Source organism: Leptodactylus fuscus, chromosome 8 (genome assembly GCF_031893055.1).
Source record: "Leptodactylus fuscus isolate aLepFus1 chromosome 8, aLepFus1.hap2, whole genome shotgun sequence".
Classification (NCBI taxonomy): Eukaryota; Metazoa; Chordata; class Amphibia; order Anura; family Leptodactylidae; genus Leptodactylus; species Leptodactylus fuscus.
In genome coordinates, this window is record NC_134272.1 from 18,774,233 (window position 1) to 18,846,321 (window position 72,089).

Consider the following 72,089-nt stretch of genomic DNA (forward strand, 5'->3'; position numbering starts at 1 on the left):
TTTATTTATTTCATATTTTTATTATATATTTTTAAAGCTTTTTTTTTTTTTTTACTATTTTATTCCTCCCCCGGGGCTTGAACCTGCGGTCACTTGATTGCAAGTCCCATAGACGGCAATACAACTGTATTGCCGTCTATGGGACATTCTGTCTATTAATATTACGGCTGGTCATAGACCCAGCCGCAATACTAATATATAGAAGTGACAGGTCTGGGAGCCTCATTAGGCTCCCGGCTGTCACCCGAACAGGTCGGTTCCTGCGATATCGCCGCGCAGGAGCCGGCCTGCAACTTTACAGGTACGGGGCCGGTGGGGACCGGCCCCGGGGGAGAAGAGGCCGCTGATACAGACTGCAGACCCGGCATCCGCTGTACTAGAGAGGCAGATGCCGGGGAGGGATAGACGCCGGGGTCTGCGACATCGCTGCGATCCTCTGCCCTGCATGAAGCCAGCGGCAGGGGGACGGAGGAGCGGAATAGCATCACTCCTCCCGCTGCTGGCTTCATGCAGGGCAGAGGATCGCAGCAATGTCGCAGGCCCCGGCACCTGTAATGGCGTCTATCACTTGCCGGCTTCCGCCTCTCTATTACAGCGGATGCCAGGCGCCACATTCGGCCTATAAGACGCACCCTTCTTTTCCCCCCAAATTTGTCTTATAGTCCGAAAAATACGGTATATCTTCTCCCTACCAGACCTAAGTCTAAAATCTACAGAGAGGTACAAATGTAATCCCCCTTATTTCAGCCAAGATTTTTTAAGGATTCCAATTTCTCAGGAAACCAATTCAATACAATATCACGACATGATAGCAAAACTCTTGAAATGCTGCAGTTTACAACACAACCATTGAGCGGCTGCACATAGATATATATATAGCAGAGTATTGTACAATCACTTAGTCCGGTCACCTTTGTAACATATACAGCAGACCACGTCCAGCCAAGCAAGGACACATCTACAAATTGTCCCACATTTACTAATGCTGTCTAGAAGTTTGGCAGTGTAGATATAGACTTCACAATCACAGAATGCGACCTGTTGTGCTCGAAATAAAAAAATGCAAATAAATATATATGTAACAGGGCTTCATACAGCTTATAACTACATACAGAAAAGAAAAATGGCGTAAAGGACGACTTAATCTGCTTTGTCGTGTGTAGAAAATAAATATTTCCTGACTAGTCACCGATTTCTTCTGCTTTTCTTGTTCATGTCACGTGAACCTATAGAACAGAAGAAATCAATCTCACCGATATCTGAGGAACCGAAACACAAATTACATGATAAAAATGATAAAATGAATGCAATGATAAAACTAAGTATCTGTTATATTAGCATGCAAGGCCACATAGGGGAAAAGCGTCACATATACTGAGCCCTCTACAACCTCTCCTCTCTTTAAGGGAAGTCTGTCAGCACCAAAGATGCTAATAAAACACCCCCATACTTTATAGTGCTCAGAGCCGAAAGTACACGGTGATATAAGTACGGTAGATTTTTTATATGGGAATTTATCTAAAAGTCATGAGCAGAAAACATTTATTATGGACAAATACTGATATGAGCGGGTAACCAGCGATTGGGGATTGGCCACAATTAGAAAAACAATGAGTTTCTTTGTTTCAAAAACACCGCCACACCTGTCTACAGTTTCAGTATGGCGTTTGACTTCAATGGAGCTGAGCTGCAATATCACACATCATCTGAGGACAAGTGTGCGGCTGTTCTGGAAGAAAGCGCTCATGTTTTTCTAATCCCTTTAAGTGCTTCAAAATGTCATGGATGCATCTACTTGTTTCATGGATACAGGACAATAAGTCTCCAGTTTGTACAGAACTTCCAGAAATTTACTGAATGTCCGGGAACAACTGGCAGCTCCGGCGGTAAAGGATTGTATGGAGTTTGTTGAGCAGTCACAGGACAGGTGTAGCAAATTTATAACACTGAGTAAAAAAAAAAATTATTAAAAAGCCCAAAACTGTTTGTTAGTATGAGGAGCATTCATCAGGAGTGTGACATGATGGTGAATACTAATAATGTAATATACCAATATACTGAAACACCAGGTAATACTGAGAGGAGACACGGAGGACGCCCCAGGACAGGGGCAGCCTGAGCTTCAGGTTACATATATTACAATCAGTATACAGCCATTGTGAGCTGTTCTATAACTAATCTGACAGATATTTGGTATTCCTCATATGTGATTTAATATCACATATTGATGTAACCATTACCCAATACATAGAAATAAGAGCTGTAACCAAAGCACTAATAATTAGGGGTATACTATAGAGAAATACATGTACTGACCTGTACCTACTGTCTTCATGATCATTTGGGATCTTTTCTATGTACTCATGGAGGAAGAAAGGAATGGTTACTTTAATGACAGAAGATACTGAACTTGCTGCATACATTACAGTTGTCTTTATACTAGGCTATCAGAAAGACGTTGTGCCCTCCTGTGTGTCTCCTGTATACAGGAGATGTCTGTCTATGGTACCACAACAGAGTGTAAACGATATACTCACCACTAGTCCACCAGGGACAGCACACATTCTCTTCCCATTATCTCTCTCACATTGTCACTATTAATACAGACTAGTAACAATAAGTACTTGAACTTGACCTGGTTACATCTCATGCCCAAAGCGGATTCCCCATCTTCATCTTCTCACACAATCCTGCTGTACCCATGTACCAAAGAACCACCATCATTCCTGTACATGGCTCCTATAAGGGGTCACCTGCTAGATTCCTCCATAAAGACTATAGTAAAATGAATTCAATTAATCACCTTGGCATTGACACATCATCTGGTACTATAACCGGTACCTGTGGGGAGTGATTTTATATATCACACATAGACATTTATGGTTTTCAGTACATAACTCCTGATATGTTAATAAAATAATGCCATCATCTTCCATTGTCTTCTTCAGATTCTGCTCCTCTGCTCTCAGGAGCCTCCTCAGATTCTTGTTCTGTAGTGTCAGTGACCTCTTGTGTCTCCTTCTCCTTGGAATTAATGGCTAAAAAACCTTTAATCCTAGAGAAAACAACACAGATTATTTCTCTTTTCAACTTTTACTTCTAAAGCAAAAAAGATGGGATGTTTCCAAAACTGCACAAACCTGGGAACCCAGAGAGACCAATCATTTCATGTGTTGGCACTCTCACCGAACAGATCTCTGGATGGATGGAGGGTACTCTTAAACCCTTAGTGAAGGATACAGCCAGCTACCTTCAGGATACTACAGACCTACTAAATAAACTATCCACTATAGGTCCCCTTCCAGATGGAACCATCCTGGCCACCGTGGATGTAGAATCCTTGTACTTCAACATCCCACACCAGGATGGGGTAAACGCCTGCCAGTTTTTTATGGAAAAGCAAGGTATGAACGCTGAAGCTGTGGTGAAACTCACAAAATTCATCCTCACCCACAATTACTTCTCCTTTGGTGATTGCATCTATTTACAGCAGACCGGCACCGCAATAGGGAGTAAAATGTAAAGCACCATGGAATTAATGGTGCTATATAAATAAATAATAATAATAAAATGGCGCCACAGTACGCTAATCTCTTCATAGCCAAGCTTGAGAGTGACTTTCTATCCACCTGCACCACCAGGCCTTTGGCCTACTATCGCTTCATTGACGATATCCTAATCATATGGACTGGGTCTGAACAACAGCTGAAAACCTTCCATGAACAGTTCAACCAGTTCCATCCCACCATCAACCTGATGCTCAATCACTCCTTCTCTGAAATAAACTTCCTGGACGCAGTCATAAAGATACAGGACAACAAAATTGAGACATCGGTGTATCGGAAGCCAATTGACCGCCCAACCTACCTAAGATGGGATAGCTTTCATTCCAAACACATAAAGAATTCCATTGTCTACAGCCAAGCCATCAGATATCATCGCATATTTTCAGACCCTGTGGACAGAGACAAACACCTTGGAGGCCTCAAAAACACATTCTTGAGGCAGGGTTCCCATCCAAGAACAGTTGAAAACCAAATTAACAGGCCCACCAGAATACCAAGATCGGATTTATTAAAATACAATACCAAACAGGAAAACAGTCGGGTGCCCCTGGTCGTCACATATAACCCCCACCTGGAGACGCTGAGAGGAATCACACGCAAATTACATCCACTACTGCAAAAAGATAACCATCTAAAATCCATATTTCCAGACCCCCCTCTCCTGTGCTATAGACAGCCACCAAACCTCAGGAATATGGTTGTGAGCAGCTCACTGTCACCTCCAACTAACACCGGAACATTTACATGCGGACAGAAAAGGTGCAAAACCTGTCTCCACATACTGACCATGGATAAAATTAAGATCCTGAACTCTGACCAAGATTACAAGATCCCAGGTAACTTCACCTGCAGCACACCTAATGTGGTGTATTTGATATTGTGTACCAAGTGTCCTGGGGGCCTGTATGTAGGTGAGACAGGACAGGCACTTAGGATGAGGATGAATTCACACAGACATACGATTAGAGAACAGAGAATGGACCTCCCTGTGCCAAAACACTTCCGCAATCAAAATCATAATATCACCAATGATATGAAGATCCTGGTGCTAAGAGGGAATTTCAAAAACAAAAAAGATCGCCGGGTATGGGAATATAAACTCATGATGACCTTTGACACTCTCCAGATGGGGCTTAACCAGTCACAGGGTTTTACAACAACTAGACACCACGTGACTGATTAAAGGAACCATAAACTCAGAGAACTTTCCTGTGACCTGATATATATGTTTTTTTTAACTGTTTATTTGCATATTCTGCTTTCCATCTATTTTGCATCTAACACTCTATTCCTGTATAAATATGCCTGCCTTCAGACATTGTGTTATACCAGCCTGATGAAGGGATATAAATACAAACTTAGGAACTGGGGAAAAGGGAAAAACACGGCCCACTTACTCAGACCTTCTATTGCACAGTCCACATTATGTATGCCAAATGTCTCCGGACAGAGGTAGCACGGAATTCAATCCCATCGGCTGTGGGGCGTATCCAGAAGATTCAAAGTGAGATAAAAAGATTCCAGCTCCACTCCGAAGTCCTTAAAACGTAACTTTTATTGCAGCTGTTAAAAGTTCACTGCATGTAAACAAGCACTAACGCCTTGATGATGTTTCCATTTCTTAAACAAACTTGACTCCCTGACGGAGTGTCCTCTTAGTCGTAGCCTAAGAGCAGCGCCGCACCTCTCATGAGGCGACCTGAAGCGACCGCTTCAGGAGGCGCTATGCCGGGGCCCCGGCATTTTTACTGACCTAAGCCAGTCCAGGACAAGCTGTCCTGGACTGGCTTAGGGTCACCGTCTCGCCAGCCCGGCAGGGGAAGCGAGCGGGAGGCCCTGTGAACGCAGCGCTGCTTTAACTCACCTATTAGCAGCGCTGCTCCAGCGGCTGCTCCTCACGCTTAGCAGAGAGCAGGTCCTCTCCCTGCCTGCTGACTCCTCCCCACATGCTGGGTGACGTGGCCACGTAATCAGGCGACGTGTGCCTGCATCCTACGCGCGGGGGGGGGGGGGGCTTTCTGTCATCCGCCTCAGGCGGCAAAGAGGCTAGGTTCACCCCTGCCTAAGAGGACACTCCGTCCCCTAAACGCGTCAGGGAGTCAAGTTTGTTTAAGAAATGGAAACATCATCAAGGCGTTAGTGCTTGTTTACATGCAGTGAACTTTTAACAGCCGCAATAAAAGTTACTTTTTAACGACTTCGGAGTGGAGAAGGGATAGTCCTAGTATCCCGAAAGCTTGCAATATGTCATCATTTATTAAGTTAGCCGTTAATAAAGGTATCAACTACTGAAGACTTCTCTCCAAAAAAAAATTTTCATATCCGCTGGCTAACACGGTACAAAGATATTTGTCCTTGAGAGGATGTGAGTGTATATACTGAGGGAGTGATACAGTCACCTGGGACATGCTGGATACATACATGGTGCAGTGATACAGAAAATGATACATTTCATGTAAATGGCATGTCTAACAGTCAGGACATCTCACAACAAAGTGACAGAGAAGGATCTGAACCTAGGAGCTTACAATCTAAAGGAGGAGGATGTAGTCAGCTCAGAGCCTCACTAATACCCCAGTGGAAGGAACCACAGCAGCACATTATAGACCCCCCAGAAATGTCCCAATCCTCACACTGTACCATCACTGATATCAGTATAGAGATGTACCAGCGTCCAGTGACTGTACTCACACCAGTCTGTGACCCTGATCACATGATCTGCCATTTACTGTGGATTAATAGTATAACTCACCGTTCAATAATCTTCCTTTTCACACCTGAAATAGAATAAAAATGGATTTAACAGGAATTTCACTTCAGATTGACCAAAATTTTTATATCTCTTTTTTCTGCATTTTGTTAATTGACTATTAAACTATTAACCCTTCTATGTCTGAAAGCGTTCTTACTTTTCAGCATTTTTTCTACAAATGGCTAAAGCCATTTAGAGATGAGTGAACACTATTCGAAACAGCCATTTCGAATTGCACGCTCCCATAGACATGAAGGGAATCAGCCTTTGCCGGCGGCCGGGCCGCTTAACCCCCCACGTGCTGGCTACGTCCATTCATTTCTATGGGAGCGTGCTATTCGGAAGGGCTGTTTCGAATAGTGTTCGCTCATTTCTAAAGCCATTATCTTTTACTAATGCCTAGGAGTGTAACATGCTGAGTGTTGTTTTATCATTGAGTCTGATGTCAAGTTTTAGAAAATACATGATTATGGGTAGGGCTGGGCTATTTTGCCAAAAAATAAAATCTAAATTTTTTTTTAACCCTATGGACGATTTTCTATTTGAATCTCTATTTTCTTATTTTTGTAAAACACAGCAGCGCCATTTTAAAATCTTAATTCATTTTAACGATTGTGTTAAAAAATAGAATTGTCAGTCATCTTAAAGGCGAATAAATCAAACTAATTCAATGAATCGACAAGCTCTAGCTATGGGGTATTTAACATGGGGATATATTGTAAAATGTTTTAATACCAGACTTCATTTGTTACAAGTGTGAACATTTTCCTGGCAGGAAAAGGGTTGAAATCCTGAATCTCACCTATATGTAGGGGTCCGGTCCTTCTCTCTATAGGAGCCGCCAGGCTGGGATGTTCCACTTTACAGAGGATTTCTGATCCTTGGTCTGATCTTATTAATGGGGTAAAAGTTATTGAAGCTTCACAGCAGTAAGTGATATCTGTCAGTGTCTTCTTCTTCTCTGAGATCTTGTACCTTCTGTCCATCTTCACTGATTCTTTATGTAGAGCTGTCAGGTTTCCATCCGTCAGTATGAACCAGGTAACAGACAGAAGATCAGGAAAATATCCGGATATATTGCAGGTCAGAGTGGCTTCTGTATCCTCTTCCAGCTTGGGGATGTTGATGGATCCAACATGTGGACGCCAGGGCAGATCTGTAACGTGGAATAAGAGGAGGAATTTACATTGTGCTCTATATGAAAGTGCAAAGCTTTTTGTGGCTAAAGAATTTTGTGTTGCCATGTGCAGTTTATATACACATATACGCTAAGACCGTACATTTACAGTCCAAGTTAGTAGTTACCACTAGCTGCAGATATCTGGTAGAACTAACCCATTTTATCAGTGCACTGCATCCACTTATGGAGGATGCCAGGGACCGCAGGAGGATGGAAGTGTAGGAGTTAATCCCCCCTCCCCCTCTGGTTCTTCCTGCCTCCTGGCCATTTCATTCCGCCTTATGGAAACAGGAGCTGGCAGGGTAAGATAGTTTAGCCAGGATGAAGTCACGGGCTCCCCCCTCTGTTTTGGGGCCGAGCGGTACTTTGGTATGGCCTGGCCCCCTTTTAATTCTTGCCCGGCAGCCATTCGGTCTCTCTCCGGCTGCCTGATACTAGCATTTCCCGCTCTACCTCCTCCTTTTTAGGGGTTTTAGTTAGGGAAAGGTATTAAAAAAAAAAGTGGTGGTGAGGTTATTGGTTGATTTGTTTTTGGAATGAAGGTTGGTTTGACTGTCTTGGTGTCCTGAGTGTTTTTTTTTTTTCATGGCATATTTTTCTTTTCCAGTCAATTCCCGGTTTGTGATGTCAAGTCACAGCTGGCATGCGGAGGTCCAAAGGAGATAAGGGATGGCCAGGGAGCTTGATGGGTCCCCCGGAAATGGATCTGGGCCCACCTCTCCACTTCAGCATATTAAGCTGTATTCCATGTTTAATTTAAGTCATGTTTTGTTACAGAAAGATTAAAGTTGTGGGCATTAGCCGTCCAGATAAAAGAGAATGTTGTGTCTTAGTTTTTATTTGGAGTATTTATGTTGGGCGAGGGAATGGTAATGGGAAAAGTGTCATCCATGCAGTCCGGGGGTTTTGCAATGCCATACAAAGATCAGACAAGGTATTTCTTGTTAATCCATCCTCTTTACTGTTTCTCCTTGCAGAGATTGTCACGCATTGAACAACAGGATTCTATCCACACAACTCACTGGAGAACAGCCACCTTGTTCCCTGTTCTCCCTCTGTAGGACACAGCACAGGAAGCTACTGTTTTATTCCTCTTTGGAACCTACCCAAAAGGTAGCTGAGACTGGATGCTGGTGCACTGCACCGCCATCCAGTCGCACAGTTCGCTCCAGATTAGGCCCAAATGAATGGGGCTAGCCAGGAGGAGGGAGTGTCTTCAGGCTTCACGAGGCAACGCCACCTGAAGAATGAGCATGTCCGTTCTTTTTTCCCGTAGCTGGAATAAACCGCTCCCGGAAAAAAGACCTGACCGGCTCCCATTGCTTTCAATGGAAGCCGTCTTTTTGGTCAGGGTTTTGAGGTGGATACGGCCTCAAAATCCGGTCCAAAATATCCCATGTGAACTCAGCCTTACTAGGGAACTATATCCAGGTCAAACACAGCTGATCAGAACCTTCCCCTATTCAATGGCAGACCCTGATGTTAGGTGGTAATGTGTCACAATTGCTTTTAAATTTTTTGTCAAGCATATTTCTAAAGAATTGTTGGTGAGTTTTTAAAACATTTTCCATATTATTACTTAAATTCATAAAAAAAAAGTCCCAAAAGTCCTGGAATTCTGACTTTGCCTACTAAGCCAAATAATATCCTAAGACTTCCTGTTTTCATTTGCATCAGTGACTTCATTTACAGCTACCATCTATATGTAGAGAATCCACCAGTCTAAATAGATTATTTCACATCTTATCTACCTCCCCTCCTCCACAATGACCTCTGCAGAGGTAATAGGTAGTGCCTAAAAACCTCTACCACACAAGTCAATAGTGTCTACTGTAGACCATTGTGTCTATGGTTCATGGTCCATCTTCAGCAGTCAGGAAGTCACAAACTATTGTAGGCTTATTGGCAGGAGTTGGAATTGTAATTTTCTTTAAGATTTCTTTAAAATAATAACATGGAAAAGTAAAAACATGATCATCAAAAATTCTTAAAACATATATTTTATATAAAAAAAAAACATGATTTAAACAATGATGAGGGAAAAACGGCCCTCCCAAAACTAGCAAGCACCAGGCAATCAAAACAACACAGTAACCCCACACACAGACATGAGATCAGTGTTACCTCTGATACTCAGTGCTCTTGTCTCTGGTATCTCCATAGTCTCGTGTTTCCACACTACAGTGACTTTCATCTCTGGATCATTGAATGAATGGACATCAATCTGCACAGCACTGGTGACATCATATGTGACTTTATTGTCCTGTGTTGTGGTTGTTTTCTCATCTGATAATCCATATTTACCAGACTTGTTTTCCCAGTGCCAGGAGATGTTTATATCTTTAGGGTAAAACTTCTGTAGATTCAGAGAGAACTGAACATGAGATGAATCTGCCATAGTGATCTCTATGGGGGCCAACATCTGGGGTTTAGCTGGAAGAGAAGACAAAGAAGTTTGGTCCTGTGTGCAGACTACAGTGCGGGGCCACTGGGGGGATATTATTACTTGTCAGGGGGCCATTGGGAGCATTGTTTGATATTGGGGAGCATTACTATATGTCTGAGGACCACTAGGGAGTATGTACTGTGTGTTGGGCCACTGGGGATTTTGGTGATGGTAAAAGGTAAATTTTCGTATGTGTTGGGTGGAAAGTATAGGATGTTGTTGCTTTGAGGATGCATTCACATGGTGCAGTTGTGAAAATGTTGGGAAACACTGTTGTAAATCATAGATGGATGTTTAACCTCTCAGGTTCACGTCTGCAGCATCAGACAAGAAAAATCCTACACATGCAACTTTTTCACCGGGTGCTTCCAATTAAAAATTATGGTCATCCAATGGAGCCCATAATAGTCAATGGGAACCACCATGCTCTGCATATGGGCAAATATAAAAATATATTGGGACACCAAACTGTTCAACATTATCTTACACTTTCATTATTAAAATGTGCTGTATACCCTGCTGCAGTCCTTTCCATATTCAGCAGCCCTTACATACTTACCTGCTCCACAACATGCGCACCCTGTATAGCAGCCTCAGCTCTCAGTATATCCCAAACACTGTCAGCAACAATCTCAACTCCACTGTTCCTCACTACCTTATTCAGTAGCATCCATCTGTACATTCATCTGCTCAGAGCATCTCTGCATCTCCAACAGGTTTTCTTAACTCTTCGTGACTCACAGCTCACCTGTATACGCCATGTTTGCGCTAATTTCATATGGGCTTAATTTTTACAGTGTTCACTGTGTGGAAAAAATGACGTTACCTGTATTCTGCAAGTCAGTACGAACACGGTGATACCAAATTTATATTGTATTTGTAATGTTTTGATACCTTTAAAAAAAAAATCAAAACTTTGCAAAATACAAAAAGAATGTAGTGTCGCCATATTGTGACACCTGTAACTTTTTCATATTTACATGTATGGAGCTGGGTGCAGCGTCTTTTAATGCAGGACAAGATGACATTTTTACCGATACCATTTGGGGAAAGATCTGATGGTTGGATCACTTTTTATTCATTTTTTTTATTGGAGGAAAAGTGATGAAAGAAACGCTATTTGGCTTTTTTTTTAATTTTTTTCACCGCTACACCGTTCACTGTATGAGATTAATATTTTTATAGTTTGGACATTTTGCAGCGTGGTGATACCTAATGTTTGTGTTTACTTTTGTTTTACATGTGATCCAGGGAAAGAGGGGGGGATTTGAGCTTTTATGTTTTTTTATACTTTTAAAAACTTTTTTTTTTCCTTTTATGATTAGTCCCCCTAGGGATCTTGGAACCTAGGGGGTCTGATCGCTCATACTATTCACTGCAATACAGTAGTATTGCAGTGAATAGCAAAACGACTGCCTCTCTGCCTCTGGCAGCATGTAATAGATCTAACTCGATGACAAGCCTGGAAGCCTTCAATAGACTCCCGACTGTCATGGCAACTGATCACCACCCTCCGATGACGTTCAGGAGGGCGGCAATTTGTGAAAAACGGTGGCACCTGAGCAGTTTAGACTCTGCAGTCCCGTTTTACCGCAAAGTCTAAAGGGTTAACAGCCAGGATCGGTGCATGCACCGACCACTGCTATTAGCGGCAGGTCTTGGCTGTATTATACAGCCAGCATCTACTCTGCATGGAGAGAGCTCAGCTCCTGAGCTCTCTCCATACATCCCCATGTGACGCAGGATATACTATTAGGTCCAAGGTCGCTAAGGGGTTAAAGAGAAATAGCACCCTCAAAACAACTCAACACAACATTACTTACAGTTGTCAGGGTACACGTTATACTTTTGCATTTCAGCTTATCTTTTATGGTTTGTTTGGTTTGGTTGTTTCCCCCATTGTATTATATGTAATTACTTTTGCTTCTTACAGTTATTGTATCTTCCCTTCTTGTTTTGTATGGTCTCCTCTAGCACCTGCCCTTTTATAGTGAGAGGATTGTAACAAATACCGGAGTAACCATGATAATATTCTACAATATGTTCTATAAACTCAATATCTCACCATAAATAGTCTTACAGTAGAACATCTTCTCATCTTTGTATTTATTGAAGACTCCTCTACAGATGAAGGTGACATCTCTATGTCTTTCCATATGTGGTATGAAGCTCAGTGATGTTAAGTACTGACATCCCTCTCGTTGTGATTTGATCACATAGGATGTATCCAGTAAACCCTCTTCTTCTTCATGTCCTCTCATCTGAGACGTCTGGATCTCCCGGTCTTCTCCATCTCTTCTTATCAGCCAAGTCACACACAAGTCCTTGGGGCAGTAGTCCATTGTACAGTACAATATGGCTTCCTCTCCATCTATCAGCTTAGGAGGACCCTCAATGTCTCTTACTAGGAATGCCCCATGAACTGTCAGAACAGGCGAAGATGATAAAACACTTCCATCTGTTTTATATGGCCTCATGGACACATCAGAAGATAATCCTAATCTCACTTCATTACCTTTCCTCCTCAGTTTCCACCACAGAATCACTGCTATGATAACTATCAGGCTAAGTCCAAGGACAGAACAGACAGCGATGATCCCGGCCGAGCTTCTGTCTGTAGGGTTGTCAGAAGATACTGAAGAATAGAAAGCAGAGACATAATCACTATGAAAAGAGTATTGCAATTATACAGTATTATTACATCATGGAGAAGCCATGCCATAATAGTAGATGATAATGATTGCGTGGACACAGGAGCCTTACCATTTGATCTCAACAGGAACCGATCTATGACAGCCAGCTGGACTTCCATTGAAACAGCAGGGACCAGAAATAACTCAGAGCCCGGCCATTTAACCCCTTAGATGCAAAACGCAACCGTATAGCATGATATCTTAGTTGCCAGACTGACGCTGGGTTCACACCAGCGACCGTGTCCGGCTGTGAGCGCCGGTTAGCATTTTGAGCTTGCTGCGGCGAAACCGTTTTTTTTAAAAAAAAGGGACACAAAGTCCTGCATGTCCGACTTTGTGTCCGGTTAAAAGAACCGTTATTGTGTCCGTTACTGTACTTTCACAATTCTTACTTCTCCATAATTATTTGCCAACACTTGTTGTGTTCCATTCAGGTTTTAATACATTTTTGTGCTGTGATTATTCTAAAATCAGTGCAAAAATATGTTTTATCAAAACTGTTGCTTTTTTAATGATTTCTCTTCTAACAATTCAGCAAATGCAACAAAATCTAAATATCTTAATACACTTTTAGAGGGGACAAACAGCCGCAATAGTGCACCTATAGTATGTGACCTGGGCACCAGGGGTGAACCTGCCCTTTTCGCCGCCCAAGGCGGCCGACAGAAAGCCGCCCCCCCCCCCTGGGAGGGGGTGTGGCGGAGCGGAGGGGGCGGGTCGAAGCGAAGAGGGTGGGGCGAAGCGGCGTTCGCAGACAGAGAGAGGACCTGCTCTCTGCCTGAGCATGAGGGGAGGCTGCTGGAGCAGCACTGCTCCAGCGGCCTCCCCAATCCACCGCTCGGTGCTAAGCCAGTCCAGGACAGCTTGTCCTGGACTGGCTTAGGTAAGCAAAAATACCGCCCTCCCTGGGGCCCTGACATAGCGCTGCCTGAAGCGGTCGCTTCAGGTCGCCTCATGGGAGGTGCAGCGCTGCTGGGCACCTGTTGGTAACCAGCGGAGGAAGCAGCATAAATAGATATTACAAGGCTTACCTTTGTACACCAGATGAAAATTCTTCTGAAAAGGCTTCTGTAGAAATTCATGTTGGACTCTACATGAGAAGATCCGTTTTTTGTCCTCCTCAGTGGGTATTATGGTCACGCTGCTGTTCACATTATAGGTTCTGTCTGGGTTTCTCCATTGATTCTCCAATGGAATTTCTTTCAGTCTTTCTTCATCCCTGAACCATTTCACATCAATGTCCACAGGGTAGAATCCAGTGATGGAGCAGCGAAGGAGACTCGTCGTATTCATTACAACTGTCTTATCTGTGATGGTCACCTGTGGAGGAGCTATAAGCTTATATATAAAACACCATTCATAAAGATGATAATAATGTAATAAAAAAATGTAATAAAAAGATTCTACTTTGTTAAGCTGTGCAATTTTATCTGTACACGTGTATACTAATAGTGAATATATGGGAGAAGAGTACTAGAGTCTTTGTGATTTTTTTCTTCACATTAGGGCAAGTTAACACAAGGAATAAATGCTGCTGATTTTCCACTGTGGAATCTCGGTTGGGAAATCTGCAGCAAAGTGGATGGGATTTAGTAGCCCAGATTTACTAAATATAGAAAAGCAGACTGATACTACAGTCATGGCCAAAAGTTTTGAGAATGATACAAATATTAATTTTTACAAAGTCTACTGCTTCAATTTTTCTAATGGCAATTTGCATATACCGTATTTTCCGGACTATAAGCCGCACATAAAAACCTACGATTTCCTCAGAAATCGTAAGTGCGGCTTATAGTCCGGTGCGGCTTATATATGGATGGAAGCGGCGGCAAAGACTGCGTGCCTCTTCCATACATACATAAAAGGCACCGTAAGGGTGCATTCACACTACCGAACGCCGGCGTGTATCACAGCCGTACACGCCGGCGTTACAGCAGGGCTGCCGGACACTTCCTATTCATTTCTATGGGAGCCGGCATGCGAGCGCTCCCTATAGAAATGAATGGAAAAAAGCAGTCCATTCATTTCTATGGGGAGCGCTCGCATGCCTGCTCCCATAGAAATGAATAGGAAGTGTCCGGCAGCCCTGCTGTGACACCGCCGTCCTGAAAGAGAACGTGAAACTTACCCAACGGTGCAGGGCGGGCATTCAGGCCTCCTCTGCCTCCGATGTTCCGTCCTTCTCCTCCGGCGCTCGCTGATAATGGCCGGGGCGCATGCGCATAATGCTTCTACTGCGCATGTGCCCTGGCCATTATCAGCTTGCGAGCGCCGGAGGAGGACGGAACATCGGAGGAAGAGGAGGCCTGAATGCCCGCCCACCCTGCACCGCTCGGTAAGTTTCACGTTCTCTTTCAGGACGGCGGTGTCACAGCAGGGCTGCCGGACACTTCCTATTCATTTCTATGGGAGCAGGCATGCGAGCGCTCCCCATAGAAATGAATGGACTGCTTTTTTCCATTCATTTCTATAGGGAGCGCTCGCATGCCGGCTCCCATAGAAATGAATAGGAAGTGTCCGGCAGCCCTGCTGTAACGGGGGGGGGGGGTGTAGTAGTTTAACCTAACGTTTACGGTTGGGCTCTATCAGCATGATTTTGCTGATAGAGCCCCTCCTCGCCTGCCGAGCGCTTCCAATAGAAGCGGCTGGCACGCGGGGGGTTAAGCGGCCGCTGGCAAAGTCTGCCTGCCGCTGCTTTCAATAAGATATAATGCGCACCGGACTGCGGCTTATAGTCCGGTGCGCCTTATATATGAACCGAGACGGACTATAAGGCGCTCATGGGCAATGCGGCTTATAGTCCAGTGCGCCTTATAGTCCGTAAAATACGGTACTCCAGAATGTTATAAAGAGTGATCAGCTTAACAGCAATTACTTGCAAAGTCAATATTTGCCTAAGAAATGAACTTTATCCCCCCAAAACACATTTCAACATCATTGCAGCCCTGCCTTAAAAGGACCAGCTAACATTGTTTCAGTGATTGCTCCATTAACACAGGTGTGGGTGTTGATGAGGACAGGGCTGGAGATCAATCTGTCATGATTAAGTAAGAATGATCACTGGACACTTTAAAAGGAGGCTGGTGCTTGGCATCATTGTTTCTCTTCTGTTAACCATGGTTATCTCTAAAGAAACACGTGCAGTCATCATTGCACTGCACAAAAATGGCCTAACAGGGAAGAGTATCGCAGCTAGAAAGATTGCACCTCAGTCAACAATCTATCGCATCATCAAGAACTTCAAGGAGAGAGGTTCCATTGTTGGCAAAAAGGCTTCAGGGCACCCAAGAAAGACCAGCAAGTGCCAGGACCTTCTCTTAAAAGTGTTTCAGCTGCAGGATCGTGTTACCAGCAGTGCAGAGCTTGCTCAGGAATGGCAGCAGGCAGGTGTGAATGCATCTGCACGCACTATGAGGCGGAGACTCTTGGAGCAAGGCCTGGTCTCAAGGAGGGCAGCAAAGAAGCCACTTCTCTCCAGAAAAAACATCAGGGACAGACTGATATTCTGCAAAAGGTACAGGGAGTGGACTGCTGAGGACTGGAGTAAAGTCATTTTCTCTGATGAATCCCCTTTTCGATTGTTTGGGACATCTGGAAAACAGCTTATTCGGAGAAGACAAGGTAAGCGCTACCACCAGTCTTGTCTCATGCCAACTGTAAAGCATCCTGAAACCATTCATGTGTGGGGTTGCTTCTCAGCCAAGGGAATCGGCTCTCTCACAGTCTTGCCTAAAAACACAGCCATGAATAAAGAATGCTACCAGAATGTCCTCCAAGATCAACTTCTCCCAACCGTCCAAGAGCAGTTTGGTGATCAACAATGCCTTTTCCAGCATGATGGAGCACCTTGCCATAAAGCTAAGATGATAACTAAATGGCTCAGGGAACAAAACATAGAGATTCTGGGTCCATGGCCTGGAAACTCCCCAGATCTTAATCCCATTGAGAACTTGTGGTCAATCATCAAGAGACGGGTGGACAAACAAAAACCTACAAATTATGACAAAATGCAAGCATTGATTGTGCAAGAATGGACTGCTATCAGTCAGGATTTGGGCCAGAAGTTGATTGAGAGCATGCCAGGGAGAATTGTAGAGGTCCTGAAGAAGAAGGGTCAACACTGCAAATATTGACTTGCTGCATTAACTCATTCTAACTGTCAATATAAGCTTTGGTTACTCATAATATGATTGCAATTATATTTCTGTATGTGATAAAAACATCTGACAAACAAACATAAAAACCAGAGGGAGCAGATCATGTGAAAATATAAGATTTGTGTCATTCTCAAAACTTTTGGCCATGACTGTACACCAGATTTATCACAGTGACTGATGCTGGATCATAAATCTGGGGCTTCATTGCACTAACTAGTCTTGGTTTATACCACCTATTAGTTGGCTTACTTTGAGCCAAAAATTTTATGCCATGATGTTGGTGCATTTTTTCACATTTAAGCCATACTACCTTTTCCTGCAAAACCATACCCACTTGTCGAACAAGTAGGAAAATTTTAGCTAAAAGAAAATGTGCCAAATTGTGCTCTAGATGCACCGAGATGTGCTGCGGTCTAGTCAGAGGGACCATAACACTTATACTTTTGCAGCTTTGGAGATACAAGAACCTCTGAGAGTGACTTAAAGGGGTTTCCCATATTCATAACCATATTTAATTTTGTAAACATTTAAAAGTTAAACATTTTTGCAAATACAAATAATTTAATTTTTTCATCATTTTAAATATTTTCTCTAACCATCTTAGTGATGACAGTTTGTTGTCTTGATCAGTTACCAATGGATAGCAGCAGGAATACAGGACCTTTCTATGGCTGGCACTTGTCAGAAACCCGACCATGATGTCCTCATTGTTATACCTTCTCATGCATGTAGTGTTCCTTCTGGATAATGTGTCCATCATGAATTCTAATCGGGAATTTCACAATTTATGCTAGGTTCACATTAACGTTTAGGCTCTCTTTCCTTGGGTCTGCCTAGGGGACCCAAAAAACAGAAACCCTATCTGCTTAAAAAGCGTTTAGCTGCAGAAATCCGCAGACCCGATAGACTCCATTATACTCTGCCGGGTTTCCACTGAAATCGGAGGAGAGAAAAGCTCTCATTGCTGGACTTTATCTCTCCGCCTATTTTAAAGGGGTTGTCCCATCTCAAGGATCCTATTTATACTGGTAGATTATGTAAATTGAAGACTTTTCCTAAATATATTGCTTTAGAAATTCTGCTTTGTTTGCCTGCTATGGGACCTTATTCCTACCATTGTTTACACAGCGTTGCTATAACCTATAGGACAAGTGACTTCACTCACTGCTCTTGCTGGCAGAACAATCGTTCAGCTAATTGCACTTTGCAAGCCTGGTCTATTAGCTCTCTATGTAAAGACACAGATAACACGGAGTCCATTCTGTACAAGCATCTGCATATCATCTGATCTGTGTGTTTTGGGTTCCATTCAGCAAGAGGGAGGAGGGGGGTGAGAAATACCGGAAGTCAGAAGAACAGACTGCAGGAAAAGTTGCTGAAACACCAAGATGCTGAAAACCCCTTTAAGCAGAATGGGGGGGGGGGGTGGAGTCCCCGAACTTTAGTGTGAACCTAGCGCAAGTGCTCTATTCTGTTTATTACCTTCATTAACTTTAAAGGGAGTCTGTCAGTTTCAAATGTCTGCCAATCCTGTAACTGGGCCATGTAGGGGTCTGTAATAGGAGGAGAAACAAACCTTTGTGGCCACAAACAGGTGAAGCAATGCAGAGATACTCATATTTGTATGGATATACAACTAAGGCTGACAGTGCACTGGGGTTGGGGCCTGATTTACCAGATTTACTTACGTACAGAAAACTATGCTGTAGATAAAACCAGAAAATGTCACTCATGGATAAAGAGATAACCAGAGCATTTGCAACAGTTTGTAGGCCAAATCTAGCAAGTCAGTCAACGCCCTGATGCAATAAGGGTATGTTTACACGGCAGAATTTGCTGTGAATTTGGAGGTGGAAAAATAATTAGTGTCCTGTTCCATCTTGCGGTGGAGGCCGCGGCTCGGGACTCCCTGCTGAAAGGGCCATGTATATATACAGTAACCTCATTTTAGTCATTTGTGTAATCACTAGTGGCTGTCGCTGCTCATGTATGCAGATGAAAAAATAAATTGACCTACTTCCAATATCCAACCGGATCTCTTTCTCCTTCCTCTCGGATCTGTAGTTAATTGAACACTTGTACATTCCACCATCTTGAATTTGTACATTAGAGATACTCAGATTAGCAATCCCGACTCTTAAAGCTTCTGTGCTGAGGGAATATCTAGATGTCGTCCTCAAAGTTTTATTATAGTTTAGGATTTCCTTATCTTGAAAGTGCCAAAATATTGTGAGGTGAGTGAGATCTACATTGTCCAATATGAACATGCAAGGAACCAGAGTGTCAGATCCCAGTCTGGCTGCATGTACAGACGGTCCAGTCAGCTCTAGTGGAGACACTGTGAATAATAACATGTATAACATCATTATTAGAGATGAGTGAGTACTATTCGAAGCTCCCAGTTCGAATAGCACGCACCTATTGGAATGAATGGAGGCAGTCGGCACGCAGGGGGTTAAGCAGCTGGCCAAGTCTGCATGCCGACCACTTCCATTCATTCTTATGGGTGCATGCTATTCGAAACGGCCGTTTTGAATAGTACTCGCTCATCTCTAATGATTATATATATTGTGTAGCACTGGCTTGACTAGAACCAGGGGCAACATCTACACAGACATTTATACAGTATGTTCCTGCAGACTACATGGGTTCCTTCTGGGATATCCATTTTTTTCCCTATGAAGCATAGAAATGGCCCACCAGGGCTCCGGAGAATCCTTATGTTGGCCCACCTCACTTATTTCAGATGGGGCCTAGTCCACACTGACTGGAGTAAGAGCTTCAGAGGAGGAATAAAATATTTCCCCTGCGCAGGACAAAGCTGCCCCTTCCAGCCTTAGGTTCCCTGTAGACTACTGAATTGCTCTGTGTTATGGCTGCCAGCCTTTCAACTTTTCCAGTTATTCGAACTGAAATTTTTTGGAAAATTTGCAAAGAAAATTGTATGGGACATTATATTGTGTGAAGGAACCGCTATGTGACATTATAGTGTATGGGGGGGGGGCACTATGAGATATTATACTTTACACAGGACTGCTTTACATGGAGGGGCTACTTGTACTTGTATTGACTCCACCTAGTTGCTTTGAGCTTGCCTATAAAATTGGGCATCTATTAGGCTAGATTCACATCTGTGTTGGGAGTCTCTGCCGTGAGAAACCACTGAAAATCAGAGAGAACTTGCACAGAGGACTTTTCTCTCCACTGGTTTCAATATAAATACATTGTAGTAAATGGGGTCTGGGGGTAACAGCTTTTAGGGTCCCCCACCGAAAAACAGAGAACCAGCGCATATGTGAACCTAGCCTTATATATGTGTATATTATTGCCGTTCAGAGGTCTTATGTACAAGATAGTTGAATAAATCTATTCTAAATATAAACATACAGACTGCACAATGCATTATTCTACTATATGTGTTGCAAGAAGTCAGCCATGACCCTGTCTTGTGATCCCAGTCATGTGCTGTGAGATAACTGGCAGCACAAGGAGTCTCCTTCTCTGCAGTAGGAAACCTAAAGTATAAGGAGTGTACACCAAATATTCCACCCTAACTAGCAGCTAAACACAGATTGCTTCAGTTTACTGGGAGATACACACGGGGTTTGAGCTGCAGGATCCCTAAATAAATAACACAATCTATGGAGCTAAGGACTGTTGATCCCTACATGATTATACAGGACAGACATTCAGTGACGGTGTTGTAGGAAAGTTCATTACATGTGGTAGCTGAAGCTGCCTGACCCCTTGTACAAACCTCTTATAAACAATTGTCAGATAATGCGCCACCTCCCACCAACTAACCAAACAGCTGCTAGACATTCTCCTACTCCATAATACCGCTGTCTTCATCTTATACAGTAGAATCAATACTGACCTGAGTGATACAGAGCCCACAGGAAGCAGAGGAAGGTCATTATACAGTCTATTGTATCTGTCCGAAAGTTCAGCATTATATCCTCCTCACGTTACAGAATAAGCTCTTCTAGTTCTCAGACACCAGTTCTCCTTTCCAAATATCCATGTAATGCAGTTCCGCTTTCAGTTCATTAAGTCTATTTGAGTGCAGAGGATAAGGAACAGGCGTAACCCTTTCCTCTCTTATGTCAATAAAAAAGCTATACTTTGCAGATGTTCTATATCCTTTAATCTGCAGAGTACAGAAAGGATTTGACTGCAGGTTTGTGGCTCTCAAAACAGCCCCTTCACATGGAGGATACGCTGGCTGATTCTGAACGTGTAAACGGCCGAGTGCAGACCATAATTCTTCTTTTGTACACATTAGTCAATGGGTATCCATAAAAAAAAAATACAAAAAACTCTGTACATTTGTGTCTGTTTTGGACAGATTTTTCTTTCCTGCTTCAGTCTGAGCATGTGCAGAGAAGAATAAATAGTGAAAAAGGATTGCAAAACAGACACAGATTATTATCCATTGGTAATGTGATTGCTTCTGCCTGCCATAGACTTGAAGGTTTTGTTTTTTTTAAAACGGATTTGTTGCTGTTCATCGTGTATCATGTCTTGGATGGAACAAAAGTCCTGGAAGTCTGACTTTTGTCTGTCCAAAAGAAAGGATACACGGTGAAAATGCTTCAGACACGCAGCGGAGGACAGTTTTATAAACTCATGGAAATCAACAACCCGTTCTAATCAATTTTTCCAATCTTTAGAGACAAATCACAGAAACGGATTATATGCGGAGGCACCAACACTGATGTGACCCCAGTCTCAGTATATACAGATGGATACAGGCTACAAATAAATAAAGTGTAAGACTTCATGAATATCTGTGTCAGAGTCTCCGTAAAAAGACTCCGTCGCAGATTCTGCTCAAAACCTACAATATAAAATGCCCAAGATATCCCCATTTGAAGTGACCCTTTTACTGCAGCATATGGATGGGATTTGTTTAAATCTGATCCATTTTCAGCAGGTAACCCACAGCGATTCCAGTCAGTGTGTCCCCGCCCAATGTGGGTCAGGAGTGTATTGACTGTACTGGGAGGACTGGGGCAGTCACTATTTGAGGAATTGAGATGAAAATGGATCATATTTTATACTGTCACATCGTAAGAAGACAAATCACACAAGATATGTAGATCACTGATCATGTAGCAAAACAAGCGTGATTATATAAGAAACAGTATGTAAGATATGTAGAGAGACTAGACATGTCTAGTTGATGTTCTTCCATGTGTGATTCTCCACTCCAAGGACAAATTACATTTTCTTTTTCACAGCGGTGAGGACCTTTCCAGTGCTGACAGTCAGTGTGACAGTGATAATGGTGTGAGACTGTTTGGGGTCTTACTGAAGTTCCGGGCCAGATGATAGATTATTACCAGTTGAGAGCAGTAAAGGCAGAGTGATGTATGTATCCCTTCTGGTGGTTAAGCTGACACTTGTGGTTCCGGCGATTAGATGTGAATTTGAGATTAGCATGCATATATATATATATATATATATATATATATATATATATATATATATATATATATATATATCATACATACAGCACACTAGCTCTGCAGGATAACCAAACCAAGTAAAATGTTTATACAATCAGTATATCAGCAACGTTATACACACAGCACACTAGTAATCTGCTCAACCCTGAGCTCTGCCTTACTGTCATGTTCTCTGTTCAGGATCCTAATCTTTTGCCAATTCATCATTATTTTCATTATTTATTTTTAACATTAAAGTTTATTAAGAGTTTTTTAAAGGGTTTTACAAAAGGGAAGGGGGGGAGGAAAGGCAAGGGAAAATCAGGGGAACAATGGAAAAGAAAGAAGGAAAAAAGGGGAAGGGGGAGGAAAACAGGGGAAGGCGGACTCTGATGCAGCAGAGTTAAAATGAACAATCCAATTCAAGTAATCACATTAATGGAGAAAAAGATAAAACAGCAAGAACCGTAAAATATGAAAATATAAACAAAAAACAGTAGACTGTAATATGAAAATCCAAGTAGTAACCATGTGAGGGCCGGAAAAATGAATGCAAGTAGGAAGGAAACAGACAGGCATCACGGGGGTGAAGAGGGGAAAAGGGCGTGGAAATCCGGGGAGTAATAGAACATGTTCCACAGAAGCCAGGTTTGGTGGTGAAGTCTGTCATCAGGACGAAGCATTGCCAGCATGTCCTCCATCGTACGGATATGGAGGAACTCTTTAAGCCAGGAGAGGAGTGTGGGGGGGGGGAGGGGGATTGGGACTTCCACAACCTCAGGATGACTGAACGCGCTGCTACTAACATAAACCCCAGAAGCTTGCGAATAGGTTTCCGGAACTTACGAGAGAAAAGGGAGAGAAGCAGAGGGGCCGGATCATCTTCCAAGATGACTCCTGTAACTTGAGAAATAACCCCCCTCACTCCATCCCAGAAAGGGCGAAGAAGGGGACATCCCCACCAGATGTGGGCCATCGTGCCGCGGTCGGTGAGGCACCTCCAACACCTATCAGATGTAGTTGGATAGATATTATGGAGCAGAGCCGGGACCCTGTACCATCTAGAGAGAATCTTATAATTAGTTTCATGAGCCTTACAGGAGATAGAAAATTTGTGGCACATATCAAAGGCCGATGACCACACACCCGGCGGAAAAGTCACCCCCAACTCCCTCTCCCACCCTTCCACGTAAGGCTGTAGGCCATCTTCAGGATCCTCTAACAGAAGGTTGTACAAAAGAGAAACCGTGTGCCCTGGTGGGGAAGTGGAGAGACAGAGACGCTCCAAGAGCAGAAGTGGTCTATGGACGTCTTGTGAGCGCCTCAGGGATAAGTAGAAATGTAATAGTTGAGAATAGTGCCAATGGGCGGTCACTGAGTCCGACCTGGACACTAAGGCTAACAATTCCGAGTGAGGAAGGAGAGCAGAGGCAGATGTAACATGTTTAAGTCGTAGGAGAGGGTGGACAGCGGGACGACCTAAAAAAGGGGAATCAAACACCGCTGGAAAGTCGGGGTTGCCCGAGATCAGAGTCAGAGGGCCATTGTTTTGGAAAAGCAATCGCATGCCACTATAAATTCGACATACCCCATAGTTTGACTCGCAGCAAATGGAAGCAGATAGGGTTTGCAGTCAGTCCAGAATTTCTTGTGGAGCCAAGGAAGTGCCGTGAGAGGTATAGGGCTCAGAGACTCCTCTAGGGCGACCCAGAGCTTAGAGCAGGAAGCATGGTGCCAATCAAGAATACGCGTAGCGACTGCTGCAAGGAAATATTTAGAACAGTCAGGTACTGCTAGGCCTCCTCTTCGCCTGGACCGAGACAGAATATTCCGAGCAATGCGAGGGGGTTTAGAGGACCAGTTAAACTTACAAAAGGCTTGTCTAACCACAGTGAAAAAAGACGCTGGGAGAATACAAGGGACCGTCTGGAAAAGGTACAGTACAATAGACGAGGGAGAACGTTCATTTTCAGGAGGTTAATGCGCCCCAACCAGGAGAGACCTTTAGTGTCCCAACGACCGAGATCAGATCGCAGTGTGCGTAGAAGCGGGAGAAAATTCAATGCATAAGTGTCCGATAGGAAACTAGGAAGCTGTACCCCCAAGTATCGAATAGATTTGTGGGACCATTGGAAAGGGAAGAATGTGCGCAGGGAGCTGAGGACCGTCGCAGGCAAGGAAACCTTAAGCGCAGAACGTTTAGACTGATTTATCTTATAATTGCTGTAGGAGCCATAAGTTTTGATCTCTTTAAGTATAGAGGGAAGGGATGTAAGGGCTTGCGTAACGAAGAGAAGAACATCATCAGCGAATGCGGAGACTTTTAAATGTAGGCCACCTGTCTGCAGACCATTAATATCGGGGGTTCTTCCTAATCGCCACCAAAAGATGTTCCATGACCAGAGCGTACAGTAGGGGGGACAGGGGACAGCCCTGACGGGTACCATTATAGATAAGAAAGGGAGAGGAGAGAGAACCATTGACTCTAACCCGCGCCATAGGGGAGTTATAAAGAGCCCGGATGCGGGTAAGCATAGATGGACCAAGGCCGATCTGGAGGAGTGAGGCCTCTAAGAACTTCCAGTCCACCCTATCGAAGTCCTTCTCCGCGTCCAAGGAAAGGAGCAACATAGGAGTGCGTGAGCGCTGAGTATGGCGGAGAAGGCCTTCAGGGTATTGTCACGGGCCTCCCTGCAGGGGACAAAGCCCACCTGATCAGGGTGAATAAGATCCCCCATGTGTGGACTCTCAGTTTGGCATATAATTTGGCGTCTGTAATAAGGAGGGAGATCGGCCTATAGCTGGAGCAGAGGGTATGGTCTTTGCCTTCTTTAGGAAGGACAGTAATGTGTGCTTGGAGAAAGGAGGAGGGAAAAGGTACACCGGGGGAGACAGAATTGAAAGCCCGTAGAATTGGTAAGAGCAACTCGGTCTTGAGAACTTTATAAAACCGAGCTGTGTAACCGTCGGAGCTGGGGCTCTTACCTCCCGGGAGAGATGAAATACCCGCTTCCAATTCCCGATCCAAAAACGGGGCTTCGAGAAGAGCCACGTCTTCACGCGATAGGGACGGCAAGGCTGTCGCTGCAACATATTGAGAGAGAGTAAGGTCAGAAGACGAGGGAGAATGGGACGAACCGGGAGGAGGAAGATGATAGAGGGAGCTATAATAATCAGAAAAGGCAGAAGCGATGTCCGTCGTGATGTGCGTGATAGAGCCTGAGGATTTCTTGATGGCCAGTACGTGGGAAGCTGCACGGCGATCACGTACCGCTCTCGCGAGAAGGCGTCAATTCATCATTCTTGTCCATTCTATTGGCTCTATTTATCCACTTTGCACCAGACACCTCCGTGTCCATTGTCTCCAGCCTAAAGGAGTCGGCTCAAATCAACTTCAGTGGGACTATTGTCTCCCCAGACAACAATGGATTACAAGATGCCAGCACGGACATATGATTTTAGTTTTAACTTGGGACAAAAAGGCATATCATAGCTGTATCCAGACATTGTTGATTTTCGATTTCTGGGCCACCTTCACCGAAATCCCGGGTGTAGGCATCATCTTGTCATGTAACATCATGTTCAGTTTCAAACATAAATAGTTATACTGCATTTAGCTTTAAGGATAACAGTGTTTTTGTGATCCATATATACAACCTTCATATCATCACAAAGCCATCTTCATTATTGTCCTCAGTCTGTTTATTTTCATTATAATAAAGTAACATTCCTTTAAGCCTATAAAAAAAAAAAAAAAAAAGATTATTTCTCCTTTAACCATATTTTGCACCTTGATACAGGTAAATATGTGGAGTTCACTTTGATGTGTCAGTATATATCATCAATGCTTGTAGAAAAATACAGAGTAAACCCAAATCTTTCATCTATACTTTGCTGTATGTAGTCTACACAATGAGGAAAAATTACTGGGACATTCCACTGTTTCATGTTTGTATTGTGCTGCACACACAGAAAGGGGAAGTTTATAATAACACATCTCAGACCTCTCTGTATCTATCTATCTATCTATCTATCTATCTATCTATCTATCTAATCTGGAATGTAAGCAGCATTGATCAAGGGAGTCCCTACTGTACGTCTTCCCTGGAATAGAACCTATATGTTGGCTCTCAGGGCAGCCTGTGTTAATACCATTGGTCCACTGCACCCTGCAGTCAAGACAAAGCAACATCTTGCAGTAAAACAAAAGCAGACAATGATTGGGCTCCAAATTCTTACAATGTAAAAGTGATAATTTAGGTAATGGGTGCACTTACTGATAAGGGGTACCCAGAATAAAGTTATCATGCCAGTCTGCTCACACCCCAATAATTCCCTAATTCCAAAACGGCTGTGCTCTATAGACCACCAAAAACATCAGAGAATATCCCGATATCAGTATAGGGATGTAACAACGACCAGTGACTGTATATACAGCCGTCTGTGACCTATAACCCTGATAACATGATCTGTCATTTACTACTGATCAATAGTATAACTTACCGTGCAATGTCGCTTTTTAAACCTGAAATAGAATAAAGATGGATTTAGTAGAAGTTACCTAAAACATATTACAGAAACTAATGAAAACGATAATTGCTTTACTGCTAATAAGATTTCTCTCCTTACTGTATAATATAATACCATTATATAGACACTGGGGGGAGCTGTAAAATGCCATCTGACTGTCCACCAGTATTCTGGCATATAAGGCACAAAAATCTATACCAACCAGTCCTGGCTGGTATAGACTTAATTTCTGGTGCACTACAGAGGAAGTCGGAGCCTCTGCTGAGTGTTAAAGGGGTTTTCCGTGCATTTTTTTTTTTTAAAGTATCTATATACGCTCTTCTCCTCCAGCGATGATCCATCTCTCCTGTGCATGTGTGGATACACAATAAAGGTGAGTTACTGGCAGGGGAGCGCACAGTGCTTGGAGAAGAGAAGATCACACACCCTTCAGAATCAGTACAGAAGGAGGAGTAGTCTCCCTACTACTGATAGACGGAGACCTTCGATAAAAGGAATAGTAGTCTCACTGGAAGAAGCCTGGAGGGTAAGTATAATGAAGTGGATGGGGGGGGGAGGAAATGGATCATCACCGGATAATCTTTCTGATGAGAAATGGAAATAGATTGTGAACTCATTTGCATGTTTAGTTGTTTTACTTTTTACTAAATGTCAATGGGTAAAAATTGATCGTTTACGTGTAGGTGGAGGCGGCTTTATATCTATCCACATTACATAATCACTCACCGTGTAGCCTCCCTGTGCTTCTCTCTATGGGTCTCTCCAGGGAGGGATGGTTCACCACACATATATATTCTGCCCCCTGATGTGTCTCCAGTGTGTAGGTGATGGTCAGACTGGCTGTACACATGTAGGTGTTATCGGCCGCTCTCCTGGGTGTTATCTTGTGGTTATTGTCAGTCTCTTCATAGATCTCATCTCCAGCCAGTCTCAGCCATCTCACAGTGATTGCATCTGGGAAATACCTCGAGATATTACACTGCAGGGTGGCTGGGAAGCCAGGACGTAGCTGGGGAATCTGAATGTCTTCTATAACTGGAATCCATGAGTAATCTACAGGACACCACAGAAAGTAGAAATTATTTAGAAACATCTTTAATACAATCAAGATATATAGACAGAAGATATACATTACCTTAAGAAACCTATAAAGCCTAGATCAGAGATGTATTAATTGATTTATCAATGCAGAAAAAAAGAGGAGAAATTGAATAGAGATGAAGTTTAGAATAAGCATTGTAAGTGAAACTGTAACCAAAAATTATGTAGAAAAAGCAATAATATCATGTGGAAAAAAGGATAAAGATTATTCAAGAAATGGGTAATAATCCATCTCAGAGCACTGTCAGCCAAACCTGCATTGACCTAAGGTAAGGCAAACAAGTCTTCTGCATAGAGACAATGGAGTACTGTATATACTCGAGTATAAGCCAAATTTTTCAGCCCAGTTTTTGTGCTGAAAAAGCCCCCCTCGGCTTATACTCGAGTCAGCAAAAAAAAAAAAAAAAACATATTTTTTTTAGGAGGGGGGGGGGGTCTATAGCTTCACACTAGCGTCCAGGTCTCCATCATTTGGGTCTGCATGAGATCCTGAAAGACGGAGACCCTATCCGCTTAAAAAGTGGTTACATGTGGGAAGTTGCAGACTCCATAGACCAGGGGTGAGCAACCTTCGGCACTCCAGGAGCTGTGAAACTACAACATTATACAGATCCCGCTGGAGATTAAATTGGTTGTAAGTTTCCTTATTAAAGTTGGTACATGTGAGCAGGCAGAGTATCGTGCAATCAATGCATTGACATTTCAACCTACTAATGGCCTTCATCAGACTCTACAATTAAAGAATATATACAAGTGAGAGGAGAACACGCAGGTTCACTACGTACAAAACCGTGAAAGTTCAATATAATATAATACAATACAATACGTGCAAATTCACATAAGTATTAATACAGACACACATATTCATCAGAATGACTATGTCTCACCCCATGGCACTGTTACAAAACCTATGGGACCACTGGCTAGCCTCTATGGTCTTGGATGTTTTTCTTTCCTCACCACCTTGTCCTTTTGGCAAGGTACGCAGGCTTGGCCACAGTATAATTTCTTTTCTCGCCGCATTTATAACTTGCGCCCATTTAAAAAGGCATAAATGTCCTCCAAGATGGCACCGCATGAGTGGTAGCCTTCGATACAGAGCTCCAAGCTGAGAGTGACCTTTATCTTTCCTTTTCACTCTTTTTGTCTGTATCTTCAAGAATCCTCTACTCAAGAAAACTAGCACTATGAATTAGCAACTATAAATCACAAGGAAGACCCTGTGGAGTGTTTTTTTTTTTCCTTTTGTTTCTATTGTTAAAGCATGGACAAGACTCAAGACCTGATTCAGCTGGAGTTTCCTGTGTGCACATGTGCCTGTTACCATCCCCCCAGGAGCTAAGAACAGCATGGACACCATGAGGCAGACAAAGCTGGAGGAGAAACCTGCATCGAAGTGTGGACTTCTTCTTTCACGGAGATGATTTTTGGCGTCTATTGCTGATGTGTGAAGATGCCTACAGCTGACTGATATTTCTTTCTTTTACTGTGGACACGTGGGACTCTGTTACAGCCTGGGAACCTACCATCCCCCACCTACCCCATGAGTTTATGGAAGCTTGGCAATAGAGCAGCACCCTGTCTATCTGGATGGCTTCAGATTTCTTTGGGCAGTAGAACACAGTGGTAAGAAGAGAGGAGGAGGGCTTGTGATGAAGGACATTTGGGGCATTTTTTGTGGTTAAGGAACAATAGTGCTGATACAAGATACCGAACTATCAGCTGTGAGCATGAAATCTCACTACCTACCAAAGAACTACCACGTTATCATGATAGCTTTCTATGTCCCCCACCTCTGCAAAAATGTTTCTGCCTGTTATATCTACATGTTGTGACCCCTCCTCATGCCCTCCATGCCCTTGTCCTATAGGTCCGTGGTTATAGCAACATTGTGTAAACAATGCGGGGGAATAAGGTCACATAGCAGGAGAACAAAGCAGAATTTCTAAATCAATATATTTAGGAAGTCTTTAATTGACATAAGCTACAGTATAGATAGGATCCTTCACATGGGATAACCACTTTAAGGTATCTTCAAAACACTAAAATATCTAAACAATATCTAAGTATTTTGGCTGTAAAACCCATGGCTGAAATCCTGGCCTGAGTTCTGGGATTCTTCCATTATTTCCAGTACTGAAACTTCAGCAAGATACGGCAGGAAGATTACATTTCCAAAGTGCCAAAAAAAACATGAGTCAGCTCACTGAAAAGGCAGACCTGAGGGGAGTTTTTCCATGCTGATTCAGACAGATTTTCTGCATCTCAACTATCTGGTGGCAGATGTTGGTGAGCTAAGAATTGGACAATTGGATTTCGTCATACCTAATACTTTTACTCCACCCTCTCCATTCAGAACATATGCACTTTTGGCCAGTTTTGATGTTTTGAGAGAGAGCCAATGACTCAACCAACCTTCAGCTAACAGCTGTCTAAAATATATGGCCAAATTTACTGCCACCACAATAAATATAGACGGTAGATCCCTCTGCAGAATAGAACAGTATTCGTGGTTACTGAGCTTACTCTCTTCTCACCTTTATCCCTGATAGACAGCTCCCTGGATTCTGGCTCCTTCATAGATTCATGTTCCCAGGTCACTCGTACTCTGAATCCTGGATCCTTGTGACGATCCTCAGGAATTTTTACCTCACTGGAGACGTTGTAGGATCTGTCAGGATTACCTGATATTGTGTCAGTAGATGATACGACTTCTTCTGTTCGTTCCACTCCACATGTCCATACAATCTTGATGCTCTTGGGATAAAATTTTTCCAAACTGAGCAAATACTTCAGCTCTCCAGAGACAAACAGACTTCTTATTATTGGTTGTAACATCTTAGGCTTTCCTGAAATGTGAGGCAGAAACAAATGTTGTGTAAATCATAAAGCCTCTTCCCCCCTCCCTCCTGTAATCCTAGCCCTGTGACCAGTTGTACATAAATATGCAGCCTCTAGAAAGTGTTTTTAGTTATATCTAAAGAAGCAGCTCAGAGGAAGCTTCGAAACGTCATATTCTGTCATCATTATGAGTTAGCCATTAAAAAAGGTATCACCTACTGAAGACTTAAAAAGTTTTTTTGTTTTTTTTCATATTGTGTAAATCATAGTCATAAATGGACTATATAAGATGAACAGTCCTACTTTTTATTTGACTCTTGTGTCATTCATGTTCCGGCCTATAACTTATTTCTGACCCTTTTCTTGTATAATTTTATTTAAAAAAAAAGGTAACTTTATCACAGATATTGTACCCTACCCCATGTTGCTGACAGATCATCGATATAGAATACATAGAATTAAATATAAACCAGGAACTTTATGTTATATAAAAGCAATATCTCACCACAAATAGTCTCACAGTGGAACATCTTCTCATCTTTGTATTTCTTGAAGACTCCTCTACAGATGAAGGTGACATCTCTATGTCTTTCCATGTGTGGTATGAAGCTCAGTGATATTAAGTACGGACGTCCCTCTCGTCGTGATTTGATCACATAGGATGTATCCAGTAAACTCTCTTCTTCTTCTTCATGTCCTCTCATCTGAGAAGTCTGGATCTCCTGGTCCTGTCCGTCTCTTCTTATCAGCCAAGTCACACACAGGCCCTCAGGGCAGTCGTCCACTGTACAGTACAGCGTGGCTTCCTCTCCATCTATCAGCTTAAGAGGACCCTCAATGTTTCTTACTGTGAATGATTCAGTGTCTGTCACAACAGAAAAGATGAGAAAACATTTCCATCTGTTTTATATGGTCATATGGACACATCAGACGATAATCCTAACCTCACTACATTACCTTTCCTCCTCAGTTTCCACCACAGAACCACAGCGAGAATAACTATCAGGATTAGTCCAATGACAGAACAGGCAGTGATGATCCCGGCTGAGCTTCTGTCTGTAGAGATGACAGAGGATGCTTAAGTATAGAAATCAGAGACTTCTACCTATTAAATACTATCCTTCATTAGGTTACCAGTGATCACTTCTCATGGATTTACAGTATTAATACAGTCCTATGAAAAAGTTTGGGCACCCCTATTAATCTTAATCATTTTTTGTTCTAAATATTTTGGTGTTTGCAACAGCCATTTCAGTTTGATATATCTAATAACTGATGGACACAGTAATATTTCAGGATTGAAATGAGGTTTATTGTACTAACAGAAAATGTGCAATATGCATTAAACCAAAATTTGACCGGTGCAAAAGTATGGGCACCCTTATCATTTTATTGATTTGAATTCCCCTAACTACTTTTTACTGACTTACTGAAGCACAAAATTGGTTTTGTAACCTCAGTGAGCTTTGAACTTCATAGCCAGATGTATCCAATCATAAGAAAAGGTATTTAAGGTGGCCAATTGCAAGTTGATCTCCTATTTGAATCTCCTCTGAAGAGTGGCATCATGGGCTACTCAAAACAACTCTCAAATGATCTGAAAACAAAGATTGTTCAACATAGTTGTTCAGGGGAAGGATACAAAAAGTTGTCTCAGAGATTTAACCTGTCAGTTTCCACTGTGAGGAACATAGTAAGGAAATGGAAGACCACAGGGACAGTTCTTGTTAAGCCCAGAAGTGGCAGGCCAAGAAAAATATCAGAAAGGCAGAGAAGAAGAATGGTGAGAACAGTCAAGGACAATCCACAGACCACCTCCAAAGAGCTGCAGCATCATCTTGCTGCAGATGGTGTCACTGTGCATCGGTCAACTATACAGCGCACTTTGCACAAATAGAAGCTGTATGGGAGAGTGATGAGAAAGAAGCCGTTTCTGCACGTACGCCACAAATAGAGTTGCCTGAGGTATGAAAAAGCACATTTGGACAAGGCAGCTTCATTTTGGAAACAAAAATTGAGTTGTTTGGTTATAAAAAAAAGGCGTTATGCATGGCGTCCAAAAAGAAACAGCATTCCAAGAAAAACACATGCTACCCACTGTAAAATTTGGTGGAGGTTCCATCATGCTTTGGGGCTGTGTGGCCAATGCCGGCATCGGGAATCTTGTTAAAGTTGAGAGTCGCATGGATTCCACTCAGTATCAGCAGATTCTTGAGAATAATGTTCAAGAATCAGTGACGAAGTTGAAGTTACGCCGGGGATGGATATTTCAGCAAGACAATGATCCAAAACACCGCTCCAAATCCTCAGGCATTCATGCAGAGGAACAATTACAATGTTCTGGAATGGCCATCCCAGTCCCCAGACCTGAATATCATTGAACATCTGTGGGATGATTTGAAGCGGGCTGTCCATGCTCGGCGACCATCTAACTTAACTGAACTTGAATTGTTTGTCCAAAATACCTTTATCCAGGATCCAGGAACTGATTAAAAGCTACAGGAAGCGACTAGAGGCTGTTATCTTTGCAAAAGGAGGATCTACTAAATATTAATGTCACTTTTCTGTTGAGGTGCCCATACTTTTGCACCGGTCAAATTTTGGTTTAATGCATATTGCACATTTTCTGTTAGTACAATAAACCTCATTTCAATCCTGAAATATTACTGTGTCCATCAGTTATTAGATATATCAAACTGAAATGGCTGCTGCAAACACCAAAATATTTAGAACTAAAAATGATTAAGATTAATAGGGGTGCCCAAACTTTTTCATAGGACTGTATATATAGACAGAGATATTAATATTCAGATTACCTTCATACACCAGTTGGACCTCTTGCTGGAGAGGCTCCTGTAGATACTTATGTCGGACTCTACATGAGAAGTTCCTCTCTCTGTCCTCTTCAGTAGGTGTTATGGTTACGGTGCTGTTCACATTGTAGGTTCTGTCTGGATTTCTTGTGGGTTCATCCACAATAACATCATTCAACCTTTCTGGGCCTTTGAACCATTTAATGTCAATGTCTACCGGATAGAATCCAGTGATGGAGCAGCGCAGGACACTCTCTGTATTCATGACTACAGTGTTACGTGTGATGGTCACCAGTGGAGGAGCTGAAGAGCATGGAATATCAGTTTTATAAATATACAGACAATGTTTGGGATGCAGTTTGTGAATGGGTTAATAATTGTTTTAAGCTAGAACGGACACTTTATGCCAAACTATAATGAGCTGACAAGGTTGCTCCCAAGTAAAATCAACTATGTCCAAAAGTGGCTCCTCCCCCCATGAGTAATAAGTTATACAGAAGTACAATAAGTTTTTTCTTTAGTTCTACTTACCCTTAATTAAAAAATTGTAGCATGTTCTATTATATGGGGATAGGGGCACTGCTATAGGGTTACAACAATCACAATTCCTCCTTTCACCTACACTAGTGCTGATGTGTCAGGACACTCCGGAGTCCAATCTGCTCAGTCATAGAGAGAACTGCGCATCTGTACTGTTACATATTAATATCCTGCCCTTCCATCACCACAGCTCCTGTTTCCTCCATTCCAGTTTCCTGGAAGTGGAAATATGTCATTTATCCACATCTGATCCCAGAGACCAGTCACTGGCAGCGGTCATGTTAATCACAACCTTATTAGAGATGAGCGAACAGTGTTCTATCGAACACATGTTCGATCGGATATCAGGGTGTTCGCCATGTTCGAATCGAATCGAACACCACGTGGTAAAGTGCGCCAAAATTCGATTCCCCTCCCACCTTCCCTGGCGCCTTTTTTGCACCAATAACAGCGCAGGGGAGGTGGGACAGGAACTACGACACTGGGGGCATTGAAAAAAATTGGAAAAAGTCATTGGCTGCCGAAATCAGGTGACCTCCATTTTAGACGAATAGTGGATTTCAAATCCGGGTCATATGAGAATGTGAACTTTGTGACTATGAGACAGGGATAGCTGTACAGGCAGGGATAGCTAGGGATAACCTTTATTTAGGGGGGAATGTTATTAAAAATAACTTTTTGGGGCTCTATCGGGTGTGTAATTGTGATTTTTGTGAGATAAACTTTTTCCCATAGGGATGCATTGGCCAGCGCTGATTGGCCGAATTCCGTACTCTGGCCAATCAGTGCTGGCCAATGCATTCTATTAGCTTGATGAAGCAGAGTGTGCACAAGGGTTCAAGCGCACCCTCGGCTCTGATGTAGCAGAGCCGAGGCTGCACAAGGGTTCAAGCGCACCCTCGGCTCTGATGTAGGAGAGCCGAGGGTGCACTTGAACCCTTGTGCACCCTCAGCTCTGCTACATCAGAGCCGAGGGTGCGCTTGAACCCTTGTGCACACTCTGCTTCATCAAGCTAATAGAATGCATTGGCCAGCGCTGATTGGCCAATGTATTCTATTAGCCTGATGAAGTAGAGCTGAATGTGTGTGCTAAGCACACACATTCAGCTCTACTTCATCGGGCTAATAGAATGCATTGGCCAGCGCTGATTGGCCAGAGTACGGAACTCGACCAATCAGCGCTGGCTCTGCTGGAGGAGGCGGAGTCTAAGATCGCTCCACACCAGTCTCCATTCAGGTCCGACCTTAGACTCCGCCTCCTCCGGCAGAGCCAGCGCTGATTGGCCGAAGGCTGGCCAATGCATTCCTATGCGAATGCAGAGACTTAGCAGTGCTGAGTCAGTTTTGCTCAACTACACATCTGATGCACACTCGGCACTGCTACATCAGATGTAGCAATCTGATGTAGCAGAGCCGAGGGTGCACTAGAACCCCTGTGCAAACTCAGTTCACGCTAATAGAATGCATTGGCCAGCGCTGATTGGCCAATGCATTCTATTAGCCCGATGAAGTAGAGCTGAATGTGTGTGCTAAGCACACACATTCAGCACTGCTTCATCAAGCCAATACAATGCATTAGCCAGTGCTGATTGGCCAGAGTACGGAATTCGGCCAATCAGCGCTGGCTCTGCTGGAGGAGGCGGAGTCTAAGGTCGCTCCACACCAGTCTCCATTCAGGTCCGACCTTAGACTCCGCCTCCTCCGGCAGAGCCAGCGCTGATTGGCCGAAGGCTGGCCAATGCATTCCTATGCGAATGCATACTTAGCAGTGCTGAGTCAGTTTTGCTCAACTACACATCTGATGCACACTCGGCACTGCTACATCAGATGTAGCAATCTGATGTAGCAGAGCCGAGGGTGCACTAGAACCCCTGTGCAAACTCAGTTCACGCTAATAGAATGCATTGGCCAGCGCTGATTGGCCAATGCATTCTATTAGCCCGATGAAGTAGAGCTGAATGTGTGTGCTAAGCACACACATTCAGCACTGCTTCATCAAGCCAATACAATGCATTAGCCAGTGCTGATTGGCCAGAGTACGGAATTCGGCCAATCAGCGCTGGCTCTGCTGGAGGAGGCGGAGTCTAAGGTCGGACCTGAATGGAGACTGGTGTGGAGCGATCTTAGACTCCGCCTCCTCCAGCAGAGCCAGCGCTGATTGGTCGAGTTCCGTACTCTGGCCAATCAGCGCTGGCCAATGCATTCTATTAGCCCGATGAAGTAGAGCTGAATGTGTGTGCTTAGCACACACATTCAGCTCTACTTCATCAGGCTAATAGAATACATTGGCCAATCAGCGCTGGCCAATGCATTCTATTAGCTTGATGAAGCAGAGTGTGCACAAGGGTTCAAGCGCACCCTCGGCTCTGATGTAGCAGAGCTGAGGGTGCACAAGGGTTCAAGTGCACCCTCGGCTCTCCTACATCAGAGCCGAGGGTGCGCTTGAACCCTTGTGCACACTCTGCTTCATCAAGCTAATAGAATGCATTGGCCAGCACTGATTGGCCAGAGTACGGAATTCGGCCAATCAGCGCTGGCCAATGCATTCTATTAGCCCGATGAAGTAGAGCTGAATGTGTGTGCTAAGCACACACATTCAGCACTGCTTCATCACGCCAATACAATGCATTAGCCAGTGCTGATTGGCCAGAGTACGGAATTCGGCCAATCAGCGCTGGCTCTGCTGGAGGAGGCGGAGTCTAAGATCGCTCCACACCAGTCTCCATTCAGGTCCGACCTTAGACTCCGCCTCCTCCAGCAGAGCCAGCGCTGATTGGTCGAGTTCCGTACTCTGGCCAATCAGCGCTGGCCAATGCATTCTATTAGCCCGATGAAGTAGAGCTGAATGTGTGTGCTTAGCACACACATTCAGCTCTACTTCATCGGGCTAATAGAATGCATTGGCCAGCGCTGATTGGCCGAATTCCGTACTCTGGCCAATCAGCACTGGCTAATGCATTGTATTGGCTTGATGAAGCAGTGCTGAATGTGTGTGCTTAGCACACACATTCAGCTCTACTTCATCGGGCTAATAGAATGCATTGGCCAATCAGCGCTGGCCAATGCATTCTATTAGCGTGAACTGAGTTTGCACAGGGGTTCTAGTGCACCCTCGGCTCTGCTACATCAGATTGCTACATCTGATGTAGCAGTGCCGAGTGTGCATCAGATGTGTAGTTGAGCAAAACTGACTCAGCACTGCTAAGTCTGCATTCGCATAGGAATGCATTGGCCAGCCTTCGGCCAATCAGCGCTGGCTCTGCCGGAGGAGGCGGAGTCTAAGGTCGGACCTGAATGGAGACTGGTGTGGAGCGACCTTAGACTCCGCCTCCTCCAGCAGAGCCAGCGCTGATTGGCCGAATTCCGTACTCTGGCCAATCAGCACTGGCTAATGCATTGTATTGGCTTGATGAAGCAGTGCTGAATGTGTGTGCTTAGCACACACATTCAGCTCTACTTCATCGGGCTAATAGAATGCATTGGCCAGCGCTGATTGGCCGAATTCCGTACTCTGGCCAATCAGCACTGGCTAATGCATTGTATTGGCTTGATGAAGCAGTGCTGAATGTGTGTGCTTAGCACACACATTCAGCTCTACTTCATCGGGCTAATAGAATGCATTGGCCAATCAGCGCTGGCCAATGCATTCTATTAGCGTGAACTGAGTTTGCACAGGGGTTCTAGTGCACCCTCGGCTCTGCTACATCAGATTGCTACATCTGATGTAGCAGTGCCGAGTGTGCATCAGATGTGTAGTTGAGCAAAACTGACTCAGCACTGCTAAGTCTGCATTCGCATAGGAATGCATTGGCCAGCCTTCGGCCAATCAGCGCTGGCTCTGCCGGAGGAGGCGGAGTCTAAGGTCGGACCTGAATGGAGACTGGTGTGGAGCTATCTTAGACTCCGCCTCCTCCAGCAGAGCCAGCGCTGATTGGTCGAGTTCCGTACTCTGGCCAATCAGCACTGGCCAATGCATTTCTATGGGGAAAAGTTAGCTTGCGAAAATCGCAAACTGACAGGGATTTCCATGAAATAAAGTGACTTTTATGCCCCCAGACATGCTTCCCCTGCTGTCCCAGTGTCATTCCAGGGTGTTGGTATCATTTCCTGGGGTGTCATAGTGGACTTGGTGACCCTCCAGACACGAATTTGGGTTTCCCCCTTAACGAGTTTATGTTCCCCATAGACTATAATGGGGTTCGAAACCCATTCGAACACTCGAACAGTGAGCGGCTGTTCGAATCGAATTTCGAACCTCGAACATTTTAGTGTTCGCTCATCTCTAAACCTTATCACTTGCAGACTGGCAGGATTAAAAGGGACAAGAGAGTGACGCTGAAATGGTGGGACATACAAAGGGTAATAATCCTGCACAGGGGCCATCTAAGTGTACATAACCTAAAAATAAAACGGTAACAGACCTTCTTCATCATAAACCTATGACAGAACTGACCTACCTCCAGTATTCACCATGATCTCCTTCTCCTTCCTCTCAGAGTTGTAGATCACTGCACACTTGTATCTTCCACCATCTGCTATACGTACACTAGAGATACTCAGATCAGCGATCCCCATTATTAAAGCTTCAGTGCTCAGGGAATATCTAGATGTCGTCCGCACAGTTTTATTATAGACTAGGATTTCATAATTATGGGAGAACCAAAATATCATGAGATGTGTGAGATCTACAGGACGGTTGTCCACAGTGAACCAGCAAGGAACTGAAGTATCAGATCCCAGCCGGGCCGCATGTTCAGACGGTCCAGTCAGCTGTAATGATGACACTGCGGAAAGTAACACATACAGTCATTATTGAATGAATTATGCAAGATGGAATAAATAAGTTTTTTGTAGTTTAACAGAAAAGTATCTATGATCCATAACTATGTAAATTAAATCTCCTTTCAAGGGAAGAAGCTTGTGCCGCTACCGCATGTTAGAAGCTACATATCCAGGCACTGACGTATAGGGTAAGAAACAATTAACCCTTATCTGCAGACAGCTATCAGGGTGCCAGGTGGGAGGCATCTGTGTTGGGACAGAGGAACTGTTTCTCCTTAGAGAGAATGACATGTAGACATTCAAGGTCTGGTTAACCAGTTCCAGAACGCCCATAGACTTCATACTTCTGTGAGGTCCACTTCTAACCTTGCAAGGACATACTTGTGCATCCTTGTAAGGTTAGGCTGCTGTACAAAATTGTGCAGCTGTAATATACACAGGTTACACTACAGCTGGACATCCCATAGGGAAGGTAGAAACAGGAAAAAAAGAAAACAGCACCGAGCCGTATCTAGTGTCGTAATTTTGGTGAGAGACAGCACAAAAAAGTACATTAAAACTCTCACCTAGACAGGTTGTGTTAAATTCACAACTACTTATAGCGCTTAGGAACGGATCATAGTGGGTTCCTTCCCTGGGTGGATTGGAGCAGCAGATATCTCGTCACAGGTGGTGAGGACAAACAATGCAAGGACCAAAGAACAATCTGCGCTTCACCCGTTGGACAAATTCAATCTTTTTATTATTAGTTCGGACACAACGCGTTTCGGGCACGGATTTGCCCTACATACATACGTGTGTTTACGGTAGTGTACTCTGACGAGGCTCCGCACAGCGCCGATCCCGGGCAGTTCATTGCACTTGAAAAAGAGCAAATCCGTGCCCGAAACGTGTTGTTTCCGAACTAATAGTAAAGAGATTGAATTTGTCCAACGGGTGAAGCGCAGATTGTTCTTTGGTCCTTGCATAGGGAAGGTAGGGATGATTTAGTTCCTTTCCAATCGTAGCACTCAATAATCACTGTGTATACAGCTATAGGATCCCCTATTACCTGTGCACAGCTATGGGGCCGGAAACTGTCTGAGCTGCTGGGTGCTAGGGGATCCAGATCAGCTCTACAATATATACTGTAAGAAGACCACAGACCTCAGACCACAAGATGTGCCAAAACAACTCAATATATAGTCTGGATTAAACAGTCCTTACAGTAATGTGGATTCAGACATCTAAATACACTTCATTAGTAGCCCTGCTATTGCTTAGTGTCATGGAAGGATGTGTGAAATAGTTAATAAGTCAACTTTGTATTTCACAATCTTCCAGTTGAGGATGTTAAGTACTTTCCTTCAGCCACTCCTTAGTCTCATTTATAATATCTACAATGAAGGATAGAATCAAAACTTCAGTCATACCATAGAATCATTGTAAAATCCAAAAGAAAACATGAGGGGTTAACACATCAGTGATTGCTGGCACAAATTCATTCATCTTAGTTTTGTCCTCAAGTACTTCACAAGGCAGAAATAAAATCCTTGCAATACAGATGCAGGTATAAAATAGAAATATGATCTGACTAGATTATTGAGATTTAGTATCATATAAATCCGGAGAAGTAATGGCACTGACCTGAGTGAGAGAGGAGCAGCAGGAAGAGGAATTCCTTCATGGCATCTATTGTGGACGCTCCCTGTGTTTTGGAGCTCACATCTTGGGGGTCTGTAACTATTTACATGAAATTTCCTGATCCCTGGACTTGTATGTAATGAAAAAATAATACAAATATGGATTTCTCAGCTGTTACTGATTCACAAAGTACGTGCGATCCTGAGTCACTGCAGGCAAGGAGGAGCGACGATTCTACTTTCACTTTTGATGCTAGAAATAAATCTGACTATACTGCAGAAAGTCTATGACGGGGATTTTCCTTCCAGAGAAAGTTGCATGTAGAATTCTAGTACTAAATCCACCAGATTAGTACTAACTTTATCTTTAAAGAAAAAGAAAATAGGTGAGTATACTATCCAGGGACATTTAAGAGTAAATCTTTATTAGTCTTAATTAAGACAACAGTAAAACGACACTCAATTGATGTTTATTAATTATACATTATTACAAATTTTATGATATAATGAAAATATTTTTTGAAGCTGGAGTCAGTAACTTTTTCCTGACTTCACCCAAAATTTGTTCCAACTCCAACTTCACAGCCTTTATTGCAGCTCAGCCCCATTCCCTTTAGTGGGACTAAGCTGCTGTTGTGTCATGTGACCAATGAGCATGATGTCATCAGCACAGGAAAGTGAACTTACGGACACTACTAATGGTAATGTGAACACTTAGGTAATGTGAACTCCCCTTTAGGATTGGCTTCTCATCATTTGCAATGGCAAGTGGTGATGGCAGTGTGATTCTGTACAATACAACGTGAACCTAGTGACCGCTTCTCCTAAGATATACACTCACCGGCCACTTTATTAGGTACACCATGCTAGTAACGGGTTGGACCCCCTTTTGCCTTCAGAACTGTCTCAATTCTTCGTGGCATAGATTCAACAAGGTGCTGGAAGCATTCCTCAGAGATTTTGGTTCATATTGACATGATGGCATCACACAGTTGCCGCAGATTTGTCGGCTGCACATCCATGATGCGAATCTCCCGTTCCACCACATCCCAAAGATGCTCTATTGGATTAAGATCTGGTGACTGTGGAGGCCATTGGAGTACAGTGAACTCATTGTCATGTTCAAGAAACCAGTCTGAGATGATTCCAGCTTTATGACATGGCGCATTATCCTGCTGAAAGTAGCCATCAGATGTTGGGTACATTGTGGTCATAAAGGGATGGACATGGTCAGCAACAATACTCAGGTAGGCTTTGGCGTTGCAACGATGCTCAATTGGTACCAAGGGGCCTAAAGAGTGCCAAGAAAATATTCCCCACACCATGACACCACCACCACCAGCCTGAACCGTTGATACAAGGCAGGATGGATCCATGCTTTCATGTTGTTGACGCCAAATTCTGACCCTACCATCCGAATGTCGCAGCAGAAATCGAGACTCATCAGACCAGGCAACGTTTTTCCAATCTTCAATTGTCCAATTTCGATGAGCTTGTGCAAATTGTAGCCTCAGTTTCCTGTTCTTAGCTGAAAGGAGTGGCACCCGGTGTGGTCTTCTGCTGCTGTAGCCCATCTGCCTCAAAGTTCGACGTACTGTGCGTTCAGAGATGCTCTTCTGGCTACCTTGGTTGTAACGGGTGGCTATTTGAGTCACTGTTGCCTTTCTATCAGCTCGAACCAGTCTGGCCATTCTCCTCTGGCATCAACAACGCATTTCCGCCCACAGAACTGCCGCTCACTGGATGTTTTTTCTTTTTCGGACCATTCTCTGTAAACCCTAGAGATGGTTGTGCGTGAAAATCCCAGTAGATCAGCAGTTTCTGAAATACTCAGACCAGCCCTTCTGGCACCAACAACCATGCCACGTTCAAAGGCACTCAAATCACCTTTCTTCCCCATACTGATGCTCGGTTTGAACTGCAGGAGATTGTCTTGACCATGTCTACATGCCTAAATGCACTGAGTTGCCGCCATGTGATTGACTGATTAGAAATTAAGTGTTAACGAGCAGTTGGACAGGTGTACCTAATAAAGTGGCCGGTGAGTGTAGATGACTAACAACCAAACCTTAAGCCATGCCTGGTGGAAATGTGACAATGCAGATGGGAGACCAAGGATGTTGCCCAGATAACACAGTTTACAAATGCTACGGCGCCAACCAGGAACCTGCGGTATGAAGGCTTCAGATAGCTGGTGTTGGACCCCCATTCTCCCTGAAAACCACTATAAATTGAGTCTCTTTCCTGGTATTTTGCAAAAGGTTGCCATAATGTGTAGATTCATTGAGCGGACTTTGGCTTTTGGTTATTTTGTGATTACTTGTCCGGCATTAATATAAAACTATAGAAATCTGAACCAATATTCTATTTTGTGGTTTCCAAAGGTCAAAAATACCGGAACATGAGGCCAGAGTCTGAAACGATACAGAGAAACATTTGTATCCCCTGAAGAAGCCGCTTGGCGAAAGGTGCGTCGGGGCGCGTACACGGGTGGTATCTACATTATTATTATGGTCCCAGGGTCTGTTGTGTAAATCTCTATAGAGTATTTTCTTTATTATATGTCTCCATACTGGTGATTACTATTGCTTTGTGTGAGACCTGCCTTGGTACACACTCTTTATATTACAAACAGCATTGCAGACCTATGTGATTTCTCCACAACACATACAGCATACTGACCCTGGACTTATAAGTAATTTATTACACTACCATCCAATGTATCTTTGAAGGAACTATCCCCTTTTTTGTATTTGCATTTAATGTTTATCATTTGAGTACTATTTAATAAAAATTGTTATATTTTTATATATATTGAGATGAGATGCTTTTGTCTTTTTTGACATAGTTATACTTCGTTAGCAACTAGGCGAGTCTGAAACGATACAGAGAAACATTTTGAATATACGCACATGGAATATAGTTGTTTGCAAACAAACTTAATTACCTCCAAAGAACTGACATGAAAACAATCTAAAACTAATCCGCCAGACCTATATCTAAAATAAAATCTAAACTAAAGGTTTACACCCATATTAATACACAAATGTGACGCTCTCACCTTTCTGTAAAAAACATCAGAAAAGGGGGTGTGATTAAAGCGGTCTAAGAAGATGCCGCATAAACTAATAGGCGAATGTGATTTTAGTTGTAAAATCACACCGCAAAATAGACCCTTCTAAACTGAAATAGAATATTAGATAATACATTTAGGTTACTTTAAGTGTGCCAGATGTTCTATTGCAGTGTGACAATAGAATATGTGGTGCAGTTTATGACATTGTTATCATATATATGGGTCTAATTCTTCGACATTTTTAGTTTATTACCCCCAGAATCTAAAATGCCATATTTGCCAAAATGGGTCTTGTGTTCCTTGACATGCCAAAAAAAGCGCTATCTAGGCAAGGTTTCTATTACACTAATTATGCAAAAGACCGGATAAATGAAGAATAATTACAGTTATTCAGCTAATAGACAAACATGACAAACACTGGCAAATGTCACACAGGCTCAATAGGAACACAGATTTTACTACAGTCTGTATTATTAAAGTACTGCAGTCAATGATATAAGCAATGTAATGATGACATGCTCAAACTCTCTACAAAGGTATATAAATAATAAATGTTATTTATATAGCGCCAACATATTCCGCAGCGCTGTACAATTTGTAGGGTTCAAATAGAGACAGAGAGATACATAACAAAGAAAGTCATTTCACACAATGGGACTGAGGGCCCTGCTCGCAGGAGCTTACAATCTATGAGATAGAGGGGGTGACACAAGAGGTAGCAGGGGCGGTATTGCTTATATAGTGGTCAGACAATATTGTAATAGAGGTGACTGTCATTACACAAACATAAACCTTTGAGCCGTCACCAGTCACGTCCTTTAACATGTGGATGGTGCTTGGACATATAGAGTTAGCCTGAAATGGCATCATATTATGTGGAGTAATGTGGGAGCGGGGAAAGAGGAGGGTTAAATTTTGGGGATTATAATTACGGTACAGAAGGGTTTACACTAGGAATTGTGATAGGCCTGTCTGAAAAGATGTGTCTTTAATTTGCTCTTGACGCTGTAGAAATTGGGAGTTAATCTGATTGTCCGGGGTAGAGCATTTCAGAGAAGAGGTGCAGCTCGGGAGAAGTAAGAAATAAAAGTCAAACACACTTTTAAAAATACAAATACAACTTCTAAGAATTCTGTACATCACCCCATTTCCCATATAAACATAAAACACAAGTGGTATCTCTGTATCTGAAAATGCCCAAACTATTAAAATATATAAGTAATCTGTGAACATTGTAATCAAAATGCCCATATTGTTATTTTTTTCATTGCCCACCTCCAACACGATAGCAACAAAAACTAAAGCTTTCTGAGCAAAACTAAAAAAAAAAAAAAAAAAAAGGCCTGCAGCAGTTTAACCAATTGCAGAAGTTCTGGTTAACTCTGCTACATCTGTAGATTTTTGTTATCGCTAAATTCATGCCTCTTGCAGTAAACGGCTAACGCCCCATGTTTTAGAATTGCAGCCTTTTTCCTGCAGCGAACTAACCTGTCTCTCTGGTTGTACCTAGGGGACGAAATCCCTTGTGTAATTGTGCTGCCGTAGGACGTACAGGAAAAGAAAATTCGGTTTTACAGTCCTAGCAAAGTGAATGAGATTCTGGATAATCCAATCCAATCCAATCCAAACTGGAAATATAAAACTACACATTTTTGAAAAACACAGCTTGTCAATTTTACTTACAGAAATGCTCACATTATCTGTGTACATATAACGATGGAAGGAATAACGCAGCAAAAAAAAAAAATGCAATGGAAAATGCTGCAGAAAAAAAACCCAAACACATTTCCACTGTGTTTTTTTCTCAGCAGTGTGGGGCCCTAACCCAAGCCCGGGGCCGCACATGGCATAAAAGCCGTGGTGGAAAGGAATCCCATCCACACATTGGAGAAAAATACATGTAGCAGAAATGCTGCAATTTCTAGAACAATTGAGTTTGGAAATCACTGCATGTCAATTATACCTATGAAAACGTCAGAGATTTCCCTATAGATATAATGGAAGCAGAAAGATGTAAAACTCTGCAGATTTTCTATGAAAAGCTCTGTGGGGAAAACTGTGATGTGTTTCGTCTACGTTTTTCCACCGCTATACCTGCTTTCCAGCTTCTCAATATAATTCTATAGAATATTAAATGGTGCTGTTAGAAGATACTGGGAAAAAAACAAGCTCTGAAGAAAAGCACCTTGAGCTGTCTAACAAACTGCAGCTAACTGGGCAGGTGAGAAGAACATGAGACCGACCATCGATATGGCTGTCCTGGTCTTAGGGGATGGAATGAAGTTTATTAAACAGTTAAGTATAAGTCGTATTTTCAAATTTATTTATTTTATTAGAGTTTAATAATGTATCTTAATATAACATTCATTGACTGGGAGTGTGATGGGAAGATAACACTGATGTTGTGAATACAAATAAACCAATATACTGTAACAGCCCGTGTAATACTGATCGGTAGAGCAGGTCGTAAAAAGATAGTGAGACACTTCCAAAACAGGGACATCCAGGACTTCATGTTACAGGATGTACAACTTTCTGTCTCTCTCTCCATTGTGAAGGATATTAGGATTGGAGCATATAGCTCCTAAAATCCCAGGTACAGTGCGCTCCTCTTGAAGAAATCAACAAAACCGCTTCGGAAAGTGAATATTCCAAGCTTTATTGAGAAGATAATGCATTTCAGGGTAATAAAACGCTTCTCCTATCATCTTCTTCTCCCCAGATGGATGCGACTCTCACCTAAGGGATTAAATACGTTAATCCCACTCTGTAATGGATTCTGTGACGGTTCCCATGGTCTAGAGGAGAATCAAGGGACCCATTCACAAATTTAGCGTACCTAAGGAGCGATCTTTCCTCTGGTTTTCTTTCCTCTACAATATCTCTCTCCATTGTGAGATGGTCTAAACCTGACTAGAAAAGGGGTAGTTGAGTTCTCCTCTTCTTGAATTTCTGTACTCCTCCTGTATTCAGATTGACTTCTCATCTTGCCTCAGATCCTCCAAAGACCTCCTTCTCCGCTATGCTCTCATCTGCTCCTAACTCAACCGTCTCCAAGATTTCTCCCGTGCATACTCTGGAACTAATTACCAAGACACATAAGACTGACCCCCACAATCACAGGCTTCAAGAAGGCCCTGAAGACTCCCCTATTCAGGAAGGCCTACAACCTCCAATAACACTACTTTCACCTCACCACCATCTGAACAGTCTCCCCCCTCTCCTTCTGTCTCTATCCTTCTTCTCTCATAGATTGTAAGCCCTTGCGGGCAGGACCCTCTACCCCACCGTGCTAGTCGGTCACTGTTAGTATTATATCTACCTGTATATTTTGTGTACTGTATGTAACCCCCAAATGTAAAGCACCATGGAATTAATGGTGCTATATAAATAAATAATAATAATAATAATAATAATGTATTCTTTGGGCTATTCTACTAGCAAAGAATGATTCAGAAGTCAACAAATACAGTACTGAGAAATACACATGTAACCAAGACACTAAATGAATAGGAAAGTAACCTGAAGAAATACATGAGGAGCACTGACATGTATCTAAAATACAAACACAGTATAACCTGTAACAGAGTAGTGTAGGGAAGAATAAAATGATCTGGAACATGCTGAGGATGTTAGTAAGGAAGCAGTATAAAGGATTTTAAGCATTTCTGAAATATACTTTGTAAGGCTTTGGGGTTTTCTCTCTTTAGTGCAGGACTGTCCCTGTGTTTTTGAAATTTTCAGCTCCAATCTTAGCCAATGAGAAACGTATACAAAACCTCCTAGTGGAGAAAACGGGCACCACAGACATTACAAGTCTGTGCATGAAGAAAGCAGCAACAGCGTCCTTTTAATGATACAGAATAACGTGTGTGATATAACAATGTCTGCTGCAGGTTACCAAGCCACCTCTCATAGCATTTTAATTCTTAATTTCTTACTTTTTTTTTTTTAACATATATATTGTTCCCTCAAGTTACAATATTAATTGATTCCAGATCAACCACTGATGATTTGTCTGCAGCTCCAGCCAAGTATTGTATGTTATGTCTGGCTTCAAGTTACAATGGTTCAGAAAAGTCTACTATATACTGAAAATATTGTCTTCTCCAGCCATTGTAACTTGAGGGACTACTATACATGTGGGCAGATGGCGCTCCTGAGTTCACACTGTCACTATTGCTATAGGGAAAATAACACTGAGCATGGGTATTTCACTTGCTTACATCTCATTCCCATAACTAATTATTCATCTTCCTACTACTTCTTCATGCACTGCTGTACTTATATAGTTAAGCCAACCATGGCCCCTATTACGGATCAAATACTACTACAGTCATCCACAGACTGGTGTGTAATAAACTACAGAATGAATCCGCCTACTCTCACCTTCACTGTTATGGATCATCGAATATCAAAACTGTTACCTGGGAGAGGCAATAACCTGCATAGGTATTCATTGCTTTTTGTACAGTATATAAGCTCTGATCTAGCAAAAAAAAAAGAATAACAAGCGATGGCACATAATTCTTCTGGAGATAAGTTTTCCGCTTCTTATTGAGGATCTTCTCTTAGGTTCTCAGTGGCCTCTTCAGCTTCTAAGTCCAGGTCCTTTTCTTCTTCCACAATATTCTTAACCTTGGTGCCAAAGGAATCTTTAAACCTACAAAACATAACAGAATATTTCTGTTTTTAACTTTATGTTGTTAAACCAAAAATATCAAGCTTTTGTTCCTAGTGATGCTGGGGTTGTTCAAGAAACACCTTTGTACAATTCAGTTGTTCTGTCTCTGCTCCAAAAGCAACCTATGGAGCACATATGTACAGCAAGTACCTGGTCTTAAGAGACAGAGGACTGAGGCTTGTATACTGAACACTACTCAGGGCTCGTTCATATCTGCGCCCGGCACTCTGTACTTCAGGTTTCCGTTTCCTGCATAAAACAGAGCAGGAGACGGAAACCTGCAGGAGTCTTTCTCACTCATTCATTTGAATGGGTGAGAAAGCTGTCCGGCCGTGAGCGGGTTTTATAATCCGGACACAGAGTCGGACATGCAGTACTCTGTGTCCAGATTAAAAAAAAACGGTTTCGCGGCGGAGAGCATAAAATGCTCACCGTCGGACCCGGTCTGTGGTTTCCGTCTTCTGGCATGCAGAAGACGGAAACCACAGAACGGACAGCTGAACGCAGGTGTGAACCTAGCATCAGTCATCAGAGAATGGCCATAATAACAGTAATAATAAACGCTATATAAATGGCACTAACATGATGCAGATCACCTGGCAGGCAGGACAAGGATACATCAAACAAGAAAACAGAGACAGAACAACCTGACCCTAAACTGAGGCACCATTTGTAGATCTGGACCCTTAATCTCAGACACAATCCTTTCACTACAGAATGACTGATTCCAGGGTAGAGAGGTTATCCTTTTAAGCCCACAGGCTCAAAGTTGGGGAAGATCAGAGGCAATTCAATCCATGTGAGCTGCAGCCAAAAATCACCCAATATTGGTTGTTCATCACTATGGTGACTCTCAGGAAGACTTTGCTGAAGTTCGCGGACTGTCCCTGGCCATCCCATGTGCCCCCAGCCATAGGGTATTGTTCACACAGTATCATTTAAAAGCTTAAAATATGGAACTGATTCCTAGAGAAATCAGCCTCTGAAAAAAATTACACTTTTTGGGTGATTTTCTTTTTAACAGAATTTTAAACCTTTTAAAATTCCTACAGAAAGCTCAAAATGCACACCAAATTGCAACAAAGCTATACAGAGGGCGCATCCAACATTTATATTCAGTATAACATGCTACCGTTATATTTTTAAAATAAATTACACAAAAATACATGGTCTCAATAACAACAAATATTTTCCATTGAAATCAGTGGGAGGCTGGTTCTAGGAGTATTCAGTCTGTGAAATAACCAGTTTACTTTCCCAAAATATCCTTTCTGTATATTACCATATGTTCTCTAAAATATACTCTCCAAAGATGTATGCACCAAGCATGTCCAGAGGGTTCCATTAACACATTGGAGGCCAAAGGAGTGTCTTCTTGGCTTCTGTCTGGCCAATATAAATGTCAGTATACAATATCAAAATAAAATACAAGAGCACAGAGGCCCACATGTTCCCCATGTGAATGGAGAAATGGCGTACATGCTTGAAGGGTGCTCCTTTTACTTCCACGGGACTGCTGGAGTGCAGTGACTAGAGGACTAGCGGAGCATGTGCACCCGGGTTCTGTTCTTATTGGTCCCTGATCTTCTCATTGCTGGGGTATCAGAGAAAATTATTTTAACTTGTCTGGTCTGTTATTTACTAACCAATGTATAGTATAACTTACCATTCAGTAAAGTTGCTCTTCACACCTGAAATAAAATGCGATAAATATATCAGGAATTAAACTTCAAGGTTATAAAGGTAAAAAAATATTCCAAAAAACAGTGACTAATTTTTACAGTACTGCTTAGAATATTCTACTTCTTATGGTACAATGACCAGATTTAATAAATCCTCCTTTAGACTGAGGCCCCACATTGTGGAAACACAGCTTTTTTTTATGCAGATTTTGTTGTGGTTTATTGAGCCCAAGCCAGGAGTGGCTACAAAAGAAATGAGAACTACATAGGAAGTGCTTATACTTATATATAGGAAGTTCTTATACTTCTACCTTCTTCTCAATCCTCTTCTGGCTTTGGCTCAAAAAAATGCAGCGAAATCTGCAACAACAACAAAAAAAGCAGCGTTTCCGCAACGTGGGGCTTCAGCCTTAAAGGGGTTTTCCAGGCAATTTTTTTTTTTAAGTGCCTGATATTGCTATGGGTTAATAAATGCACCCATATAGCTTTTAGTGTGTTTTGATTGCTTTCTGGATGTCTCTGGGGGCCCCTGGTGTCTCCTGCTTTTGTTTAGAGGCTTCTGCTTCCTTCTATGTAACTTCCTTATTAACCCTTCTCACCTTACCCGCCCCCCTACTTCCTCAATCACCCCCTGCCTCTCTCTAGCTATCCCACCCTTCCCTACCTACTCAGCCCAACCCTCAACCCATATTACATACTCACCTTCCACACTTCTTCCTGAGAGATGGACGCTCTTCCTCCAGTACTGTGTCTATGCTAGCTCTTCTCCAGCGCTGATACATCTCTACTGCGCATGCATAGATGTGCGGTAGAGGTGATTTACCGGCAGCAGTGGGCGCACAGTGCTTGGAGAAGAGTTGAAGAGCACGCACCCTGTCAGTACAGAGGGAGGAGCCGTCTTGCTGGAAGAAGTCTGGAGGGTAAGTATAATGGAGTGAATGGGGGAGGGGGGAATAGTAGTATGGGAAACGGATGGTCAAAAGATCATCAGAAAATAGGATATGGGTAAATATAATTTTTTTATTGTTTATGTTATTTATTAAGTAGGAGGGTGTTTAGATTAGTGTAGGGATTTCAAATTATTTCGGACAACCCCGTTAAATAAGAAATTCCCACCAGTTATGACTGGACCAATCACCAAATTTGGCACACAGATACATCTGGTGTCTGGTAAGGTTTTAAACTGGGCCTCAACTATCTCGGATGTACAGTTCCTGAGATACAGTATTCCCAAAACAATGGCGTGCATTAGCCAATACAAACCTGCAAGTCTTTCACTCATATTCCAACTGCTGTACACATGGTCACTTCACATATACATAGAATTACTCCAGGTGTGTCCAACACTGATATCCAAATTGAGATACATGCATTAGAGGATTAGATACACAGCTCAGCACACAGTACCACACATCAGATGATTAGATACACAGCTCACTATACACCATCACACATCAGAGTATTAGATACACAGCTCAGCACACAGTATCACACAAAGGATTAGATACACAGCTCAACACACATCAGAGGATTAGATACACAGCTTAGCACACACGTCAGAGAATTAGATACACAGCTTAGGATACGCCATCACACATCAGAGGATTAGATACACAGCTCAACACACATCAGAAGATTAGATACACAGCTCAACACACATCAGAGCTTTACTCCAGGTTTCCATAACAACCGATCACAGGTTTTTCACTGATATCCAAACTGAGATACACATGATCACATGACGCTTATGGACACACACACAAACGACATACAAAATAGACCAGTGCAAAACTGGGCAATTCTTATGGGGACACTGCACAAATATAAAATAGTATGTTATATAGCAGACATTATATAAATGAATAATTATGTAGATGCCATTATATTCACAGACATAGATGACTTACTGGGCTGAAGAGCTTGCTTACTGTTTTACCCGTAAATCCTTAAAACAACCTACAGTATTTCATGTTTTAAGGTTGCTTTTTGTTTTCTTTCCACATATTAAAATTCATAGCTTTTTTCAGTCAACATCAGCCCACTAGGCCTTATTCTTTGTGCAACAAGTTGCATTTTCAGATGACATCATTCTGGGGTACATAGAATGTTATGTTTAGCATTAATTAACATTTTTGGGGGGACTACATGAAACCCTTCAATTGTATTTGAGTTTCATTTAACGAAATGGAATCGGCAGAGGCCACTGAAGGGTTCTGGTAGAACCTGGCGAAGGTGTGAACAGAGGCTCAGGTGGCAGCCTTGCAGACCTGAACGGCAGAAGCCTGAAGCCGAAACGCCGAGGAAGCACTTACAGGTCTTGAGAGTCATTATATGAAGAGGTAGCGGCCTAATAGCAGATTGAAACCATTGGGAGATGGAAATCTTGTAAACAGCCAGGCCCAAGTGAAGGCCCTAAGGGAGAACAGAGTGTCTGAATGAGGGAAGGGGTCAGAGAGACTCAAATAGACCTGAATTGCCCAATCTGGGCATGGACAACACTCACATAGTGCTTGAGGTCCAGAGAGAAAAATGGTAAGATGAAAAAAACACCCAAAACAGTGGCCTGGACAGGACTGGAGAAAAACCAGCATCCAGGAAGTCATTACCCTCACACTACTGTATGGAGGCAGTCTGTGAGTGATGAAAGATCTGCGCAGACCAGAAATTTCGGACCCTGGTGGTTCGCCTGGATAACCAGCTCCAAAAAACCATGTAGCTTCAGTATCTCATCATAAACTGCCATGCTGGTAAACGCAGCTGAGGTAAGGTGGAAGAGCGGTCCCTGAGAAAGAGCGAGACTTGCAGAAGAAGAGACCAAGGAGCATCCGCCAGCATAAATATGAGATCTATGTACTAGGCCTAACGGGGCAAATCTGGGGCTACCAGGATGGCTGGAAGCAACTCGATCTTGAGACAGGAAAAGCTCAAGGAGAAGGGAACTGGTGCAGAAGGCAGAAGTCCCACCAAGAAATCACAAAAGCAACTGTGGCTATGTCCTAAGGGCCCTAGAACTTGGCCACCTGGTACAGGTGGGAAGCGAAGAGGTCTACACAGACTGCCCAACCAGGGGCACAACTGTTGTAGGATCTTCTGGAGAAGCAAACACGCGCCCTAGAGGAGCATTCCTTGGCTTATATAGTCTGCTGCCTGGTCTATGCCTGCTATGAGGACTGCTAAGAGGGCTGGAACAAGACGTTATGTCTAAAGAAGAGAGTGGAAGGCACCAAGTAAGGCCGCATGGCTTGTGGTTTTCCCCTGAAGGTTCAAGCAGAGGAATGTGTTGGAATTGACTGACTGGACTCTGACCACAATCCCATAGAGGGGGAGAGGTCTGATGAGATAGCGACCATAAAGATGGCCCCCAATGTGGTGAGTAAACTTGGGACTGGGTGACTGTCGAAGAGTTCTGCGCCAATATGTAGTTTTGCCTCCTACAAACACTAGGTTAAACCTGATTAGCACAATGTCTGTGAACAGGGTATAGCCTGGAGGCGGAGAAAACTTACTTTGATATTCCTAGTGTCAGCCTCCTAATGGCCAGGTCTATACCCATGGTGCTGTCCCCCCGATGAAATTAGCGAGAAATTGGAAATATTGCTTTCCATTTTCATGGCCCAATTCTGAGTAACACATGAAAGGTCAAAGTACCTACTGTACCCGTTGATAAATTCCTTGAGGGATTATTTTACAAAATGGGGTAATATTTTGGGGGTTTCCACATTCCTTACCCTGGATAACTTCTGGCTCGGGAAAAATTGCATAACAGATTGTGAAATTGAAAAGTGTATATTTTATTTTAATTGCTGTGAAATGCTGAAAGGGTTGTGAATCTTCCTAAATGTTGATTTGAATTCTTCCAAGAGTGCAATTTTGAGAATGGGGTGATTGAGAGGAATATCTACTAGAGAGGCATTTTAAAGCCCTTTTTAAAGTGAACTGGTCCATTGAAAAATGTGTTTTGGAAATATTCTTGAAAATTAGGAAAATTACTGGTTGACTTGTAAGTCTTATAATGTCTGAAAAAATGAAAGGGTAATTAAAGTTTGATGCTAACATACAGCAGATATGTGGTAAATTATATTTCTGAAGTAATTTTTTGATAGGCTAACTTTCTATATGTAAGGCATGCAGTCTTTTTTTTTTTACAAAATTTTCACCAAATTTCCTATTTTTTTTCATAATCAAAGACAAAACATATCAACCAAAGTTAATAATGACACAGTGTACAATTTGTCACAAAGGACAACCACAAAGTGACATGTCAGATTTGAAAACTGAGGCCTGGTCCTTAAGGTACGTTTGGGCTGCATCCAAGGGGTTAAAAAAAATCAAAACAAAAAAAAACCAAACACTTTAGAAAGTTTTAAAACATTTTAAGACTCAGGCCCCCATGTAGTGGGCTGCAGCAGACGCTTTCGGAAATTGCAACTTCTAAGAATTTTGACACTCACCTATATGTAGGGGTCCAGTGCTTCTATCTATGTAATGCTCCAGGCTGGGATGTCCCACTCTACAGATTATTTCTGACCTTTGGTCTGAACTTATTAATGGGGTAAAAGTCATTGAAGCTTCACAGCAGTAAGTGTTATCTTTCTGTGTGTTCTTCTTCTCTGAGATCTTGTACCTCCTGTCCATCTTCAATGATTCTTTGGACAGAGCTGTCAGGTTTCCATCCTTCATTGTGAACCAGATAACAGACAGAAGATCAGGAAAATATCCGGATATTTTACAGGTCAGAGTGGCTGCTTTATCATCTTCCAGCTTGGGTAGGTTTATGGATCCAACATGTGGACACCAGGGTAGATCTGTAACATATGTGGAATATGATGATTTACTCACAATGGGTCCTAACATGGGTATGTCCAATTGCATGTGGATTTAGAAGCGGAATCAGTCTTTAAAAATGCCTCACAGCTATAGGTAAAAAGCAGCATCATTACCTATCTATTACCTATCTCTAGCTGAAAAAAAAACACAGCTATAAGAAAAAAAATCTGCCTTACTTCCAATAACATAAATGTGTATTTTTAGACACTTTCCACCTCAAAAATCTGCTTGCAAAAGGCTCCATGAGGACTAATCCTAAGATCATAGACAGCAGACTAACCCATTGTTGAAAACCTTTGAAGTCTTTTATGTCTATTATAGCGAGTACTAGAAATCTCGGCCTAGATACAATTACATTGCTGTCTGTAATCAAATTGTATAGGTATGGCTACGTTCACACCTGCGCTCTGTTTCCAGCAAGCACGACTCTTCTCTATGCATTTTTTTTTGCATAGAAACCCAGCAGACCCTATTATAGTCTTTGGGGACGCGAAGAACGGAGACCCAAGCACATGTGTGAACCTAGAATAAAGGAGAAATCTAGTAGAATAGAATATAGGTTTGTAAGCATAATAAATAAAACTTTCTATTGTACATTGTACTCCAGATCTGCAGTTTCGGGTTTCAGTACATACACACAATGTACACAGAATGTACAGACATAGAATAGGTATTTTGAGTTTCCTCCTGAATGCTTCTAGCATTTGTTTCAACACATCAATTATATCATAGCAATTGCAAGCAGACAAAAAAACAAAAACCCTACTAGAATGTGGAGGGGGTTTTGGCTGCGTGCTGCTGCCTCTACATTAGATCAGGCTGTAAATGACTTGTCTTACAATAAGAGCCTCTTGTAAATTCTTTTCCATCTTTTCTGACTTCTTTCATCTCTAATCACCAGCTACCACCAGGGAAATCCACATCTGACTGCAGAAAAGTAGCATTCTTATCTCATTCTTACTATGCAGATGAATGACTGAACTTTACGTGCACAGGAAGAGTAGATGGGCTGGGTACACATTTCTTTGCAAGTTCTGAACAAAGGATCACCTCTCTAAGAAGTCAATATGCCTTAACCTTTTCCCGACATCCACTGTACTAGTAAGGCAGATGTCGGGTGTTTAACTATGGCAGCCACCCGGGAGTCGGACGGCCGCCATAGCCGCCGGGAGTCTTCTGTGTTACACAGTGGACAGCCAGCGCTAATGCCTCTGATCGGTCCCTAGAGCAAGCTCCAGGGCCGACACCACGTTTCCATGACCCTAGGGGGTCTAATAAATGAAAAAAAAAAAAAGGTAAGAAAGAATATTAAAAAATTTAAAAAGTATTAAAAATTCAAACCAACCCCCTTTCCCTAGAACACATATAAAAGTAGTTAAATACTGTGAAACACATACATCTTAGGTATCCCTGTGTCCGAAATCGCCCGCTCTACAAGTCTATAAAAATATTTTTCCTGTACAGTAAACGCCGTAGCGGGTAAGAGTCAAAAGTGCCAAACTGCTTTTTTTTTTTCACGGTTTTAATTCTGATAAAAGTTTGAATAAGAAGTGATCAAAGCAATAACATTTCTCGAAAATGGTAGAACTAAAAAGTACACCTGGCCCCGCAAAAAAAGACGCCCTATGCATCCCCGTACACGGAAGTATAAAAAAGTTACGGCTGTCAGAATATGGCGACTTTTAGAAAAAAAATTTTGAACACAGTTTTGGATTTTTTTTAAGGGGTTAAAATGTAAATAAAACCATATAAATTTGGTATCTCCAGAATGGTGCCGAAACACAGAATACAGGGGACATGTAATTTTGGCTGCACAGTGAATGCTATAAAACCGAAGCCCGTAAGAAAGTCGCAGAAATGCATTTTTTTCTTCAAATCCACCCCATTCTGAATTTTTTTCCAGCTTCCCAGTACATTATACAGAATAATTAATGGTGGCATCATGAAGAAAAATTGGTTCCGCAAAGATTAAGACCTCATATGGCTGTGGGAGCTGAGAAATAAAAAAGTTATGGGGTTTAGAAGGAGGGGTCAAAAACGAAAATCAAAAAATACCATCGGTGGGAAGGGGTTAAAAGGTTCAAATACATTTTATTTATATAGCACCAACATATTCTGCAGCACTTTACAAATTGTAGGGTTCAAGTACAGACAAAGAAGAGACATTGCAGAGAGTCAATTCACACAATGGGACTGAGGGCCCTACTCGCAAGAGCTTACAATCTATGAGGTATGCAGCATCACATTTATTGCAATTTTCCATACAAATTGCAAACCTTCACCTCGTTCCAATCTTTGCTCCTGACAAGCTTCTTCGGTACCTGGAATTTTGCTTGCTGGAGAACTCTTACATTGATTGTGGCACTGTGTTAAGCCTACATCTGGGATTTCCTGGTACTTCTGTTTCACATCAACCTCAGCTATACTTACATGCTCATCTCTATCATGCCACATCCGTCTGCCATTCTCAGCAGTGAATATTCTAGATACTGCAACAAAGGCATATGACTAAAAATCCCTACTGTACATCCATGAGGAGATGTAAAGGGAGTCTATCATTAGAAAAACACAATTTTAACTAATGGCACACTGGAATAGCCTTTAAAAAAGCTATTCTACTTCTACCTTTCATTTTTTGCTTCTCCTCGCCGTTTCTGCATAATTCTGTGTATTCTCTTATGCAAATTAAGATCATTATTATGTGCAATCAGGTTTTATTAAGGATTTTATACAAAAACAAGGGAGGGGAAGAACAAACCAAAGGATACAAATTAAATCAAACAAGCTACAAGGCACATGCTCTAACCTTTTTAGTAAGCGGCACCTGTCAGTAGCCTTTGGTTAAGTCGAGGGTGGAGAAATACCTGACATGTCCCAACCTCTCGATTAACTCATCGACCCTGGGCATCAGGTAGGCATCAAACTTTAAAACTTCATTAAGCTTACGGAATTCATTGCAGAACCTTATGGAAGCATCTGGATTACGAATCAAGACAATGGGATTGAACCAGTCACTTTTAGATTCCTCAATTACTCCAAGTGTCAACATATCTTTGACCTTCTTAGATATGGCCAAAACAACATCAATATATATGCTGAGCTTACAACAGGTAGGTAACACATAGATAAATAGCTAAATGATCTAATCTGTCTCACCTCTGATACTCAGTGATCTTGTCTCTGGTATCTCCATAGTCTCGTGTTTCCACACTACAGTGACTTTCATCTCTGGATCACTGAATGTATGATCAGGAAGCTGCACAAAACTGGTGACATCATATGTGACTTTATTGTCCTGTGTTGTGGTTGTTTTCTTATCTGATAATCCATATTTACCAGACTGGTTTTCCCAGTGCCAGGAGATGTTTATATCTTTAGGGTAAAACTTCTGTAGATTCAGAGAGAACTGAAGACGATATTTATCTTCCATAGTGATCTCTATGGGGGCCAACATCTGGGGTTTAGCTGGAAGAGAAGACAAAGAGGTTTGGTCCAGAGTCTATAGTATAGTAGTGTATTGTGGTAGATATTCCAGATGTGCCTTAGAAACATCATAAATCCTCTGATATTGAAGATATTGGTGCAGATTTATTATGGTTGGCGTCCGAGGCAAAAAGTTGTAATTTTTTTTTTTTTTAACACAGTTACATTTTGTGAAAATATTGTACCATTAAAGTCTATGAGGCAGTGCTGTAGTGACTACACCTTGGACAACAATACCATTAAAGTCTATGAGGCAGTGCTGCAGTAACTACACTTGCTGCTGCAGAGTGTATGGAAAGTCCACAGCCCAAGTCTTGATACCTCAAAAATAAAGTAATATTTTGTTATTTTCCTTTACTTACAAAATGCTTACATCTTTTGGTAAAAAGTACAAAAAAATGCTAAGTAGCCTTACACTTTTCTAAAGAATCAAACTCACCAATGACTTGTAGCCTCCCTGTGCTTTTCTCCATGGGTCTCTCCAGGGAGGGATGGTTCACCACACATATATATTCTGCCCCCTGATGTGTCCCCAGTGTGGGGGTGATGGTCAGACTGGCTGTACACATGTAGGTGTTATCGGCCGCACTCCTGGATGTTATCCTCTGGTTATTGTCAGTCTCTTCATAGATCTCATCTCCAGCCACTCTCATCCATTTCACAGTGATTGCATCTGGGAAATACTCCGAGATATTACACTGCAGGGTGGTCGGGGTGTTGTGATGTAGACGGAGAATCTGAATGTCTTCTACAACTGGAGTCCATATGTAATCTATGGAAAAGCACAGGACATATATAGTTTCCATAATGTCTAATGGATTTTGACAAGGCAAAAACATCTATACACATGAATAATACACGTGACGCTGGGTTCACACCTGCGTTTATGTCTCCGTTCTATGGTTTCCGTCTTCTGCATGGCAGAAGACGGAAACCATAGACCGGGTCCGGCCGTGAGCGGCGGTGAGCGTTTTAGGCTCTTCGCCGCGAAACCAGATTTTTTTATCCGGACACAGAGTAGTGCATGTCCGACTCTGTGTCCGGATTATAAGACCCGGTTTCGCGGCGGAGAGCGCAAAACGCTCACCGCCGCTCACGGCCGGACAGCTTTCTCACCCATTCAAATGAATGGGTGAGAAAGTCTCCTGCAGGTTTCAGTCTCCTGCATCTGTTTTATGCAGGAAACGGAAACCTGCAATAAGGACACATGAACGCAGATGTGAACGAGCCCTGAGGTGTCAGAATTTGGTTATTGCACCAACTCATTTTATATAAGTGTAGGTTATTATTATTGTTTATTTATATAGGACAATTAATTCTATGGTGCGTTACATTTGGGGGTTTACATACAATACACAAGTAGATATAATACTAACAGTGACCGACTGGCACGGTGGGGCAGAGGGCCGTGCCCGCGAGGGCTTACAATCTATGGGAAAGAGGACCTTTCATGAGTTGGGGCACATGCAGTTTTATATACTGCTGGAAAGCCGACAGTGGGCTGAATTCAGCGCACTGTCAGCTTTCACAATCTGTTCCCCGGATGAAGCGCTATCGGTGTCGGTACCGTAGCTCTTCTCAATCAGAAGGGCGTTCCTGACAATTAGTCAGGAACGCCCCTTCCTACTCACAGCAGTGCCTATAACACTGTACAGTGTGAGCGGGGAGGAACGTCTCCCTCCCCCCTGATAGTACGTGTCCATAGAAGAGTACTGGGGTGACATTTCACCTGTACTCTATGTTTTGGTACGATTCAGCAGATACCAAATTTATATGGTTTTATTTACATTTTAACCCCTTAACAAAAATCCAAAACTGTGCTAAAAAATTTTTTTTCTAAAAGTCGCCATATTCTGACACTCGTAACTTTTTTATACTTCCGTGTACAGGGATGTATAGGGTGTCTTTTTTGCGTCGTCAGGTGTAATTTTTAGTTATACCATTTTGGGAAATTACTATTGCTTTGATCACTTTTTATTAAAACTTTTATCACAGGCAAAACAGTGGTTTGGCACTTTTGACTTTTTTCCCCCCGCTATGGCGTTTACTGTATAGGTAAAATATTTTTATAGATTTCTATAGCGGGCATTTTCGGACATAAGGGATACCTAGTGTGTATGTGTTTCACAGTATTTGGCTGCTTTCCCATGGAGTAACGCGCTGCTCATTCTGACACGTAAAAATGTGTCAGAGTGAGCACAGTAAAACAGAATCTCATTGACTTCAATGGGTTCGGTCTTACGCGTGCAACCCATTGAACTCAATGGGAGGCTTTTTTTATGCGCGTATCACGTTGAAAGCAATAGGTAAAAAAAGCCTCCCATTGAGTTCAATGGGTAGCACGCGTAAGACCGAACCCATTGAAGTCAATGGGATTCTGATATACTGTGCTCACTCTGACACATGTTTATGTGTCAGAATGAGCAGCGCGTTACTCCGTGAGAAAGCAGCCTTTAAGTACTTTTAGGGCTTGTACACATAGGGCAAGAGGGGACGGATTCTGACACCGAATCCACCTCAGAATCCACCCCCTCACAATGGAGGTCTATGTAGACCACTAGCTTACTTTTTTCAGTGAGTGGTATGTTCCTGCTCACGGAAAAAAGCAGCGAGCTGCCCTTTCTTCAACCCTGGCATCCGCCTCGCAGCAGCACCCTCCAGACTAGGCCCATTCATTTGAGCCTACTCCAGAGGGGGAAGCTGCGACTGTCGGAAGCCGTGACAGTCGTAGAAGGCACATTTTCGTCCAATTCTACTCACATCAGAATCAGGACCAAATTGCGCGGGGCTTATCCACGTGTGAACTATCCCTTATATGTGTTCTAGGGAAAGGGGAGTGATTTGAATTTTTAATAATTTCTTTTTTTTTTTTCACTTATTTAGGTCGAACAACCAAAACACAGGGGTCGCCTAAAGCCATCGGAAAATACATATTTCCGATGGCTTTAGCAGCTGAGAAGCCGCACTACTGTCTGCAGCAGGGTAGATCCTAGTGGGCTGAAGGACGTGTGAGGATGTCATGACCATGTGATCGGACTCTGTGGGAGGAGCTATTCAGTGCCGAGTTACACAGGAAGAGGAAGCTGCAGTGAATGGAGACTGGAAGGTAAGATGGAGAGAAGAGACAGCATGTGTAAGCAAGAGGGGGGGGGGAGGGGGTTCAGGCTGCGTGTGAGCATGATAAGGGGGTTCAGGCTGTGTGTGAGCATGATAGGGGGGGTTCAGGCTGTGTGAGCATGATAGCGGGTTCAGGCTGTGTGTGAGCATGATAGGGGGGTTCAGGCTGTGTGTGAGCAAGATGGGGGGTGTTTCAGGCTGTGTGTGAGCATGATAGGGGGGTTCAGGCTGTGTGTGAGCAAGATAGGGGGGTTCAGGCTGTGTGTGAGCATAATAGTGGGGTTCAGGCTGTGTGTAAGCATGATAGGGGGGTTCGAGCTGTGTGTGAGCAAGGGGGGGGGGTTCAGCAGATTTTGTGGAAGAGAGCTTTTGTGATTAATCACTATGTTTAAATTATGTTTGATTTGTAGCAATGAGAATACATAATGCATATCAGGTATTTACATTCCGAATCATAACTGTAGCAAAATTAAGGCCCGTTTTCACGGGCACAGAGGGGGCAGATTATGGCACGAAATCCACGTCATAATCCGCCCCTCACAATGGAGGTCTATTTAGACCACCAGGCTTGTTTTTTGCGTGAGCGGCATGCTGCCGCTCACGGAAAACAAAAAAAAAAGCGGGCTGCCCTTCAGGCAGATTCCACGGCTCAGTGAGCAGTGGTGTCCGCCTGGCGGCAGCATCCTCCGCAGTTGGCCCATTATTTTGAGCCAACTCCAGGGGGAAAGCCGTGACAGTTCTGGCAAGCATGTTTTGACTCGAGAGTGATGCAGCTCCCCGTGTCACTCTCAGTGCCTAAATCCGCTATACCGCCCCCTGTGTGAACTAGCCCTTACAGTTATGAAGTAGCCACCAAAATTATTTTTTGGTTTGGGGTCACCGCAATATAAGGAACTGTATTGCGGGCAGTGCCGCACCTCCCATGAGGCGACCTGAAGCGACCGCTTCAGGCGGCGCTGTGCCAGGGCCCCAGGGAGGGCGGCATTTTTGCTGACCTAAGCCAGTCCAGGACAAGCTGTCCTGGCTTAGGGTCTCCGTCACTGAGCGGTGGATTGGGGAGGCCACTGGAGCAGCGCTGCTCCAGCGGCCGCCCCTCACGCTCAGGCAGAGAGCAGGTCGTCTCCATGCCTGCTCTCTGCCTGTTAAGACGCTCGCTCCGCTAGGCCGCACCCCCTTCTCGGGGGGGGGGCTTTCTGACGTCTGCTTCAGGCGTCAGAAACAAATGGTTCACCCCTGATTGCGGGGTCACGGCATTAGAAAGGTTGAGAACCACTGCCCTAGGGGGTCTTGAACCCCAGGGGGTCTGATCCCTAATGCAATGTATTACAATGCTAATGCACTGCAAACAAAAAAAAATCGTCATTTTTTTTTTTTGCAGGCTACATAGAGCAGCCCACAAAAGAAAAGCATTGCAGACAGGTCGGGGAGCCTTTACAAGGCTCCCAGCTATCATGTCAACGTGACGTCAGCCCTGAAGCTTGCTCCAGGGGCTGTCGTTCACTGACAAAATGGCGGGGCCCACGCGCCGCCGGGAAAATGGCACCTCGGCACATAGGCTCCTTGAGTTGCCAGAACTCCTACAGAACAGAGTAGGTACTGCTAACCTGAGCTACAGCCCCCCACCCAGCTGCTGGGTCTCTTGAGGAACAGAGACAGAACTCCTCCTCTTTTTACATTAGTTCAGTCCTGGTCTTGAACCCAGGATCTCCTTTGTGGAAGTCAGAAAACCTATCAGATGCAGTTATAAATGGAAGGATGTTTTTCTAACTAACCTCAACAACAATTTTTTTATACATGCACTGCTATAACAAGATATATCTGTATATGACAATATGTTGTATGTTGTGTATCCCAAAAAACATTAAAAATCAAATACCGTTACAACCCATGTTAATACAGAACACAATATTTACAGTGATCACTAAAAATGGCCCAGTTGCTTTATTTTTCATTCAATAAGTAATAAAATGTAAGGTCTGGGGTCAGATATTATATAGAGTGAATATACTGTATTTAGCCATGTTCTTTTATAAAAATGACATCCTTTTGAAAAGGCCACTTCCACTTTTTAAGTAATCCTCTATTTGCAAATCACCCTGTAAAGGCTGAGCAAAAAACATTAAAAAAAACCCTGTGAAAATGGACCACAAAATAGAGTGCAGGAACGAAGTCTATATATTTTAGCTTATGCACTTTTTACATAACAGTATTTTAGTGGACAATGAGACAATAACACCTCTCTTCTTACCTTTATCTCTGATAGACAGCTCCCTGGATTCTGGCTCCTCCATAGATTCATGTTTCCAGGTCACTCGTACGCTGAATCCTGGATCCTTGTGACAATCTTCAGGAATTCTGACCTCACTGGAGACGTTGTAGGATCGGTCAGGGTTAGTCGACCTTGAGACAGTGGATATAACTTCTTCTGTTCCCACTCCACATTGCCATCCAATTGAGATGGTTTTAGGATAAAACTTCTCCAAACTGAGCAAATACTTCACCTCTCCAGAGAAAAATAGACTTCTCATTATTGGTTGTAACATCTTAGGCTTTCCTGAAATGTCAAACATAGAATGAGAGAAACATCTCCCCATAACTCATGTAGATCCTATAGAGTATATCAAGGGTGAATATCTGCAGAGTTACACTAAATGTTCTCTCCACAACAAACCACATTTTACAGTCTGTACAAAATCCATTTCCGTTTCCTGATTGTGTCAGATATAAATGACATCACAACACATTGGTACCAATGTATTCTGAGCAGAATTCTGAGTGAATTAGTTATGAATCTTGCATCTTATGTTTGGAGATAAAAAGAAAAAATACATATATACAGTACCGACCTTATAGAGGCAGGAAGGCTACATACCTTGGTAGGAAATGTAGTCATATAGGTTTCATAGATCTTCATGTTCATGAGAAAGTGAACCTGTATCCCAGATCACCATTTCTTAAGAAAACTCGCACACAAACTCAGATACCACCAAAGTGCCTACACTGTAAGGGTTTGTTTTTCTGATTACAGAAAGATAAAACTATTGGGTTGGGACTCAAAAAGAATCCTTTCTAGGAGTTACCAACTTGCTTATTCTGATCAAAATACCAGCCTATAACTCTGCTTTATTATTTCTGGCAATGCAGTCTGTGGTGTTGAGGATAATGAGCAGTTCCACTTGGGACACACACTATTTATGAGCACATGGAGGCCAAAAGGACACACAAAACAAATTTCCATGTTCTTCCTCACACAACAAATTCACTCACACAACTTAGGGTGAAATGCACATAATGTTTTTTGTTGCAACTGTTTGGAGAGTTATTGATTATTTAAACACGACCTTCCACCTCCTCCTGCACATGCGATTTTATATACCGCTAGAAAGCCGACAGTGTACTGAATTCAGCACACTGTTGGCTTTCCCATTTAGTGTCCCTGGGCTGGAGATATTGGTGCTCTTAGTTTCGGCACCCATTTCTGCCCACTGTTTGAAGGGCATTCCCAACAGTCTAGCTGGGCTGTGAGGAACCCCTGTATGGTCAGAGGAGGCGTTCCTTACCATCCAGGAATGACGCTGAGCTGCGAATAACACCCCCCCCCCCCCCCCCCAAACACACAGTACAAGTCTATAGGTGAGGGCACTGATTGTGGGCATTAGTGCTGGGTATCTACTGTATAAAACAGTAGACACCCAGCAGTTATGGCAGCCGCCATGTTTAAACACCCAGCATCCACCATACTAGTACAGCGGATGTCGGGAAATGGTTAATAGCTCCATTGAATCTGATTTATATGCTGTTTAGATTCTGTACTATCAAGTAGGGCGGTGTCAGGAAGAGGGGACAAAGGTGTGATTCTGAGCTCTGACACTGGCTGCCTCTCAATTGGAGCTCTCAAGCACCGCCCACCTCACATTATAGCTTAAATAGCACATGAGGCACCAAAACTATCTGTGTTTTTTGCTCAGGAATGGTGGGGGCTAGAGAGAAAATTCCAATTGTGCTGGAATAAGGTGGAGGGGCGGCTATTAACAGATGTTAAGAACTTGAATTGGTGGAGGTGGTCAAAGGTCCTTTTTAAAACAGTGTTGACCTATAATTTAGTTTTAGTTATCAATATTTGCCAAAGACATACCACCTGACAATGAAATAAATAAAATTCATTAGTTACTGGGAGTATATCATTAGTAACCAAACTGTGACAGTTGGATTCTCTCTGAGATGGCAGTGGTCATATTACGTCATTCTCTATTTCACCATGAAACTTTTAAGTGGCAGGATTTCTTACCATAAATAGTCTTAGAGTGAAATTTCTTCTCAACTTCATGTTTTCTGAAGACTCCTCTACAGATGAAGGTGACATCTCTGTGTCTTTCCATATGTGGTATGAAGCTCAGTGATGTTAAGTACTGACGTCCCTCGTTTTTAGATTTGATCACATAGGATGTATCCAGTAAACTCTCTTCTTCTTCTTCATGTTCTCTCAACTGAGACGTCTGGATCTCCTGGTCTTGTCCGTCTCTTCTTATCAGCCAAGTCACACACAAGTCCTTGGGGCAGTTGTCCACTGTACAGTGCAGCGTGGCTTCCTCTCCATCTATCAGCTTAGGAGGACCCTCAATGTCTCTTACTGTGAATGGTCCATTATCTGCCAGAACAGTTTAAAGATGCTCAGTGTTCCTTATAGTTACAATAAAATATTTTACAAGTCACAGTAACGGATTTTCCCCTCTGTAAATATTATAATTACCCTTTTTTCTCAGTTTTCGCTTCCACCACAGAGAAGCAGCGATAAGTATCAGTATAACCACAATTATACTGACAGCAATGACCCAAGCTGGGGTTCCTCCTGTGGAAATTAAACAATACACTGAATGGCAAGGAGGAAAGTTTATCTTATCAATGAAAGACTATTATTATAAGGAAATTATCTTTTTTTTTTTTTTTTTTTTTTTTTTTTTTTTAAGTTTTCGTGTTAATGCTATTTTTGAAAAAGATTTCATGACATTTTAAAAAATTTTCCTTGTCTCTTTATCCATACTTTTTTTTTTTTTACTATATTCAGCAACTTTTGTTCTGTCCACTAAGCCTAATAATAGACTAAACCTGCCAATTTTGAGGGGTTTTCTTTGCAGCAGTCACCTCATTTACATAACAGGCAGTATTACAACAGAAAATAACATCTCTGTAAGTCACACCCCTGATACATTGTTACATCTACTACTGACAACAGGTGGTGTCACATATCACACCAAAAAGACCAACTGGAAGCAATGAAGCAGTGGGAAATTCAATTCAATTTTCCAAAACTAAAATAAAACAAATCATCAAGACTGGACAGTCATTGGTACCTTTGCAGCTGAGCTTGAAGTTCTCCTGTAGAGGCTCATGTAAAGAGGCATGATGGACTACGCATGATAAGGTCTTGGCATCCAAAGTTGGTTTTATAGAGGTCACATGGCTGGTTACATTGTAGGTGCCATCTTTATTAGTCACTGGTTCGTCATTTGAAGAACGGTTTAGGAATTTTCCATCTAAAAGCCATGTTATTTCAATATCCCAGGGAAAGAAGCCAGCAGCCAAGCAACGTGAAGAGATCTCTTTATCCTTACAGACAGTTTCTTTAAGTAGTATTACAGGCCTGACTGTGGGGAACACAAACAGGTATAAGTGATTGACTAACATTATATTTCAGTGGATCTTCTATTACTCCTGGAATATCTGTTTCAGTGAGCACAGATAAGTCCACCTCACCTTTGCTCAAAAATGGTTAATGTCTACAGTTTGTAATGAAACCGATTCAAACACAATATTGTGACATGCTAGCAAAACCCTTGCAAGCTACTTGCCGCAACACAACCACTAGGCGACCTCACATTGACATAAAACATATGGGATGTGGTTTTGTGACAGAAAATTATAAAACCAGGTGGTTTTGAAAAGCTTGTCATCTTGTGACACATTTGGATATATCCATTCAAGAGGAAATGTAAGGATGGACACACACACACATATATATATATATATATATATATATATATATATATATATATATATATATATATATATATACATGAAAAACAGATTTAAATGCTAAAAGAGACGTGGCTAAAGGACAGTGATTGCTTACAGATTGGCGCCCCCTTTTAAAATGTGAAGGAATCATTTTGGAAGGGTTACCTTGTACCTTCAATTCAATGTCCTTTTCGATTCGCTCTGGGCTGTAAACAACCAAGCATGAATAGGTGCCGCCATCAGACAGAGTCACATCGGTCACTGTGAGTGAAGCGTTTCCATAGTTTGCTGCCTCTACATCGAATGATACCCTTGGGTCCTTGGCTATGCCTTTACGGTCGTATACCAGAATCTGTCTTCCCCGAAAACTCCATAATATAGCGAGATATTTAGGATCAAATGGTGCTTTATTGAAGGAGAATGTGCATGGCAGAACCACTGTAGATCCATTAAGAGCCTGCTGAGCAGATGGAGCCCAGACTTCTAGTTCTGCAACTGTAGATATAAATTAGTAAATATTTAATGTCATCAGTCATGTGAACTTCAAGAAGTGCCAAAACAGAGCGAGAGTATGATAAATATACATAATTGAAATAGTAAAGTGTTTGTATCAGGATAGGAAACATGTCCGTCAGTTGTGTCTCAGCAATATTACCGCTCAGGGCTCGTTCACATCTGCGCCCGTACTCAGTTCTGCAGGTTTCCTGCACAAAACAGAGGCAGGAGACGGAAACCTGCCGGCATGTTTCAATCCCATTCATTTGAATGGGCTTGAAAAGTCTCCAGCTGTGAGCGCCGGTGAGCATTTTGTGCTCTCCCCGGCGAAACCGTTTTTTTTAAACCGGACACAGAGTCGGACATACAGTATTTTGTGTCCGGTTTAAAAAAAACAAAAAACGTTTTGCTGCGGAGCGCATAAAACGGTCACCGGCGCTCACGGACGGACTCGGCATGACAGGTTTCCGTCTTCTGCATGCAAAAAATGGAGTTCAGGCGCTGGTGTGAACCCAGCGTCAGCATCATCAAAGTGAAAAGAGCCGAGCTGCATTACCAGACACAGACCATGGATTTGTGTGGCGCCATTTCTAGGAGAAGGCAGATTTCTTTTTCTTAGCCTGGTATACCCTTTAACCCCTTCCCGACATGCGCCGTAATAGTACGGCGCGTGTCGGGTATGTAACTATGGCGACCGCCCGGGAGCCGGGCGGCCGTCATAGCCGCCGGGTGTCTACTGCTTTAAGCAGTAGACAACCGGCTCTAATGCCTCCGATCGGTCCCCGGACCGATCGGAGGCATTAACCCCTCCAGCGCTGCTGTCAAAGGCGCCGGAGGCGCCATCTTCCCGGCGGCGCATGGGCGCCGCCATTTTGGCAAGGATCGCCGGCTCCTGGAGCATGCTCCAGGGCCGGCCCCCGTTGCCATGACAGCCGGGAGCCTTGTTAAGGGCTCCCAGCCAGTCTGCAAATTGTCTCTTTTGCAGGCTGGTGTATACAGCCTGCAAAAGAGATGATGATTTTTTGCAATGCATTGCAATGCATTAGCATTGTAATGCATTGCATTAGTGATCAGACCCCCTGGGGTTCAACACCCCTAGGGGGTCTAATAAATGCAAAAAAAAAAAAAAGTAAAAAAAAAAAAAGTAAAAAAAAAATATAAAAAAATATAAAAAGTATTAAAAGTTCAAATCACCCCCCTTTCCCTAGAACACATATAAAAGTAGTTAAAAACTGTGAAACATATACATGTTAGGTATCCCCGCGTCCGAAATCGCCCGCTCTACAAATCTATAAAAATATTTTTCCTGTTCGGTAAACGCCGTAGCAGGAAAAATAGTCAAAAGTGCCAAACCGCCGTTTTTTCTCTGTTTTAATTCTGATAAAAATTTGAATAAAAAGTGATCAAAGCAATAACATTTCCCGAAAATGGTAGAACTAAAAAGTACACCCGGCCCCGCAAAAAAAGACGCCCTATGCATCCCCGTACACCTATGTATAAAAAAGTTACGGCCGTCGGAATATGGCGACTTTTAGAAAAAAAAAATTTTAACACCGTTTTGGAATTTTTTTTAGGGGTCAAAATGTAAATAAAACCATATAAATTTGGTATCCCTGGAACCGTACCGAAACACAGAATACAGGGGACATGTCATTTTGGCTGCACAGTGAACGCCGTAAAACCAAAGCCCGTAAGAAAGTCGCAGAAATGCATTTTTTCCTCAAATCCACCCCATTCTGAATTTTTTTCCTGCTTCCCAGTACATTATATAGAATAATTAATGGTGGCATCATGAAGAAAAAATTGTCCCGCAAAAATTAAGACCTCATATGACTCTGGGAGCGGAGAAATAAAAAAGTTATGGGGTTTAGAAGGAGGGGAGTCAAAAACGAAAATCAAAAAATGCCATCGGCGGGAAGGGGTTAAATATTTCTGTGTAAAGTCTGCATAAAAATCATATATTCAGCCTGCTATGAATGTGCACATAATACCTTGTAATACTAGATACAAAAAGGTTCTATTTCCATAGAATATTTACAACTAAAAACCACCTTTACATAAATCAGATGACAATGGCTGGCACATTGTGTTTATGGTGTGGCATATACAGTACATGTGGGGTTGGTGCTTGTAAAAGGGAAGTGCCCTAAAATAGTCATTCAATAACTATAATTGAAATAAAATGTTCAATTAATCGTGATTTTGAATTAGGACATAATCGCCCAGCCCTAATTTCTCTGATGTCCCTCTGGATCATCTGACAAGGAGCAATGGCTCACCAAGAAAGGGGTGTAATCTAACAAAGAATGAGAGCTTAAGTAGGGCTGAAGAACTGGGACCAATTTTGGGTGGAGTCAGAAAAAAAAGTTACCAACTGAGGCTAAGGCCCCACGGGCCTGAAACGCAGCACTAAAGCGCTGCGGCAAAAACCACCGCGTGAACGCTTTGCGGTTCTTCCTGCAGCGCTTTCAAGAGAAAGTTCACTGAGTTTTCCTCCGTTGACGTTTTCTTACCATTATATCTACGAGAAAGCTGCTGGCGTTTCCATAGATATAATTGACATGCTGCGATTTCAAAACCACAACGGTTTTGGAAATTGCAACGTTTCCGCGCTGCGATTTTTTCTACAAAGTGGGGATGGGATTCGCATGATTCCCATCCACTTTGCAAGTACTGTATAACACCGTGATTTTTCCCGCGGCGTTTCTGGCCCGTGGGACCCTGGCCTAAGGCTTAGGCCCCACATTGTGGAAACGCAGCTTTTTTTGCTACAGGTTTTGCTGTTTTTTTGTTTGTTTGGTTTTTTTTTTTAGCCAAAGCCAAGAATGGCTTCTAAAGGAATAGGGAATATATAGGAAGTTCTTATACTTCTCCCTTCTGCTCAAAATCTGCAGTGAAAAAACAAACAAACTGTGTTTAAGCAATGTGGGGCAGTTGGACAGTGATTTTGTTCAGTGATTGTGAACCAAAATTATTAGTGGAGACTACACAGAGATCAAGTTTTCTTGGTGAGCCATTGCTCCTTGTTTTCTAGGTTTTCGGTGAAAATCACTGACCAAACACTGACCATGTGTAAGCAGCCTAAGGCCTGGATCATATAAAAAACTACCATGTGTGAACTATTACACAACATTTCCCCTTTGATAACTCATTATATTAAAGTGTATTATGTACTCAGTCTATTATAGTATATACTCTAGTAGTAGGATTACAATGTTAGTTATCTCCAGCACAACAGCTAGGGGTAATGTTCTCTATATGGAATTTACAGCGCCTCTGCTCTTGGGAAATCATTGTAAGGGTGCATGCACACTACGTAACGCCGGGCGTGTATGAGAGCCGTACACGCCGGCGTTACAGCAGGGCTGCCAAACACTTCCCATTCACTTCAATGGGAGCGCTCGTAAACGCCGCTGTTACGAGCGCTCCCATTGAAGTGAATGGGAAGTGTTCGGCAGTCTGCTGTAACGCCGGCGTGTACGGCTCTCATACACGCCCGGCGTTACGTAGTGTGCATGCACCCTTAGAATTGTGGAAGCTCAAAGTTCAGAATAACCCCCCCCCCATGACACAGGATAAATCACTTGTGATCCAAGTAGAGCAGACTGGTTGCTTTGCACAATATGATTATAACAGCCAAGATAACCTAATAAACTAGATTCACACAGGCCTGATATGCACAGACTGTATAGACAGATGAGAAAACATTCCCAATTGTTACTGCTAATACGGTACAAATATACGTTTCAGACTTTACCTAAGTTACAGTATAAAACAACAATGGTACCGCACACTCCCATGTAGAAACAGAGGTGCAAGCATGTCGACATCCAAAAAGAAAATTCTTCTGCACACTCTAACTTTGCAGTGAAACACGAAGTCTTTTATTGTAGATACAACAAAAATTAACGCGCCATGGACATAAAAGCATATATGTGCAAAGCAGAAAGATCGATCAATTGGCAATGGGACGTTTCGGTCATCTGACTTTCCTCATGCCTGATCTAAGTAGGAAATGCAAAGCGCTCCCATGCCAATGGGAGTGACGAATAATTGCAGGAAGTAGTAGTGACGATCCGTTTCCAGAAATAGCCAAAAAATATAATATAAAAATATAATATAATAATGTAATTTAGAAAGTAGGAGAGGAGAGGGTGTTTAGGTTAGTGTAGGGTTTTATACTTATCCCAGTCAACCCCTTTAACGCCTGTTACATGTCCGTTTTAAGAACAATGGG

At 42.7% G+C, this 72,089-nt stretch overlaps 2 protein-coding genes across 2 annotated transcripts; both read right to left on the reverse strand.

Annotated features, from left to right (window-relative positions):
- Nucleotides 1-9,662: 9,662 nt before the first annotated feature.
- Nucleotides 9,663-20,770, reverse strand: LOC142217152 (natural cytotoxicity triggering receptor 3 ligand 1-like; the record flags this gene model as incomplete). Its single annotated transcript, XM_075285344.1, has 6 exons — nucleotides 20,672-20,770; nucleotides 18,812-19,132; nucleotides 13,669-13,968; nucleotides 12,460-12,579; nucleotides 12,010-12,366; nucleotides 9,663-9,931 (listed from the first exon to the last, which is right to left on the reverse strand). Coding segments are annotated over exons 1-6 (1,443 nt in total), but the record flags the coding sequence as incomplete, so codon positions are not given.
- Nucleotides 20,771-22,528: 1,758 nt separating this feature from the next.
- Nucleotides 22,529-40,680, reverse strand: LOC142217318 (uncharacterized). Its single transcript, XM_075285520.1, has 9 exons — nucleotides 40,478-40,680; nucleotides 38,527-38,853; nucleotides 33,533-33,832; nucleotides 31,674-31,772; nucleotides 31,222-31,581; nucleotides 30,413-30,724; nucleotides 27,501-27,827; nucleotides 26,748-26,769; nucleotides 22,529-25,982 (listed from the first exon to the last, which is right to left on the reverse strand). The coding sequence occupies exons 1-9, from the start codon at nucleotides 40,515-40,517 to the stop codon at nucleotides 25,904-25,906; spliced, it is 1,866 nt and encodes a 621-aa protein (XP_075141621.1). The 5' UTR covers nucleotides 40,518-40,680; the 3' UTR covers nucleotides 22,529-25,903.
- Nucleotides 40,681-72,089: the final 31,409 nt, after the last annotated feature.

Coding starts and splice junctions, on each gene's coding strand:
- LOC142217318 (XM_075285520.1), bottom strand. CDS start 40,517: ATGAAGGAATTCCTCTTCCTGCTGCTCCTCTCTCACTCAG. Junction 30,725..31,221: donor CCACTGTGAGACTATTTGTG/GTGAGATATTGC, acceptor CTCACATTTCAG/GAAAGCCTAAGATGTTACAA. Junction 27,828..30,412: donor GCTGTCTATCAGGGATAAAG/GTGAGAAGAGAG, acceptor GGTGTCCTGTAG/ATTACTCATGGATTCCAGTT.